At 46.2% G+C, this 72089-nt stretch overlaps 2 protein-coding genes across 2 annotated transcripts; one reads left to right on the top strand and one right to left on the bottom strand.

The window, feature by feature from the left end:
- Window positions 1-43085: 43085 nt before the first annotated feature.
- GAPN (NADP-dependent glyceraldehyde-3-phosphate dehydrogenase-like) lies at window positions 43086-46896 on the bottom strand. The gene is made up of 9 exons (NM_001405844.1): window positions 46437-46896; window positions 45641-45834; window positions 45396-45524; window positions 44964-45083; window positions 44732-44868; window positions 44499-44654; window positions 43685-44063; window positions 43473-43589; window positions 43086-43374 (listed from the first exon to the last, which is right to left on the bottom strand). Exons 1-9 carry the CDS (start codon window positions 46579-46581, stop codon window positions 43261-43263), a joined length of 1491 nt encoding a protein of 496 aa, NP_001392773.1. The 5' UTR covers window positions 46582-46896; the 3' UTR covers window positions 43086-43260.
- An 869-nt stretch (window positions 46897-47765) lies between these two features.
- Window positions 47766-55421, top strand: LOC123052268 (uncharacterized). Its single transcript, XM_044475391.1, has 3 exons — window positions 47766-48590; window positions 52317-52496; window positions 54820-55421. Exons 1-3 carry the CDS (start codon window positions 48326-48328, stop codon window positions 54984-54986), a joined length of 612 nt encoding a protein of 203 aa, XP_044331326.1. The 5' UTR covers window positions 47766-48325; the 3' UTR covers window positions 54987-55421.
- Window positions 55422-72089: the final 16668 nt, after the last annotated feature.

Here is a 72089-nt window from a genome sequence, read left to right as displayed (position 1 = left end):
CGCCATGCGGGGGATGGACCTTGTGCTGGGGGAGGAACACCGCCGCGAAGCCACACTTCGAGTGGCAAGATACCAGTAGGCGCTGCGACGGTATCACTGCCGCAGCGTCTGCTCCAGGACGCTCGAGGTGAGCGACCTCGTCCTAAGGTGGGTGCTCTCCAGGGGAGGGCTGCATAAGCTCTCGCCCATGTGGGAGGGCCCGTATAGGGTCACCCACGTCTCGAGGCCTGGCGCCATGCACCTGGAGACGCAGGACGAGGTCCCCATCTAGAACGCCTGGAACATCCAGCACCTCTGGAAATTCTACCCATGAAGCAAGGCCCATCTCCTGTGAAGCAAGGCCCTGTGCCTGTGAAGGTCTCTGCTCGTGACACTCTCACGTAATAATGAGTGGGGCTGTACATGCCCCGGAGTCGCAGGAGTGCCGCCCTCGGGCCTCGGGGGCTCCCTCCCACGTCCTAGTGGCAGCACTTAGCTCCGTGCTGGTGAGAAGACTAGACTAGGTGCCGGACGCGGCTTTTCATTTGCTTTCCGTAGTTGGCTTGCCCCTCTTTAATGGAAGTTCGCATTCTGGTGTTTCTTGTCGTCTTGGTTCAATTGCCTTTTTCCTCTGTTCTTCCCTCGGTTCTTTGTTTTGGCCCGTACTCTCCCTCACATGCCTCGCGAGGGGGCTGGACAGGTGCACTCATGAGCGTTTTTCCTGTTCTTCACGAGGCACCCTCGCTCGAGCCCACAAGCTGGCGCACCTCCCTCTTTTAAGTCTGTGTCCCTTGGGTGCTGCGACGCGGAGCGCTGGGTCATGTCCGGCCACGCCTAGGGCCCTGGGCTTGGAAGAATAAGAGTTCCTTATCAAATTTTTGCAGTTCCTCGACGCCTCCCAAGCCTACGGCAAGGAGGTCCCACCAGGTGCTGGGAGATGCGTGCCTCACGAGGCGGAAACTACTTCAGACGCGTCGAGCTAAGTTATCTCTACACGCCTACATAAAACACTGATGCTGCAACACAACGTAGGAACAATAAACATAACATAGCAACTTGGAAATCACGGTTCGTTGCACGCCCTTGCAGGCCCCATATTGGTTTCTTTTTTGAATGCAGGAAGGAAGGAAAGAACAAAACAAAAGCGGCGCGCACCCCCATGGCGGTTCGTTAGGGTAGGCCCTTGGCGCCCTCCTGGACTCAACCAGACCCCTCCTCGCCCTTCACAGGGGCGCGGCGATGAGACGGTCCACTACCGCCTTCGAAGCAGGCACGGCGGCGTGGCGGCCGGTCATAGCCGCCGCTGCTAGAGCTATTGCCGGAGGAAGAGCCGCCGTAGCTGGACGAGCAGCGGCCAGCACCAAGGACGAGTCCACCTTCACCCTCGTCACGACCGTCGCCAAGGCTGAGCACCTCGCCGCTGTCGTTGTCCTCGGGGCAGCATCCGAAGCGGCGACCATCTTCCCTGAATACCCGCACGAAGAGGGTCGCGTTGCCATCGTACTTGAAGTGGAGGGTACACCACCTGGCCAGGCCGCGCGCGCGGGCAAACGTCTGCCAGCCGCGGGCCAGGGCTACGTTGCCCGCGACGGAGACTTCCACCACGACCCACGAAGCCTTGCTGCAGCAGCCGTCCGCCTGCAGCCAGAGACCGCCTGGACCTGCGGCCAGCAGTTCGCCGATGAAGAAGCGCGGGAGCTGAAGCCAGGTGCCGGCCGGGTTCTCCGACCACACGACGAACTCCAGCATCACCTCCGCCGAGTGGAAGCGCGGCCGGGGAGGCCGCGCAACCATGGCGCGCATCACTTCATCGACGGGACAGCCACGACCTGGGCGGCTCCCAGCACGCGAGGAGGCGCCGCCGCGGCCGTGAGGGCCCAGGGCGGGGGTCGCGACGTGCTTACGTGGGCGACCGCGCCCCCTCTTGGGCGGCGGCGAGCCAGGCCCCTCCTGGCGGGCCTTCCCCTTCTCTGCGGCCGAGAACCTCTTCATGGCGCCATGGGTGTCACTGCTAGTAGTGAAGCAAGGGAGAAGAAGCGAGCGGAGCAGGAAGAGATGGGCGACGGGGGCTCCGCCCCCCTCCTCATTTATAGCAGGGGAAGGCCAACCGGCGACCCCCACAATCACAGGTAATGATGGTTTTCTCTGCATGCATCAGGGACTCGTCAAGTCGGGTAGTTGCCGAGGCAGCGTGGGGAAGCGAAGACGCCCACGTCCCATCAATCGCCACGCGTCAACCGAGGCCGCAGTTTGTTGGGGCCCGCGGCGCTCCGCACTTGCCCCCTTGGCTTCGCCTTGAAGCCAAGTCCGAGCGCGCCTTGGGCCCGGGGGCTACTATCGGCGTCCTGGGAACGGGGGTCCCCAGACTTGCCTGCCTGCGGCCCACGGCGTGACTCCACCAGTGACCCTGTACGGCCCATCTTCATCAGCTTGCACTCAAGACCCTCGTGAGGGGCCAAGCCTCGCGAGGGGGACGACGCAAGGCCTCCTCGGGGGCGGCCTCACTAGGCTGGCTCGTGAGGGGCGGAGAGATCAAGGCGAGGGGCACCTCGCGAGGTTCCTGTGATGCAAGCCATGACGACTGAGGCCAGGCGGGCGCCAGAGCGCGCAGTGTACTCGTTTCCCCTTTGGTGCTAAAGAGGCAAGCGCAGGCGAGGAGTCCCGAGGCATCAGGCAAAGGTTTCCATATGGGTGCAACAAGACCAAGACCAGCAGGACAGCAGGACGGAGGTCACCATGGAGCCCAGGACGGCGTCACCACCAGAGCCTTTGGCAGGCAAAGACCACCTTTAGTCGAGATAACTTGTACTGGTTGTCTCCCTTCAAATTTGGCCGTGGTTGGATCCCTTCCCGCCTACATTTGGGAAGAGGACCAGGGCCTCTATAAATAGGACTAGCCACCACAGTAGGAGGCAACTGATCTTGGATCATTCAGATCATCCTCAACCACACATGCTCGCCGATCTCAAGAACACCTCTCCTTAGGAGGCTGTTCTTCCCTTGTACTTGTTCATCCTCAGCCCAAGAGGCAATCCACCACACCACACTAGAGTAGGGTATTACACCACATCGGTGGCCCGAACCAGTATAAACCCTGTGTCCTTTGTTCTGCGAGTTCGATGTGCTGAGCCTTGGGATCGTGGGGAGTGGGTGAGCTAGGGAAGGGAGAGATCTTTGTGCACACCCCAGTGTTCGAACCTCGAGGGTTTTGCCGGAACCCGAAATCCGGCACAACATACGTTGTTCCCTTTGTCATCGATATGTTACTTGTCCGAGATTCGATTGTCGGTATCATCATACCTAGTCCAATCTCGTTACCGGCAAGTCTCTTTACTCGTTCCGTAATGCATCATCCCGCAACTAACTCGTTAGTCACATTGCTTGCAAGGCTTATAGTGATGTGCATTACCGAGAGGGCCCAGAGACACCTCTCCGACAATCGGAGTGACAAATCCTAATCTCGATCTATGCCAACTCAACATACACCATCGGAGACACCTATAGAGCATCTTTATAATCACCCAGTTACATTGTTACGTTTGATAGCACACTAAGTGTTCCTCCGGTATTCGGGAGTTGCATAATCTCAGTCATAGGAACATGTATAAGTCATGAAGAAAGCAATAGCAATAAACTAAATGATCATAGTGCTAAGCTAACGGATGGGTCTTGTCCATCACATCATTCTCTAATGATGTGATCCCGTTCATCAAATGACAACACATGTCTATGGCTAGGAAACTTAACGATCTTCGATTAACGAGCTAGTCTAGTAGAGGCATACTAGGGACACTCTATTTGTCTATGTATTCACACATGTACTAAGTTTCCGGTTAATACAATTCTAGCATGAATAATAAACATTTATCATGATATAAGGAAATATAAATAAAAACTTGATTATTGCCTCCAGGGCATATTTCCTTCAGTCTCCCACTTGCACTAGAGTCAATAATCTAGATTACATAGTAATGATTCTAACACCCATGGAGTCTTGGTGCTGATCATGTTTTGCTCGTGAGAGAGGCTTAGTCAACGGGTCTGCAACATTCAGATCCATATGTATGTTGCAAATCTCTATGTCTCCCTCCTTGACTTGATCGCGGATGGAATTGAAGCGTCTCTTGATGTGTTTGGTTCTCTTGTGAAATCTGGATTCCTTTGCTAAGGCAATTGCACCAGTATTGTCACAAAAGATTTTCGTTTGACCCGATGCACTAGGTATGACACCTAGCTCGGATATGAACTCCTTCATCCAGACTCCTTCATTTGCTGCTTTCGAAGCAGCTACGTACTCCGCTTCACACGTAGATACCGCCACGATGCTCTGCTTAGAACTACACCAATTGACAGCTCCACCATTCAATATAAATACGTATCCGGTTTGTGACTTAGAGTCATCCGGATCAGTGTCAAAGCTTGCATCGATGTAACCATTTATGACGAGCTCTTTGTCACCTCCATAAACGAGTAACATATCCTCAGTCCTTTCCAGGTATTTCAGGATGTTCTTGACCGCTCTCCAGTGATCCACTCCTGTATTACTTTGGTACCTCCCTGCTAAACTCATAGCAAGGCACATATTAGGTCTGGTACACAGCATTGCATACATGATAGAACCTACGGCTGAAGCATAGGGAATGACTTTCATTTTCTATCTATCTTCTGCAATGGTCGGGCATTGAGTCTGACTCAACTTCACACCTTGTAACACAGGCAAGAACCCTTTCTTTCCTTGACCCATTTTGAACTTCTTCAAAACTTTATCAAGGTATGTGCTTTGTGAAAGTCCAATTAAGTGTATTGATCTATCTCTATAGATCTTGATGCCCAATATATAAGCAGCTTTACCAAGGTCTTTCATTGAAAAATTCTTATTCAAGTATCCTTTTATGCTATTCAGAAATTTAGTATCATTTCCAATCAACAATATGTCATCTACATATAATATCAGAAATGCTACGGAGCTCTCACTCACTTTCTTGTAAATACAGGCTTCTCCAAAAGTCTGTATAAAACCATATGCTTTGATCACACTATCAAAGCGTATATTCCAACTCCGAGATGCTTGCACCAGACCATAAATGGATCACTGGAGCTTGCACACTTTGTTAGCACCTTTTGGATCGACAAAACCTTCTGGTTTCATCATATACAACTCTTCTTTAAGATATCCATTAAGGAATGCAGTTTTGACATCCATTTGCCAAATTTCATAATCATAAACTGCGGCAATTGCTAACATGATTCGGACGGACTTAAGCATCGCTACGGGTGAGAAGGTCTCATCGTAGTCAACTCCTTGAACTTGTCGGAAACCTTTCGCAACAAGTCAAGCTTTGTAGACAGTAACATTACTGTCAGCGTCAGTCTTATTCTTGAAGATCCATTTATTCTCTATGGCTTGCCGATCATCGGGCAAGTCAACCAAAGTCCACACTTTGTTCTCATACATGGATCCCATCTCAGATTTCATGGCCTCAAGCCATTTCGCGGAATCTGGGCTCATCATCGCTTCCTCATAGTTCGTAGCTTCGTCATGGTCAAGTAACATGACTTCCAGAACAGGATTACCGTACCACTCTGGTGCGGATCTTACTCTGGTTGACCTACGAGGTTCGGTAGTAACTTGATCAGAAGTTTCATGATCATCATCATTAGCTTCCTCACTAATTGGTGTAGAAATCACTGGAACTGATTTTTGTGATGAACTACTTTCCAATAAGGGAGTAGGTACAGTTACCTCATCAAGTTCTACTTTCCTCCCACTTAGTTCTTTCGCGAGAAACTCCTTCTCTAGAAAGGATCCATTCTTAGCAACAAATATCTTTCCTTCGAATCTGTGATAGAAGGTGTACCCAACAGTCTCCTTTGGATATCCTATGAAGACACATTTCTCTGATTTGGGTTCGAGCTTATCAGGTTGAAGCTTTTTCACATAAGCATCGCAGCCCCAAACATTAAGAAACGACAACTTGGGTTTCTTGCCAAACCACAGTTCATATCATCTCAACGGATTTAGATGGTGCCCTATTTAACATGAATGCAGCCGTCTCTAAAGCATAACCCCAAAACGATAGCGGTAAATCAGTAAGAGACATCATAGATCGCACCATATCTAATAAAGTGCGGTTACGATGTTCGGACACGCCATTACGCTGTGGTGTTTCGGGTGGCGTGATTTGCGAAACTATTCCGCATTGTTTCAAATCAAGACCAAACTCGTAACTCAAATATTCACCTCCACGATCAGATCGTAGAAACTTTATTTTCTTGTTACGATGATTTTCCACTTCACTCTAAAATTCTTTGAACTTTTCAAATGTTTCAGACTTATGTTTCATCAAGTAGATATACCCATATCTGCTCAAATCATCTGTGAATGTCAGAAAATAACGCGAGCATCAACACTCGTCGGACCGCATACATCAGTATGTATTATTTCCAATAAGTCTGTTGATCGCTCCATTGTTCCGGAGAACGGAGTCTTAGTCATCTTGCCCATGAGGCATGGTTCGCAAGCATCAAGTGATTGATAATCAAGTGATTCCAAAAGCCCAACAGCATGGAGTTTCTTCATGCGCTTTACATCAATATGACCTAAACGGCAGTGCCACAAATAAGTTGCACTATCATTATTAAACTTATATCTTTTGGCTTCAATACTATGAATATGCGTATCACTACGATCGAGATTTAGTAAAAATAGACCACTCATTAAGGGTGCATGACCATAAAAGGTATTACTCATATAAATAGAACAACCATTATTCTCTGATTTAAATGAATAACCGCCTCGCATCAAACAAGATCCAGATATAATGTTCACGCCTAACGCTGGCACCAAATAACAATTATTCAGGTCTAAAACTAATCCCGAAGGTAGATGTAGAGGTAGCATGCCGACGGCGATCACATCGACTTTGGAACCATTTCCCACGCGCATCGTCACCTCGTCCTTAGCCAATCTTCGCTTAATTCGTAGCCCCTGTTTTGAGTTACAAATATGAGCAACAGTACCAGTATCAAATACCCAGGCGCTACTACGAGCATTAGTAAGGTACACATCAATAACATGTATATCAAATATACCTTTCACTTTGCCATCCTTCTTATCCGCCAAATACTTGGGGCAGTTCTGCTTCCAGTGACCAGTCCCTTTGCAGTAGAAGCACTTAGTCTCAGGCTTAGGTCCAGACTTGGGCTTCTTCACTTGAGCAACAGCTTGCTTGCCATTCTTCTTGAAGTTCCCCTTCTTCCCATTGCCCTTTTTCTTGAAACTAGTAGTCTTTTGAACCATCAACACTTGATGCTCCTTCTTGATTTCTACCTCCGCAGCTTTTAGCATCGCGAAGAGCTCGAGAATTGTCTTATCCATCCCTTGCATATTATAGTTCATCACGAAGCTTTTGTAGCTTGGTGGCAGTGATTGAAGAACTCTGTCAATGACACTATCATCAGGAAGATTAACTCCCAGTTGAGTCAAGTGGTTGTGGTACCCAGACATTCTGAGTATATGTTCGCTGACAGAACTATTCTCCTCCATTTTGCAGGTGTAGAACTTATTGGAGACTTCATATCTCTCAATCCGGGCATTTGCTTAAAATATTAACTTCAACTCCTAGAACATCTCATATGCTCCATGACTTCAAAACATCGTTGAAGCCCCGGTTCTAAGTCGTAAAGCATGGTACACTGAACTATTGAGTAGTCATTAGCTTTGCTCTGCCAGACGTTCTTAACGTCATCAGTAGCATCTGTAGTAGGCCTAGCACCTAGCGGTGCTTCCAGGACGTAATTCTTCTGTGCAGCAATGAGATAATCCTCAAGTTACGGACCCAGTCCGTGTAGTTACTACCATCATCTTTCAACTTAGCTTTCTCTAGGAACGCATTAAAATTCAATGGAACAGTAGCACGGGCCATTTATCTACAACAACATAGACATGCAAAATACTATCAGGTACTAAGTTCATGATAAATTAAAGTTCAATTAATCATATTACTTAAGAACTCCCACTTAGATATACATCCCTCTAATAATCTAAGTGATCACGTGATCCATATCAACTAAACCATGTCCGATCATTACGTGAGATGGAGTAGTTTTCAATGGTGAACATCACTATGTTGATCATATCTACTATATGATTCACGCTCGACCTTTCGGTCTCAGTGTTCTGAGGCCATATCTGCATATGCTAGGCTCGTCAAGTTTAACCCGAGTATTCTGCGTGTGCAAAACTGGCTTGCACCCGTTGTATGTGAACATAGAGCTTACCACACCCGATCATCACGTGGTGTCTCGGCACGACGAACTGTCGCAACAGTGCATACTCAGGGAGAACACTTGTACCTTGAAATTTAGTAAGAGATCATCTTATAAATGCTACCGCCGTACTAAGCAAAATAAGATGCATAAAGGATAAACATCACATGCAATCAATATAAGTGATATGATATGGCCATCATCATCTTGTGCCTTTGATCTCTATCTCCAAAGCACCGTCATGATCACCAGCGTCACCGGCTTGACACCTTGATATCCATCGAAGCGTCGTTGTCGTCTCGCCAACTATTGCTACTACGACTATCACTACCGCTTAGTGATAAAGTAAAGCAATTACATGGCGGTTGCATTTCATACAATAAAGCGACAACCATATGGCTCCTGCCAGTTGTCGATAACTGTTACAAAACATGATCATCTCATACAACAATTTATATATCATCACGTCTTGACCATATCACATCACACCAAGCCCTGCAAAAACAAGTTAGACATCATCTACTTTGTTGTTGCAAGTTTTACGTGGCTGCTACGGGCTTCTAGCAAGAACCATTCTTACCTACGCATCAAAACCACAACGATTTTTTGTCAAGTGTCTGTTTTAACCTTCAACAAGGACCGGGCGTAGTCACACTCGATTCAACTAAAGTTGGAGAAACAGACACCCACTAGCCACCTGTGTGCGAAGCACGGCGGTAGAACCAGTCTCATGAACGTGGTCATGTAATGTCGGTCTGTGCCGCTTCACCCAACAATACCGCCGAATCAAAGTATGACATGCTGGTAAGCAGTATGACTATTATCGCCCACGACTCTTTGTGTTCTACTCATGCATATAACATCTACGCATAGACCTGGCTCGGATGCCACTGTTGGGGAACGTAGTATTTCAAAAAAATTCCTACGATCACGCAAGATCTATCTAGGAGAAGCATAGCAACGAGCGGGGAGAGTGTGTCCACGTACCCTCGTAGACCGAAAGCAGAAGCGTTTAATAACGCGGTTCAAGTAGGAATAGGTCCCCCCCTTTCCTAGTCCAACTAGGAGAAGAATGAAGGAGAGGGAGAGGGAGTGGGAAAGAGGGGCCGCGCCCCGCGCCACCACTTGGCTGCGGCCCTCTCTCTCCCCCTAAGGCCCACTAAGGCCCTTAACTTCTCGGGGGGGTTCCGGTTGTTGGAAATATGCCCTAGAGGCAATAATAAAATGGTTATTATTGTATTTCCTTGTTCATGATAATTGTCTATTGTTCATGTTATAATTGTATTAACTGGAAACCGTAATACATGTGTGAATACATAGACCACAACATGTCCCTAGTAAGCCTCTAGTTGACTAGCTCGTTGATCAATAGATGGTTATGGTTTCCTGACCATGGACATTGGATGTCATTGATAATGGGATCACGTCATTAGGAGAATGATGTGATGGACAAGACCCAATCCTAAGCATAGCACAAGATCGTGTAGTTCGTTTGCTAAGAGCTTTTCTAATGTCAAGTATCATTTCCTTAGACCATGAGATTGTGCAACTCCCGGATACCGTAGGAATGCTTTGGGTGTACCAAACGTCACAACGTAACTGGGTGGCTATAAAGGTGCACTACAGGTATCTCCGAAAGTGTCTGTTGGGTTGACACGAATCGAGACTGGGATTTGTCACTCCGTATGACGGAGAGGTATCTCTGGGCCCACTCGGTAATGCATCATCATAATGAGCTCAATGTGACTAATGAGTTAGCCACGGGATCATGCGTTACGGAACGAGTAAAGAGACTTGCCGGTAACGAGATTGAACGAGGTATTGGGATACCGACGATCAAATCTTGGGCAAGTAACAAAACGATAGACAAAGGGAATTGTATACGGGATTGATTGAATCCCCGACATTGTGGTTCATCCGATGAGATCATCGTGGAACATGTGGGAGCCAACATGGGTATCCAGATCCCACTGTTGGTTATTGGCCGGAGAACGTCTCGGTTATGTCTACATGGTTCCCGAACCCGTAGGGTCTACACACTTAAGGTTCGGTGACGCTAGAGTTGTTATGGGAAATAGTATGTGGTTACCGAAGGTTGTTCAGAGTCCCGGATGAGATTCCGGACGTGACGAGGAACTACGGAATGGTCCGGAGGTGAAGATCGATATATTGGACGAAGGGTATTGGAGTCCGGAATTGTTCCGGGGGTACCGGGTGACGACTAGCGTGTCCGAAAGGGGTTTCGGAGGCCCCGGCAAGCGTTGGGGGGCCTTATGGGCCAAGGGGAGGGGGCACACCAGCCCACTAAGGGGCTGTGCGCCCCTCCCAACCCCTCTCACGCAACCTGGAGAGGTGGGGGTGCCTCCCATAGGGCAGCCGCCCCTCCCGGCTTGGGGGGCAAGTTTCCTAGGGGTGGGGGCGCCCAAACCCATCTAGGGTTTTCCCTGTGGCCGCCGCCCCTCCCCTAGGGAACCCTAGGGCGCCTCCTCCACCCCCTTCCCCTATATATAGTGAGGGAGAGAGAGGGCAGCCGCACCCCTTCCCTGGCGTAGCCCCTCCCTCCTCCAACCCTTCCTTCTCCGTAGAGCTTGGCGAAGCCCTGCAGGAATACCACAAGCTCCACCACCACGCCGTCGTGCTGCCAGAGTTCTCCCTCAACTTCTCCTCTCCCCTTGCTGGATCAAGAAGGAGGAGACGTCCCCGGGCTGTACGTGTGTTGAACGCGGAGGCGCCGTCCGTTCGGCGCTAGATCGGATCTTCCGCGATTTGAATCGCCGCGAGTACGACTCCATCAACCGCGTTCTTGTAACGCTTCCGCTTAGCGATCTTCAAGGGTATGAAGATGCACTCCCTATCTCTCGTTGCTAGCATCTCCTAGATTGATCTTGGTGACACGTCGGAAAATTTTGAATTATTGGTACGTTCTCCAACACCGGTAACCCTCCGGCACTCCGGTTTTATCCGGAACACTTTCGGTGTCCGAATAACATGGTCCAATATGTCAATATTTATGTTTCGACCATTTCGAGACTCCTCGTCATGTCCGTGATCACATCCGGGACCTTCGGTACGTCAAAACACATAACTCATAATACAAATTGTCATTGAACGTTAAGCGTGCGGACCCTACGGGTTCGAGAACTATGTAGACATGACCGAGACACATCCCCGGTCAATAACCAATAGCGGAACCTGGATGCTCATATTGGCTCCTACATATTCTACGAAGATCTTTATCGGTCTAACCGCATAACAACATACGTTGTTCCCTTTGTCATCGGTATGTTACTTGTCCGAGATTCGATCATCGGTGTCATCATACCTAGTTCAATCTCGTTACCGGCAAGTCTCTTTACTCGTTCCGTAATGCATCATCCCACAACTAACTCGTTATTCACATTGCTTGTAAGGCTTATAGTGATGTGCATTACTGAGAGGGCCCAGAGACACCTCTCCGACAATCGGAGTGACAAATCCTAATCTCGATCAATGCCAACTCAACAAACACCATCGGAGACACCTGTAGAGCATCTTTATAGTCACCCGGTTACGTTGTGACGTTTGATAGCACACTAAGTGTTCCTCCGGTATTTGGGAGTTGCATAATCTCATAGTCATAGGAACATGTATAAGTCATGAAGGAAGCAGTAGCAATAAACTAAACGATCATAGTGCTAAGGTAACGGATGGGTCTTGTCCATCACATCATTCTCTAATGATGTGATCCCGTTGATCAAATGACAACACATGTCTATGGCTAGGAAACTTAACCATCTTTGATTAACGAGCTAGTCTAGTAGAGGCATACTAGGGACACTCTGTTTCTATGTATTCACACATGTACTAAGTTTCCGGTTAATACAATTCTAGCATGAATAATAAACATTTATCATGATATAAGGAAATATAAATAACAACTTTATTATTGCCTCTAGGGCATATTTCCTTCACAAATGGTATTGCAATGCTTGAAAACAGGGCCTAGGGCCCATACTTTCGCAAGTGCAATCTCTCAACAATGCTAATATAATTTAATCAACCATCCCTCAACGTGCGATGAAGAATCACTCCAAAGTTCTTATCTAGCGGAGAACATAAGAAGAAGTTGTTTGTAGGGTACGAAACTACCTTAAAGTTATTCTTTATGTTTGATCTATTCAAGAATTCATACTAAAATAACACAAAGTTATTCTTTTCATTTGATCTATCCAAGAGTTTGTACTAAAATAACATCATATGATACGCATCAACCAACTCTAATGTCACCTAGATACTCCAATGTCACCACAAGTATCCATGAGTTAATTATACGATACACATCAAACAATTTGAGATTCATAATACTCAATCCAACACAAAGAACCTCAAAGAGTACCCAAGATTTCTACCGGAGAAAGTAGGATGAAAACATGCACCAACCCCTATGCATAGATTACCCCAATGTCACCTCGGGAATCTGCGAGTTGAGTGCCAAAACATATATGAAGTGAATCAATATAATACCCCATTGTCACCACGGATATTCATATGCAAGACATATATCAAGTGCTCTCGAATCCATAAAAGTATTCAATCGGATAAAACGAAATCTCAAAGGGAAAACTCAATTCATCACAACAAGATAGAGAGGGAGAAACACCATATGATCCAACTATATTAACAAAGCCCGCGATACATCAAGATCGTGCCATCTCAAGAACACGATAGAGAGAGATTAAACACATAGCTACTGGTACAAACCCTCAGCCCCGAGGGTGGACTACTCTCTCCTCATCATGGTGGCCATAGGGATGATGAAGATGGCCTCCGGTGATGATTTCCCCCTCCGGCGGAGTGCCGGAACGGGGTCTAGATTGGTTTCCGTGGCTACAGAGCCTTGTGGCGGCGGAACTTCTGATCTAGGGTTATCTTCGGGTGTTTTGGAATATTTGGGAATTTATAGGGCGAAGAGGCGGTGCGGGAGGCCACCGAGGTGGGCACAACCCACTAAAGCGCGTCTGGGCTCCCAGGCGCGCCCAGGTGGGTTGTGCCCCCCTCGGGGCACCCCTCCGATACTTCTTTTGCCCATGTTGTTTCTTCTGGTCCATAAAAACTCTCCAAAAAGTTTCGCTGCGTTTGGTACTGATATTTGCGAAGTAAAAACAAGCAAAAAACAGCAACTGGCACTGGGCACTATGTCAATAGGTTAGTCCCAAAAAAGGATATAAAGTTGCTATAAAATGATTGTAAAACATCCAATAATGATAATATAACAACATGGAACAATAAAAAATTATAGATACGTTGGAGACGTATCAGCATCCCCAAGCTTAATTCATGCTCGTCCTCAAGTAGGTAAATGATAAAAACAGAATTTCTGATGTGGAATGTTGCCTAACATGTTCATCACATATTATTTTCTTTTGTAGCATGGACATATGGACTTTTATATGGTTCAAAGCAATAGTCTAGTTTTGACATGAAGATTTCAATACTCAAGCATATCAACAAGCAACCATGTCTTTCAAAATATCAACACTAAAGAAAGCTATCCCTAGCCCATCATGCTCAATCATGGATCCATTCATGAAACACACTCGCATATTAACTACATCCAATGCTCAAGTACGATCATAGTGCCCCTTAGTTGGTGCTTTATAAGAGAAGATGGAGACTCAAATAAAAATAAAAATTGCATAAAGTAAATAGATAAGCCCTTCGCAGAGGGAAATAGGGATTTGTAGAGGTGCCAGAGCTCAAAGTGAAAAAGAGAGATAGATACATTTTGGGTGGTATGCTTTTCCTATCAACGAAAACGGTCGAGTACTTCCCAATACTTTCCATGCTAGATATATCATAGGCGGTTCCCAAACATAAAATAAAATTTACTCCCTTGTTCCACCATTCTTTCACAATCCATGGCTAGACGTATCCACGGGTGCCTTCCATACCAACACTTCCCAAGGAATTTACTATTTGACAATATAAAGTAAATTCATTTTTCATTACGGGACTGGGCATCCCTATTGTTGGAAATATGCCCTAGAGGCAATAATAAATAGGTTATTATTATATTTCCTTGTTCATGATAATCGTTTATTATCCATGCTAGAATTGTATTGATAGGAAACTCAGATACATGTGTGGATACATAGACAACACCATGTCCCTAGTAAGCCTCTAGTTGACTAGCTCGTTGATCAATAGATGGTTACGGTTTCCTGACCATGGACATTGGATGTCGTTGATAACGGGATCACATCATTAGGAGAATGATGTGATGGACAAGACCCAATCCTAAGCCTAGCACAAGATCGTGTAGTTCGTTTGCTCAAAGCTTTTCTAATGTCAAGTATCAGTTCCTTAGACCATGAGATTGTGCAACTCCCGGATACCGTAGGAATGCTTTGGGTGTACCAAACGTCACAACGTAATTGGGTGGCTATAAAGGTGCACTACGGGTATCTCCGAAAGTGTCTGTTGGGTTGGCACGAATCGAGACTGGGATTTGTCACTCCGTGTAAACGGGGAGGTATCTCTGGGCCCACTCGGTAGGACATCATCATAATGTGCACAATGTGACCAAGGAGTTGATCACGGGATGATGTGAGTTACGAAACGAGTAAAGAGACTTGCCGGTAACGAGATTGAACAAGGTATCGGGATACCGACGATCGAATCTCGGGCAAGTAACATACCGGTAGACAAAGGGAATTGTATACGGGATTGATTGAATCCCCGACATCGTGGTTCATCCGATGAGATCATCGTGGAACATGTGGGAGCCAACATGGGTATCCAGATCCCGCTGTTGGTTATTGACCGGAGAACGTCTCGGTCATGTCTGCATGGTTCCCGAACCCGTAGGGTCTACACACTTAAGGTTCGATGACGCTAGGGATATAGGGAATAGATATACGTGGTTACCGAATGTTGTTCGGAGTCCCGGATGAGATCCCGGACGTCACGAGGAGTTCCGGAATGGTCCAGAGGTAAAGATTTATATATGGGAAGTCCTGTTTTGGTCACCGAAAAAGTTTCGGGTGATATCGGTAATGTACCGGGACCACCGGGAGGGTCCCGGGGGTCCACCAAGTGGGGCCACCGGCCCCAGAAGGCTGCGTGGGCCAAGTGTGGGAGGGGACCAGCCCCAGGTGGGCTGGTGCGCCCCCCCCCCCACCAAGGCCCAAGGGCATGGGAGAGTGGGAGGGGGCAAACCCTAGGTCCAGATGGGCCTTAAGGCCCACCCTAGTGGCGCCCCCCCCCCCTCTCCTCCCCTTGGCCGCCCCCCTAGATGGGATCTAGGGCTGGCCGCCAGCCCTTGGGGTGGAAACCCTAGAGGGGGCGCAGCCCCCTCCCCCCCCTATATATAGTTGAGGTTTGGGGCTGCCATAGACACAAGAACGTCTCTCTTTCGGCGCAGCCCTACCCCTCTCCCTCCTCCTCCTCTCCCGCGGTGCTTGGCGAAGCCCTGCGGGATTGCCACGCTCCTTCATCACCACCACGCCGTCGTGCTGCTGCTGGATGGAGTCTTCCCCAACCTCTCCCTCTCTCCTTGCTGGATCAAGGCGTGGGAGACGTCACCGGGCTGCACGTGTGTTGAACGCGGAGGCACCGTTCTTCGGTGCTTAGATCGGAATCAACCGCGATCTGAATCGCTACGAGTACGACTCCCTCATCCGCGTTCTTGCAACGCTTCCGCATCGCGATCTACAATGGTATGTAGATGCACTCCCCTTCCCCTCGTTGCTAGATTACTCCATAGATTGATCTTGGTGATGCGTAGAAAATTTTGAATTTCTGCTACGTTCCCCTACAGTGGCATCATGAGCTAGGTCTATGCGTAGTTTCTATGCACGAGTAGAACACAAAGTAGTTGTGGGCGTAGATGTTGCCAATTCTTCTTGCCGCTACTAGTCTTATCTTGTTTCGGCGGCATTGTGGGATGAAGCGGCCCGGACCGACCTTACACGTACGCTTACGTGAGACAGGTTCCACCGACTGACATGCACTAGTTGCATAAGTTGGCTAGCGGGTGTCTGTCTCTCCCACTTTAGTCGGAATGGATTCGATGAAAAGGGTCCTTATGAAGGGTAAATAGAAATTGGCATATCACGTTGTCGTTTTACGTAGGTAAGAAACGTTCTTGCTAGAAACCTATACAAGCCATGTAAAAACTTGCAACAACAATTAGAGGACATCTAACTTGTTTTTGCAGCATGTGCTATGTGATGTGATATGGCCAAAAGGATGTGATGAATGATATATGTGATGTATGAGATTGATCATGTTCTTGTAATAGGAACCACGACTTGCATGTCGATGAGTATGACAACCGGTAGGAGCCATAGGAGTTGTCTTTATTTTTTGTATGACCTGCGTGTCATTGAATAACGCCAAGTAAATTACTTTACTTTATTGCTAAGCGCGTTAGCCATAGAAGTAGAAGTAATCGTTGGCGTAACAACTTCATAAAGACACAATGATGGAGATCATGATGATGGAGATCATGATGATGGAGATCATGGTGTCATGCCGGTGACGAAGATGATCATGGTGCCCCGAAGATGGAGATCAAAGGAGCAAAATGATATTGGCCATATCATGTCACTATTTGATTGCATGTGATGTTTATCATGTTTTGCATCTTATTTGCTTAGAACAACGGTAGTAAGTAAGATGATCCCTCACTAAAATTTCAAGAGACGTGTTCCCCCTAACTGTGCACCGTTGCGAAGGTTCATTGTTTCGAAGCACCACGTGATGATCGGGTGTGATAGATTCTAACGTTCGAATACAACGGGTGTTGACGAGCCTAGCATGTACAGACATGGCCTCGGAACACATGCGAAACACTTAGGTTGACTTGACGAGCCTAGCATGTACAGACATGGCCTCGGAACACAAGAGACCGAAAGGTCGAACATGAGTCGTATAGTAGATACGATCAACATGGAGATGTTCACTGATGATGACTAGTCCGTCTCACGTGATGATCGGACACGGCCTAGTTTGACTCGGATCATGTATCACTTAGATGACTAGAGGGATGTCTATCTGAGTGGGAGTTCATTAATCAGATGAACTTAATTATCATGAACATTGTCAAAAGGTCTTTGCAAATTATGTCATACGCTTTAGTTCTACTGTTTAAGATATGTTCCTAGAGAAAATTTAGTTGAAAGTTGGTAGTAGAAATTATGCGGACTGGGTCCGTAAACTGAGGATTGTCCTCATTGCTGCACAGAAGGCTTATGTCCTTAATGCACCGCTCGGTGCGCTGAACCTCAGCGTCGTCTGTAGATGTTGCGGAACATCTGACATACACGTTTTGATAACTACGTGATAGTTCAGTGCGTAATGCTAACGGTTTAGAATTGTGGCACCAAAGACGGTTTTTGAAACGTCGCAGAACATATGAGATGTTCCGAAGACTGAAATTGGGATTTCGGACTAGTGCCCACGTCAAGAGGTATGAGACCTCTGACAAGTTTCTTAAGCCTGCAAACTAAGGGAGAAAAGCTCAATCGTTGAGCATGTGCTCAGATTGTCTGAGTACTACAATCACTTGAATCGAGTGGGAGTTAATCTTCCAGATGAGATAGTGATGGTTCTCCTTAGTCAATGCCACCAAGCTATTAGAGCTTCATGATGAACCATTATGTTCGGTCCAAAGACCTTTCTGCATTGGTGTGCGCTCCAAGACAAGGTAGAAGATCCGGTGTTCCCCTCTATGTAACCGGCTATATGTAAACCCTAGTACCTCTGGTGTCTATATAAACCAGGGGGTTTAGTCTGTAGAGGCCGGAAGAATAATCACCGTCCTACTACTTAGGGTTTAGTTCATCTGATCTCGTTATAAACAAGCAATATAATCAAGCAGGACGTAGGGTTTTACCTCTCAGAGAGGGCCCGAACCTGGGTAAATATCGTGTCCCACGTCTACTGTTCCCCATCGATCCAAGGTCCACAGTTCGGGACTCCATACCCGAGATCCGTCGGTTTTGACACCGACACCCATCACTTCGAGTCATGTACGCCCGAAGGGTGATAAGGTTTTTGGGGAGCGCTCTGCGCGACTACTGACTTCATCACGGAAACCACGGACGCCGACGACCACTTCCCAAACGACGACTTCTTCCACGATGTCGACAACGTCTTCAACGACATGGCCAGCAAAGACGTCAACCCAACCCCAATGCTATTGTCGTAGCTCAGTATGTTTTCGTGTTCTTTCGGTTTGAGATCCTATCACAGTTTCTTGTTCTAGCTTCTGTTCTAGATTTGTTCTGTTCACATTCACCTGTTCAGATGCTATTTGCATACTCTCTGTCGGATTGCGTGACTTACTTTATCTCTACTACGATAGTCATGTTTTATTTACTATTTCTGTTAATAAAATCATGTGGTAAATTGCTCGTATTTTCAACACGACGTGCCTGAATGTGTGAATACAGAAGTAGCATTTACACATGGTCGGCTCGATCGTACGATAGATGACCAACAACAAAGCATGCAGGTAGGATTTAACTTAATAGGAGGTGCGACGATGAATGCCATATTTAGGTACTCCATTTGTTCCATAATGTAGTGTTTATAGATTTTTGCAAAAGTCAAACATTACAAACTTTGACCATATTTATAAAGAAAAATAGGTACATATAGAATACCAAATGCACATCATTGGATATATCGTGAGTTATATTTTTAGAATGTACATGTTTGATATTGTAGATGTAGACATTTTTCTCTATACATTTGGTCAAAGTTGGAAAGTTTGACATTCACAAAATTTATAGGCACTACATTGTGGAATGGAGGGAGTAATACACGTGAGCAGAAAACCCAACATGATTTTTCCTCGGTTTTCTTTGTACACTTATAGGGAAGGTTTTTTCTTCGCACTGCAATCATACATGCTCATAAACACGTACATATACTCACCCCTATAAACGCGCACACACCTTACCCCATGAGTACCTCGAAGATACTAAGCCGGCACAACATTTTGAGATTGACGAACTCGCCATAGGCGCCTCGTAGTCAACGAGAACGTCTCTTCCATGGAGCAAACAACATCTAAAATAAATCAAGAAAAATATGAGCACTAGTGCGGAGTCTAGGACTTGAACTCTGGTGGGTTGGGGATACCACTATCCTCCTAATCATCCAAGGACAAGTTAGTTGGCCACTTGTATGCAACACTGCTACACATTGGGGCTAAGACGACAGCTGTATCGCAGACCATGTGACCGAACTGTGTGCTATACGGGCATCGCAAATCGTAGTAAAATAAACCCATGTGCCAGAAAGCGAAACGTGTGTCACGGCCCATCCATCGGGCACGATTTTGTTAAGAAGACCGTATGTGATAATGGGCACACCACAAAATGTCCTGTTGGGTGTGCATATGTCGTCGTAACGCGCACGGTTTGTATGTTAGCAAAATGTGTGCGTTCGTTGCCAAACGCTTAACAAAAACAGAAGACAAAGACAAAATGTTTGCGATGGTTTTAACCATTGCACAGCATGCTTGTTATGAATATTTGTGTGCGAAGATTTGAAATGTACACACACGAATTTAAGAGGAGGCTCGTGTGTGATAGCTCTTGACAACACACATGCTTCTACGCTAGGTTGTGCTTTCTTTTTTCCTAAGTTTTTCATCAATGGTGTTATCTGAACACGCCACCATTTTCCGCCGGTCCTCGACCGGTCTTCTGACACCAGCATGAGTGGTGTTAAATAAAAGCCTATGCGGTGACACACCATAGCGCGCAAACAGAGCTAGCGCAGTCTGTACCATTTCAAGCATGCCACCCCGAGAAAGCGCCGTCTCTGTCATAAACATCTGGTCGGAGCAGGCCGGAGAGCAAGAACCGGTGCAGGCGCCACGGCCCTTTGAGGTCGATGGCGTCCTCAGAAACGAGATAGATGATGTCATGCTGCGTGTAATCGCCAGGATGGAGCAGACACTTGGCGCAGAAGCGCGGAGAGGCGGGGGCACGCATGACAGCAAGAGCGGCGGCGCATCGCGGAGCAAGAGTGCGATGCGCCGCAATGCAAGAATGGATCCAATGCGATGGTTTTTTACTTGGTCTTATTAAGGATTATTCATTTTCATTATTTATTGTTGTTTCTTTTTTTTACATTCTTAAACTTTTCTTAATTTTACGAACATTTTGTAAATTAATGATACTTTTCAAATTATCGAACATTTCCAAACTTTCATTTTTATATCAAATCCATGAACATTTTTTGAATTTTTGAACTTACAAAAAAACCTTGATCATTTTTGTAACATGCGAACATTTTTTAAAAATTCATGAATCTTCTTTTAGAATTTGTGAATATTTTCAATCATGATTTTCGAAAACAGTTGGTGAAACTTTTTTTAAAATATGCAAATAATTTTGAAATTCATGAATTTGTTTCAAATTCCTGAATATCTTTTGAATTTTGAGATTTTCTAAAATTTATAATTTTTCTGAACTTCTTTTATACAGTTCTCGAAGCTATGGATTTTTTCAAGTCTATAAAAAACTGGTTTCGTTTTATCGTTGGACGCTAATGGTCAGCACCGAAAGAGCCGAATAGGGGGCGCACCTATGTCTCGCTTTAGGCAATTCCTATTTGGCGCTGCAGGCGCCCATTACAGTGCAATTTGCAAACGGGCGCCTGCAGCACTCCCAGCGGGCCGGCCCATTTCTACGTTTTGTTCTTTCTGTTTCCAGGAAGGGCTACGCGGGAGCTCCTAACCAGCGCTTTTGGTGCCGCTAACAGGTACTGGCGCCCGCGCGCTACCCACCTGGGCCTGGCCCAACAAGGCCGATGCGCCCGGTTGCCACGACCTGAACGAGCGAAAAAGTGCAAAAAAACGACACCCTCTCTAGGATTCGAACTCTAGACGTTACCTTCTCGTACAAGCGGACATATTTTTTTAGAACGAAGGCTCAAGAAAGAGCCCGGCTTTGAATTAACAAAGCCATCTACCGGCCAGGCATTACAGAGAACCAACAAGGCAAACAAAGAAGAAAAAGATACAAGGGACTGATGGAGCAGCTTACAACGCAACACACACTAACAAGCACAAAAATAGGAAAATGGAGCACAGCTTGCTAATGTCGCTGCCCACTACACTAAGGGCCAGGACAACCAAACAGTAGATAGCCAAGGACAGCCGGCTGCTGAGGGCAAGACCAAGATTGTGTCTGTAACATCGGGCGGAGAAGGGACAGCTCCTACCTCCTCAGATGCCGAAGAGGGCCCCTACCCTCTCGTCCTGGCTCGAGGACGCCGCACCGTCGGCAAGAGAGACGCTCACCCGAGAGCTAGGATAGGAGCCAGCTTCACGGCCACTCGTGAAGAACACGTCGCCTGACCTGCACGAAGCCAAAAGCACACCACGTCAGCTACAACGCCGCCACCCGCGGACACCCAGCAAAGAGGGAAAGCCACTTGGGGCAATCGAAGAGGATGAAACAGCACCGAGCCAAGCCACAGCAGCGAGCATCACGAGAGCAAAAACAGTCGCCGCAGAGAAGAACCGGGTACTCAACAACACGGCTGCCAGCCACGCCGGAGAGAAACCACCAAAGGGGACGCCGGATCTGCAAATCATGGCATCGCTAGCCACTGTAGAGAGGACAAACCAGATGCCAGACGCCTCCACGCCAAGGCAACACTCACCCAAACCTGCAGCATCCCCAGGCGACGTGTCCATGGAGAGCACGACGCACACGACGACGCCCAATCCGGAGAGGATTTTGAGCTTTCGCTCGGGAGCAAGGTAGGGGGTGGGCAAGGAGGGTCCTCAACGGCGCCTCCAGCAAGGAAAGCGGCGCCCTTGGGCGTCGCCGACGCCGAGGCCGGACCAACCGGCCTAGGGTTTCCCCCGGACCCAGACCTGAGCCACCAGCACCTCACCAGCCAGCGCGCCGGCAGCCACGGCCGTCGGACACCATAGATGGGGAGGAGGAGTGAGCCAGAGAGGTGGAGGAGTCATACCTTCAGATCTGATGAAGAAGAAGGCCTCCCGCCGCGACCACCAACCACCAGGGGCCTCGCCGCCCGAACGGCCGAGGAACCTGGCCACCAGCACCAACGGAGGCCGCCAGCTGAACGCCGACGCCTCGCCACCCGGGGCCGCCGCCCCGACGACCGCTGGCCTCCGCGAGAAAAACGGAGCGGCAAGATCCCCGCCGCCACCGTCACCGGCGGCCACGCAGGCTTGCCCGGTGACCTGCTCGGGCGGCGGCGAGGGAGATAGGGGGAGGGGTGGGGGTGGCGGCGCGAGGAAACCCTAGTCGCCACCCGAGCCGCCCGAGCGGACGACGCGGTGGCTGGGAGGGGGGGCTAGTGGTTCAAAATCATTTCTACAGCGGACATAACCAGCAGACCTACTCGACACTAGTGCATGAGAAAAGTGTCAATAATATAAGGACATGCGGCCGCGCTATTAAATGCACTTAGTTTTCTGAATTATTTAAAATAACCGTGAACTTGAATAAGTTCATCAATTTATAAAAATTTCATCATTTTTGAAGAAAGTTCATAAATCTGGAAAAGGTTCATTGATTTGTAAAAAAGTTCATCGGATTTGGAAAATAGTTCATCAATTTTGAAAAAAATCATAGATTTTGAAAAAAATTCATTCGATTTAAAAAAGAGTTCACGGATTTTCAAAAAGGGTTCACAAAATCGGAAAAAGTTCAAATTTTTTGAACAAAAAGTTCACCAATCATGAAAAAAGTTCATCAAGATTAAAAAAAAGTTCATCAATTTTGGAAAATAGTTCATCAATTTGAAAAAGAGTTCACGGGTTTTCAAAAAAGGGTTCACGAATTCGAAAAAAGTTCAATTTTTTTTGAACAAAAAAGTTCATAAATCTGGAAAAGGTTCATCGATTTTGAAAAAAAGTTCATCGATTTGAAAAAGAGTTCACAGATTTTCAAAAAGGGTTCATGAATTCGAAAAAGTTCACCAATCATGAAAAAAGTTCATCAAAAATGGAAAAAGGTTCATCGGTTTTGGAAAAAAGTTTATCGATTTGAAAAAAGTTCATTCATTTTTGAAAATTCACATAAAATCAAAAAGTTCTTCAAATTTGACAAAAAAACCTCACAAAACTTTCAGAAGATCATCGCTTTTTAAAAAAATGCTCATGCATTCGGAAAAGAAAAAACAAATGTAAAGAAATTAAAAGAGAACGAACAATGAAATAAAAAACCATCACAAAAAGCTGTCCAAAAAAAACGAAAAAACCGAGCTGGTAGCTTCCAAAGACCGAGCTTCCACGAAGTGAAGACAGCATAAGAAGAAAAACGAAGAGATTAGTCATAAGCGTGAACAAGTCTTGGTGGTTAGTGCCTTTGCCGACGAAATAGGTGGTCTTGTGTTCGAATCTTGTTGCCCGCACCATTTTTTGGAATTTAACAGAAGAAGAAAAAAAAAGTTAAATGGGCTGGCCCATGTAGCATCGATGGAAGGAGGCGGGGTGTGCGCCCGTTTGCGCCGACGCCTGTAACGGGCGCAACGGGCGCCGTATAGGAAATGCCGGGCTACGCCCTAACCACATGGTCGTCGCCCACAAAGTGGAATGTAACTTCGCTTTTGTCTTTTATATTCGGTATATACTTCAGCTCGGTTCTTTTTTTTCTTGTCCTTTTTTAATGCGTTCTTTCAAATTCGGGAACCTTTTTCTTTATATTGATGAACTATTGTAAATTTATATGATTTCTTTTCTAATTTGATGAACATTTTTCCAAATTCGATGAACTTATTTTCAAATTCGTGAACTTATTTTCATAATCGATGAACTTTTTTTCAACATCAACGAACTTTTTCCATGTTTTCAAATTTGAAACAAATTTGATGAACTTTTTCCAAACTTTATTGATATCTGATTTTTTTTAAAAATCGATGAACTTTTTCTCAAAATCATAAAATTGAAAATAGTTCACCGAATTATCAATTTGGATGAACTTTTTTTAAATTCGATGGATTTTTTTAATTGCATAGACTTTTTTTCAAATTCGGTGAACTATTTTCTATCTGGATGAACTTTTTTTCAAATTCGATGAACTTTTTTCAGATTCGATGAACTTTCTTCAAATTTGTGAACATATTTCGAAATTTCATGATTTGTTTTTCAATTTGTACGAATCTTTTTTTAATTGTTTCGAAAATTCGTCGTTTTAAAAAGTTTCTTGAATTTCTTTTCAAAGTTTACGTTTTTTCGTATAATTTATATAAGGTATATAATAGTACTCCCTCCGTCCTGAAAAACATGTCGCAACGGTATTTTTATGAAAAAGTCCTTCAGGTTTATCCGACCGAACCCGCAGTCCAATCGTCTCCTCCGCCAGCTCGCTCAGTTCCACTAGCTCCCCCGCAACGCCGGCGACCTCGCGTAGCTCAAGCACACCGCGCTGCCGCGCAGCTCCACTGCAACCCCGCGCGGATCCACCTCTACCCCGTGCAGCTCCACCGCTCCCCCGCGCAGCTCCCCCGCTCCCCTTTCCCGCATCCCTAAATTTCCAAGCTTTCCCCCATCCCCTTCCGGAAAATCGGCGCTTGCTGCCCGTCGATTCTCCACTACCACCACCAATCCCGGCCACCGTCGAGAGGGGAGAGCAGGAGGAGGAAAAGGTCACTGGCGCCGGCAAGATAGGGAAGAGCAGGAGGAGAAAAAGGGACCAGACGAGTGGCAGCGGGTGGTGGCGATGCACGGCACGGTCACTGGAGAGGCGTTTGCGGCGGAGCTCGTCGGCGTCGCGTATGCCAGGGCGTCGAAGCCGACCAACGCGTTCGCCGCCTCGTCTCCTGGAGCGGGCGGCCACAACTACAAGGGCGCCTCCGCGTCCGCCGTGCTGGCCCGCCTAGCCGGCGGCAACAGGTGGCACCAGGACGACGACGGCGGTGAAATGGATGAACTGCAGGAGGTTAGCCGTCCACATCCCTGTGCCTCTGTTGGTGAACATCGTGGAGTAATGTTGTTAAGTTATCTGCTGCTGTTTGTTGTCCTGTTAATTTCAGAAAGAATTCCAATCCATCATGGTGTGCGCATGCAGTTAATTGATCTCCAGTTAAGTGATCTGCTGTTGTTTTAGTTCCAGCGAAGTTTCTTGTCCTTTAGACAATTTTGGAAACATTTTCAGTGAGAAATCTATCCAGTGGTATCTCATTTTCATTGAGTATCTTGCAGTATCTGAAAAATAATGAAATGCAAAGACTTAGTTCTGCTGGCCGGAGGATTATAATCAAAGACTAGCTTAACAATTGATGGAACATGTCAATTACACAGCAGTTTATAGTCAAGAAAAATATGACATGGTCTTACTTTCATGTGTATGGACACCACATCCTGTAACACTCATTCCTCTGTACCATGGAGCTGATCCATTCAGATTCCAAATAGGAGGCCTAAACCTTCCTTGCTACTCACTGCTTAGGCTTGTAACTGCTTGGTGCTTTGCTTGGCCATTCAGATTCCAAACAGGAGTACAATCTGATTAGGCTTGTAACTGCTTGGTGCTTTGCTTCATCACTGAAGGGTTTCTATCCTAGAATTAGTACTGTTTCCTTCATTCAGATTCCAAACAAGAGTAGAGTGCAGTAATGTTTCCTTCACTCATGTGCCAAATTTTAACTATGTTTCTTGTATGCTGTTGTCATGCCAAGAAAAATGCCATGTGGCAGCAGCACTTGTGGTTGTGGCTTATGCACTAGAGCACATGACCAAAATATGGCACTTCTTCACCGAATCCTCCTGTGGTGCCACTGCCAGCAGCTGCAGTTTCTAATCTTGGTGCCATTTCTGATGAGAACCAACCAAGAGGGATTGGCATGCAGAGAGGAAGATGATGGCCAAGCAGAGCTGGACCTCACTCTCCTCTGCTCTGCTCCAGTCCACCATCATGGGGAGAAAGAAGGCCAAGCAAGATGCCCATGCTGTTGCTGCAGTTCTAGTGCAAGTGCAAGCATATGGTCAAATAACTAAAATTAATCCAAATCATTTCAAATAAATCAAAAAACCCAAATTAATTCAAATAATCCAAATTAATCCAAATAATTCAAGTAATCTAAATAAACTAGGTAATTCAATTAATCTAAATAACCCAGATAATTCAAATAAATCCAAATAACCCAGATAATTCCAATAAATTCCAACAAGGAGTTGATATACAAGGATTAGACAAGGCATACACAAGGAGATGACATAAGGGCCTCTTTGTCCCCTCTTGACACAAGATTACACAAGACATACACAAGGAGCACCTGACTACATGACATAAGGGCCTCTTTGCCCCCTCTTGACTACATTCTTTCTCTGGCCACTTCTTCCATTCCCTTCCCTTTACTTTTCTTTCTTTTCCCTTCTCTAGCTAATTCTTTCCTTTCATTTTCTTTTCCTATTGCAATTTCCATTTCTTCTATAATGGCCCTAGTATCAACAACTACCCGACTGTCGCAATATACACCGGTTATTTCCATTCCAGCATTCTGAACGCGATCCTTGTGCAAGTGGGGCAACTTATATTGATTTCCTCCTTTGTCTTTCATAACTTCAAACATAACTGCTTCTAATGTGATAAAGCTTCTGTGCAACTTGTCGGGATCGTAGTTCTCGAATTCCTCTTCCACACCCTGTACCAGTTCCTGGATGTTTGTAGGTGACCTGCAGTCGGTTAGAGACTGGAGAGAGCTATGGAAGCAGAGGTCCAAACAATTTAACTCAGGGCTATTTGGGGGCTGTTGTAGCAATCGGATGTCAAGATCAGTTTGTTCCACAGCTTCTCGAAAAGCTACATCATTGGGAAGGACATGAGGCTTTGCGTTATCCTGTTGGATGAATATTGTTGCTCCCTCATCATCGTCAGGCCACTTATCTTGAATTGCCGGGATAACCTTATTGATTAGATAATCTCTGCACACAGGCCTGGTTACTTTCACTGATGTCAACACTTTTGTTCCCTTTGTTCTGTTCTGACTTGTCCGCTTCGCCTCAGTCTCTTCGACGAATGCCCAAATGCCGATCTTCCCATCGAATGTTAGCTCCCCCTCATTGTTATATCGAGGCTTGGCAACAGCTGTTAGGAACATCACCTTCCCAATGCTGTGAGTGTTTGACACGGTGCGCTTCGGTTCAGGTTCTCCTGGAAGTACATAGTAACTATTCTTCACTCTCGTCATATCAAACCACTTCTCATCAATGTGAACCATATTCGTCATTGGTTTTAACATAGCCCGAGAAGTTGAGATCGAATTGTCATCGACCATGGACATACAAAATTTCAATCTCGCAAGCTTGTTCTCTAGCTTGAGATGAGGCTTCACGGTGCTTGTGATGCGGTTGAGCTCATTCAACTGGAACCTCTTATGTAGGGTCGATCGGGCCACACCTAGAGACCGTGCCAGAGATCGAATTGTTCTTCTTTTATTCAGTGGGATTGTTGAGGTCCTCTCTAGATCTAGCTCCTTTCTCTTTTTGCCGGATCTTCCTGGATTCTTGCTTGAGACATCTACTTCTTTGCCATCGGCAATTTGCTTTTTAGCCTCTTCCCAGATTCTTTCAACAGATCGTACACTTATGTCCAACAGGTTTGAGACTAGCAGCTTGTCGTCTGGTTGAACAGACCCATCTCTGAGCTCGATTACCAGCAAGGCAAAGTAAACACCATGCCTCTCCTTATCTGACAATTCTCTTCTCTTCTCTTGAAGTATCCAATTCATAACTTCATCCTCTTCCTCTTGAGCTTCATCCTCTTTCCCTTCATCTTCTTGAGGCATCCAATTCATATCTTCATCGTCTTCCTCTTGAGGCATCAAGTTCAAATCCATAACTACATTCTCTGCCACTTGAGGTTCCTCCTCTTGAGGCATCAAATTCAAATTAATACCTTCATCGTCTTCCTCTTGAGGCATCATGTTCAAATCCATACTCCTGCTAGCAATGACAAAAGATGAGTACATCATGGTACCATAACAAGGATATACACACAGAAAATGAGTAGAATGACAGGAGCCTTGCAACCATTACAAAAATGTGAACTACTGACTAAGAAATGTTATGACAGGAGCCTTTGTAACACCATTTCATTTCTTGTTCCTTTCTTGCTTGCTTGCTTCTCTACTTACAGTAGTTTCTACAGCCGTTCTCTTGTTTGTTCCTCTAGTACTGATAGAGGTCCCGGAGCTAGTAGCAGTTCCTCTAGCAAGTGCCATTAATAAATTTTACTCTACTTACAGTAGTTCCTCTAGTCACAGTTCTAGAGACAGTGTTTGTTCAGATCATAATTGCTCTGCATCTACTGATTTTTTCTATGCCATGTCAAGCATAGATAGGTTCAATTAATTTGCTTGAATTATCAAAATTACTGTCACTACTACTGTATGCTTTGACACTGTCGAAACTGATTTAGTGTGAATATGTGCCTTATGTAACCAATAATTTCTGTATCAAGGTTTTATTCAGTGTTTCTCTGAAGAAATCTGAACATTATTTTCATTTAACTTGTACTTGCAGCACAAGCATGGCCATCCACCAACATGCAAAACAAGTTCAAGACCAAAAATATGTGTTTCTTGCTGTTTACTCAACTGAACCAGATTTGGGTATTCAAGTTCCAAGGTTTCTGCTAACAGCATACAGATTAAATTGAAAAGCTGGATTCATCTAAATCATGGACAGTTCAAAACCAATTATTTCCAAACCAATTATTTCTAGCTTGCTCCCTCCACCCCCCGGATATCTACTGATTTTTATTCAATTAACACTAATCATATTCAGTTAACAGGAGCAGAGCAGTTCTTCCTGACGAACAGGAGCAGAGCAGCAACTCCCGTACACTGATCATATTCAGCACAGGGAGCAGAGGAGCAACTCCTTACGGTACCTTCTTCCTCTTGACGAGCAGGAGCTCTGGCGGCAGCACGGGCAGACGAGCAGCAGCAGCACCGGCGGTAGGGGAGAAGCAGCCGCACGGGCTCGCGCGGAAGATTGAGGAGGGCGCGCGGGCAGGGGAGAAGGAGGACGCGCGCGAGCTCCTGGTCCACCGGATCGTGGAGGCAATTTCCGGCAACGCCCGTAGGGGATTGCGGCCGGGATGAATTGCGGCGGCGCACGCGCGGGAGCTCGAGGACGATGCACTGGAGCTTGAGGAGGATGCGCTGGAGCTTGAGGAGGATGCGCGGGAGTTCGAGGTGGACGCCCGCGAGCTCGAGGAGGACGTGGCCGGAGGTCCCGACGATGCCCGCAGGTAATCGAGGCGGGAGGGGATCGCGGCGCAGGTCTGAGCGGGGGAGGCGGCGGAGCAGGTACTTGGCGACGGCGGCGGCGGAGCAGGTAGGTGGCGACAGCGGCGGAGCACTTCCTGATGGGCGGCGAGTCGCGCAGCTGGGCGGCGCCGGCCCCTATCGACGGCGGAGGAAGAAGACAGCGGGCGGAGGGGCTTGTTTCAGACGATTTTAAAACTACAAGGGCTTTTTTGCAAAATCAACTTTGAACTGCGCCTGCGACATGTTTTTCGGGACGGAGGGAGTATATCTTAATGTTGTACTAGAAGAAGGTCAAATAGAGCTCTTTCCCGTTATTGTTCGTCAAAGAGGGCTTGGTCTGGTTGTTATTTGCGACTTCGTCTTGTCTCTAGCGAAAGGTGTTCGAGTCCCGCTACTCCCAGTTGTTTAACGTAACAATCTTTTTTATAGCGTCGAACGAACTAGTATGGGCCGATTGCAGATACAGCCCTGCTACGAGCGCTGCGGGTGCCAGTTCTCCTAGCCGGCGTTGAAAGCGCGGATTAGGAGCTCCCCTCGCTTTACGCGAGCGTAGGATAGCCTCGCCTGAGGGAGCACGACACGGGCCGGGCCAGCTCGCTGGAGGCCGCAACGTCGTCTTTTTCTGTTTATTTTTTATTTTTTTATTATTTCTTATTTACTTTGTTTCTACTATAAAATAAATATGTATATTACATAAAACACTCTACATAAAACATTTTTATAGCGTCAAACGAACTAGTATGGGCCGATTGCAGATACAGCCCTGCTACGAGCGCTGCGGGTGCCAGTTCTCCTAGCCGGCGTTGAAAGCACGGATTAGGAGCTCCCCTCGCTTTACGCGAGCGTAGGATAGCCTCGCCTGAGGGAGCACGACACGGGCCGGGCCAGCTCGCTGGAGGCCGCAACCTCGTCTTTTTCTGTTTATTTTTTATTTTTTTCTTATTTCTTATTTACTTTGTTTCTACTATAAAATAAATATGTATATTACATAAAACACTCTACATAAAACATTTGAACAAAGTTAATCTGCATTTTAAAATGTATACAGAGAAATGTTTCTCTTGTATCTGAAAAATATATACCAAAAATACAATGTGTCTGAAAAAGTTGATCATGTATTTAAAAAATAAAATTACTAAGCCTTTGAAAAATATTTAATAATTTTTTTATAAAATCTTAAGCAAGTACAAAAAATGTTTTCCTGCCGAATACAAAAAGTGTAGAACATGTACTAAAAAAATTGAACCTGAAAACAGTAATTTGAAAAAAAATCTTGATAATATATGAGAAAAATGTTAATTATATATTTAAAAAATATGTTAACCGTGTATTAAAAAAATGTTCCTGGTATATCCGGAAATGTACAATGTTTATGGAAAAAGTAGTCATCAAACACAAATATTTAAAAATATTAATCACCTATTTCAAAAATGTTAAACATAAAAATATTGATTCTGAATAGAAAAACTTTAGTCATGTATTTTTCTTAAACATGTGTTAAAAATACTGTTGATATATACCAAAAATGTACAATGTGTATGAAAAAAATAGTCATCAAACATATTTTTTTAATGTTAATCATGTATTTGAAAAATGTTAAAGATGCATATAAAAAAGTTCCCTGTTGTATACAAGTATGCATAACATGTACAAACGTGTATGAAAAATGTGCATCTGTGTTGAAGAAAAAAAATGGAGATAAACATTGAAAACTGAGGAAATGGAAGAAAGAAACACCTCAGAAACGAAGGGAAAAACCCGAGGAAACCATGAAAACTCATAAGGAAACGAAGAGAAACCAAGAAAAACAAAAAATTTCGAATACAAACAAAGAAAACTCATGAAACTAATAATGATAAAAAAACCCAAAGAAGAAATGTAGAAAATAATAAGAAAGGAAAAAACCAAAGAAAGAAACAAAAGAAAACTAAAGATAAAGAGCAAACAAGAAAACTGTAGAAAAAACACCGCGGAAAGAAAAACTGAGGAAGAAACAAAAGAAAACCGAAAAAAGAAAAGAAATAGAAAACAAGAAACCGGTGAAGAAAATAAAAAACCCAGAAGAAGATACAAAACAAAACAAAACAAAACAAAGAAAACCGACCCAACAGTGAAAACTGGAGAAGAAATCCACACAGAACAAAAAACAGAAGAAAACCACGAACAAAACCTAGCGAATGAATAGAAAACAGACGTAATTGGCCCAACGAGTAGTTATAGCGCGGGGACAAAGCTTCAGGCGAGATAGAAGAAGCACTCGCATTAAGCGAGATATAAGGCCAACTACAATGCGACGACCCAAACAGACGCCAGCTTTGTCCGTTTTTTATTCATTTGTGTTAGTTAGACGCACACAAGCATCTGTTTGCGCCTACTCGCCTGTAGATGCGCCCAACGCAGATGGACGCATTTCACAAACTTAAAATAAAAGTATATTACGTTGCCTCCAAAAGTCACGGCAGCCGCCCGGTTCATTAAACTTAAACTTAAATGCTAGATCTAGTAGTGGCCGTTGCCGCCGTCTGCGATGAGGTCGACGAAGGGCAGTGGCTGTCACACGTGGTTGGGCGGTGCCTGTGGCTGCTGCTACACCACCAACTGATGCGGTGGTGACGACGACCATGTATCTGCACCCACCCGCATAGCCGGGACGGACACTAATTCCGACATGCAGAGCACCGTCGATGTCCACGTCCAGGACTGCCCCATCAATACCGGGTCCCAAGGCACGGCCCGTGGTTCCAACGACCCAGTCCTCTAGATTTGGGACGACTACATCGCCTGCGCCCGACAAGGCAAGTTGCATCACCAGGACGTCCCAGTGGCCGACCTCATAGTCGAGCTTGGACTACTCAAGCAACTTCTTGAGGAACTCGTCCTCCTCTTCGTCGCGGTCGTTCGATGGCGATTGTGGCGGGGACGGCCATGGCGTACACGTGTGCACCCGTGTACGCCCACATGTACGAGCTGGGGTGGGGAGCATGCACATGGGGTGGGTGGGAGCACGAGCACACGCCCATTGAGGGAGTCCTGGACTAAGGGGTCCTCGGGCGTCCGGCCTGTTAGCCATGGGCCGGACTGATGGGCTGTGAAGATACGAAGACCGAAGACTGGACCCGTGTCCGGATGGGACTCTCCTTGGCGTGGAAGGCAAGCTTGGCGACCAAATATGTAGATTCCTTTATTTGTAACCGACCTTGTGTAACCCTAGATCCTCCCGGTGTCTATATAAACCGGAGGACTTAGTCCAGAGAGGAGAGACTCATTACCATAGTCATACAGGCTAGACTTCTAGGGTTTAGCCATTACGATCTGGTGGTAGATCAACTCTTGTAATACTCATATTCATCAAGATCAATCAAGCAGGAAGTAGGGTATTACCTCCATAGAGAGGGCCCGAACCTGGGTAAACATTGTGTCCCCTGTCTCCTGTTACCATCGACCTTAGACGCATAGTTCGGGACCCCCTACCCGAGATCCGCTGGTTTTGACACCGACATTGGTGCTTTCATTGAGAGTTCCACTGTGCCGTCCCTTAAAGGTTTGATGGCCCCTTCAATCATCAGTGACGATGCTGTCCAAGGCGAGACCTTCCTCCCTGGACAAATCTTCGTGTTCGGCGGCTTCACACTGCGGGCCAACTCGCTTGGCCATCTGGAGCAGATCGATAGCTACGCCCCTGGCCACCAGGTCAGATTTGGGAGCTTGAACTATGTTGCAGACATCCGTGGAGATTTGATCTTCGCCGGATTCAAGACCGCGGCAACCACTCCTGGTCACCCCGATGAACATGACCTAAATCTGTCATCAGGTCGCATCCAGGAGACAGCTCCTATAACCGCTCTGGCCTTAGATCCAGAGCAGACTGCGCCATCCAAGGACGGGAGGCTCAACCCCACCATGGAGGCCACAGACTCCCCGGCGTTGGAGCCGCACATGGACTTAACCTCACACGATATCTGTGTTACCGGAACTCCGGACTCGTCTCCGGTTATAAGTTCCGAACCATGTGAGTCCGCGGACGCCGAACTTGATCGTTTATCGATCTTTGAGTTCAGCGCCGCTGACATCTTCCAACACTCGCCCTTCGGCGATGTGCTACACTCATTAAAGAACCTGTCCTTGGCGGAGGACTCACAGCCGAATTGTATCCGGTTTGAACTGGAGGCTGATGATGGAGAATCTCGTTTCCCACCCACCGCCCACTTCATAGCCACTGTCGAAGACCTAACTGACACGCTCGACTATGACTCCAAAGACATCGACGGTATGGACAACGATGCCGGAGAAGAGGAGGCCCAAAACCCGCCGTTCACGGGACGATGGACGGCCACTTCCTCATATGACGTATACATGGTGGATACACCAAAAGATAATAGCGGTGACGACAAGGAAAACCCAGAGAAGAGTGACCCTCCTAAGACACAACCAAAGCGCCGGCGTCAGCAGCGCCGCTCTCAATCGCGCCGCAGCAGAGACGACAACACTCCGGATGGTGCCGAAGACACAGAAGAACCCGATGAACAAGCCAAACAAGACAATCGGGAAGATGGGCAAGTCATCCCTGACGAACGGGCCATAGAAGAAGACTCGGAGAACGGTAGTTACCATCCGCTCTCCGAGGAGGAGGCGAGCCTCGGCAACGAAGACTTCATCGTGCCTGAGGAACCTCTCGAGCAGGAGCGCTTTAAGCTTCAGCTAATAGCCACTGCGAGGAGCCTGAAAAAGAAGCAACAGCAGCTTCAAGCTGATCAAGACCTGCTCAATGACAGATGGACCGATGTCCTGGCAGCCGAGGAATACGGCCTTAAACGCTCAGCCAAAAGTTACCCGAAGCGCAAATTGCTACCTCAGTTCGATGATGAGGCGCCAGAGCCCGCACCGGCATCACGCAATGCGGTTGATCGGCTACCGCGCGGTCGGGATAAAACGGCAACCCGAGCCAAAAACCAGACTGTCCCACCTCGCCATAAAGGCAGGGATAAGACAGCCCGGGGCTATACATATGACCTTCGTCAAGACCTGGACAGTAGAGCAGGTCATACAAGATCGATCTACGGATCACGAGGACGTGCCTTGACATGCGAGGACGGCTATCTATTTGGATGTGACAAACCCAGTCACGCCCGGGCCGAAAACCGCAGACGGATTCCATCGGAGCTACGTCGCGACGCGGCCCGATACAGAGGCGCCGCACACCCTCTTTGCTTCACTGACGAAGTAATGGATCATGAATTCCCAGAAGGATTCAAACCCGTAAACATTGAATCATACGATGGCGCAACCGATCCCGCGGTATGGATCGAGGATTTCATTCTCCACATCCACATGGCCTGCGGAGATGATCTTCACGCCATCCAATACCTCCCACTAAAACTCAAAGGGCCAGCTCGGCACTGGCTAAACAGTCTGCCTGAAAATTCCATTGGCAGCTGGGAGGACTTGGAAGAAGCTTCCCTTGACAACTTCCAAGGTACTTATGTCTGGTCACCAGACGCCGATGACTTAAGTCACATAGTCCAGCAACCTGGAGAGTCCGCCAGGAAATTCTGGACTAGGTTCCTAACTAAAAGGAACCAGATCGTCAACTGTCCGGATGCTGAAGCCCTAGCGGCCTTTAAACATAGCATCCGCGACGAATGGCTCGCCCGCCACCTCGGCCAGGAAAAGCCAAAATCCATGGCAGCCCTCACGGCACTCATGACCCGCTTCTGTACGGGAGAGGATAGTTGGCTGGCCCGTAGCAAAAATACAGCAAGTGATACGGGCACCTCCGAGGCCAAAAATAGCAATGGCAAGCTCCGACGCAGCAGACACATACGCCGAAGTAATGGTGACAACACCGATGACACGACAGTCAATGCCGGATTCAGTGGTTCCAAGTCCGGTCAGCGGAAAAAGCCATATAAAAGAAACAATCAGGGACCATCAAGCTTGGATCGTATACTTGATCGTCCATGCCAAATCCATGGCACCTCTGATAAACCAGCCAATCATACCAACAGAGATTGTTGGGTTTTTAAACAGGCCGGCAAGTTAAATGCCGAGAACAAAGAAAAGGGGTCACAAAGTGAGGAGGATGACAAGGAGCCCCGGCAACCGAACACAGGGGGACAAAGGAAGTCCCCCCAGGTCAAATCGGTGAACATGATATATGCTACACACATTCCCAAGAGGGAGCGCAAGCGTGCGCTCAGGGACGTCTATGCGATAGAGCCAGTCGCCCCAAAATTTAATCCATGGTCGTCGTTCCCGATCACTTTTGATCGACGGGACCACCTGACCAGTATCCGTCATGGCGGTTCAGCCGCATTGGTCCTTGACCCAATAATCGAAGGATTCCACCTAATGCGAGTCCTTATGGACGGCGGCAACAGCCTGAACCTGCTCTACCAGGATACAGTGCGCAAAATGGGCATTAACCCATCACGGATCAAGCCCACAAAGACCACCTTTAAAGGAGTCATACCAGGTGTAGAGGCTCGCTGTACGGGCTCAATCACGGTAGAGGTTGTCTTCGGATCCCCAGACAACTTCAGAAGCGAGGAGTTAATCTTTGACATCGTCCCTTTTTGCAGCGGCTATCATGCACTGCTCGGACGAATCGCATTTGCTCTATTCAATGCGGTGCCTCATTATGCCTACCTCAAGCTCAAGATGCCCGGGCCACGTGGCGTCATAACAGTTAATGGAAACACGGAACACTCCCTCCGTACAGAAGAGCACACCGCTGCCTTAGCAGCAGAAGTACAGAGCGGCCTTCTTAAGCAGAACCCTAATTCAGCGGCCAAGCTCCCCGACACCGTCAAGAGAGTCCGGACCATCCTGCAGCATGACAGCTCGGCTCGTCAGGAGCTTGATTAGCAATTCGGCCTCCGTCTCAGTCCCGATCAGGTGGCGGCACTAGTACCGCGCATACATAATTACGCACTCAAAATACCATGGGCATAGACGGAGGCATAACTAGCCGGTGACCCACAATACGGCTCGACCGCTCCCGGGCACATATACTTTAATTGTTTCCTTTTTTCAGGTTTCTTTTTCCGCAGACCTTCCCTGATGGCTAGATCACCGATCCTCTCGAAGGACAAATACGCCAAGATGGCAAGAAGCACAAACGTATTGGGGAATCTCAAGGTGGTTCCGTTAACAATCACTCTACCTGTCTTCAGGACCCATACACAGCTCTCTCTTGGTGAAGGTATAGTAAATAGCCTTTCTGCTTATTGCACCACTTGTATAAATGAGCTTTAACGCACCAATGAAATTATAATAGAAACAGTTTGCGGCCCAAATTTCCACGGCTCTAACTTACCACCAGTTCTTCCTTTTTCTTTCTTTTTGCCTTTTCCTTTCCGGTAATTCTATCAGATAACACCCATACACTCGGTGCGTTCCAACTTGCCAGGGGCTTCATAGTGCCCCACAACATGGCAACAAAAGTCCGAACACTTTTACAGTATAGATCGACACCCCGAATTTAGCACTACATGCATTGGCTCCGAATCATGTCTTTGGTCAATAGTTGGGTTGCCCGGCTCCTGTGCTTGCTACCTTACGTTCCGCTATATCGGCTAAGGTAGTAAAGGGAGAACTACTGTGATTGTGCCCTGGTTTATCCAAAGGAGCACCTCGGCAGAGAAAGCCAAAAACTGTCTGTCATGATACAGCGAGAGCCGGTCAGCTGTTCGGAGGTTGCAAATCGTTGGAGATTTCTCCCGCATTACGCGAAGGATCGGTACTCCCCGATCAGACGCTCATAGCACTCTGGTTCGGATACTTGGGGCTGCGCCCATGTTTTATTGTAAAACTCCTATGGCTAAGTGAGGGCGTTCAAGCAGCATAGTCTGATTGCCTGGTTTGTTGCACCAAACAACTCCTTCAAGGACCATATAATTGGATCAAGATTGTTTAGATTCCATCCCGAACACCTCCATACTACCTACGTGGGGGCAGAAGCCGACGACTAGCCAACCCTCAGATTTCATACAACACTGCCGCACAGGAGGAAAAAAATTAAAACATAACAAGCATTATATTACAAACCGACTTTGTTTCGTCGTACAAGGCAAAGACAACATGAATGTATTCATTCAAAAATAATGTCTTGCCCACACTGCGTTGCTACAATGCAAGACCCCTCCAGGACGTCTCCAAAATATCGCTCGGGTGTGCAGTGCTCCTTGCCCTCGGGCGGCCCTTCGGTCGCTAGCTTGACGGCGTCCATCTTCGCCCACCACACCTTGACATAGGAGAAGGCCAGGCGCACGCCCTCGATGCAGACAGACCACTTGACGGTGTCCAGCCTAGGACAGGCATCCACCAGCCGCTTCACAAGGCCGAAGTAACTACTGGGTATAGCTTCGGCTAACCACAACCGGATTATTAAATCCTTCATGGCCAGTTCGGCCACCCTGTGCAGCTCGACCAGCTGCTTTTGCTGATCGCTGAAGGGCACCGGATGTTCTGGCGCAAGATATTGCGACCAGAACAGCTTCTCCGTGGAGCTCCCTTCTTCGGCTTGGAAAAACTCCGCGGCGTCGGACACACTACGTGGCAGATCAGCAAAGGCTCCTGGAGAACTCCGAATCCGGGTTAGTAAAAGATACTTCCTCTTCCCTTATTTGCTTTGCACACAATGCCTTACCCGCCGCGATCTTCCTGGCCTCCTGGATCTCTTGGAGGGCGCCCTGGGCCTCATTCCTGGCCGTCTCCGCACTCTGACGAGCCTTGGCGAGTTCGGTCTCTCGAGGCGACACATCGCGCTCCAAGGTCTTGCACTTCCTCACAGCGTCCTGGAGCTCTTGCTGGACCTCGTTGACCCGGGCCTTGAGCTTCTTACGGGCGGCCTGCTCCTTGACAGCATTCCCTTCGGCTTCGGCCAGGGCCTTCTTCAGGGCCTCGCCTCGGTCGTTGCTCCTATGCGTATCATGACACTTCCGTCATTATATATCATTTTACTCTTTTCGAATATATCACGGGTTATTACTTACCTTGATTCTCCTGGAGTTGCCTCCTCACCTAGCCGAGCTCCTCCTCAGCCTGCTCCAATCTCTTGCTTCAGTCCGGAGACTCCGGCAGTAAGCGAGGCCGCGGCCAGCAGCGACGCCTGCGTATTCATATCAGACAAATTAGGTTAGTTTCCTGCAATAAAGGATGGATCCTTTGTCCGGCTTTTTCTTTCCAAACACTGGACAGTGTCTCAGGGGCTACTGTCTGTATGGGGATTTTCGCAATTTACGTTGCTTACCTCAAAGCCTGTCAGCAGGCTGCTGAAGGCTTCGGTTAGTCCTCTCTTGGCGGACTGAACCCTTTCAATCACCGTGCTCATAAGAACACGGTGCTCATCCACAATGGAAGCGCCTCGCAGCGCTTCCAGCAGATTATCCGGTGCCCCTGGTTGGATAGGAGTCACCGGCGGAACAGGCACACCCCCTTCTTTCAAAGGAGGTTGCGCGCCAGACTTCGGAGCCGTATCGGTCTCCGGAATCGAGTCCGGCTGAGGGCCGAACTGAGTACGGCCCTCATCACCAGTCTCCACGGGGATTGGCTCCCCTTGGTGTCCGATGACGGAGGCTTCGCCTTCTGGCGCCTCCTGAGCCTCTCCCCGGCCTGGGAAAGTCCTTCGGGGCAGCACCTCCGCGTGGCCCTTGGCCTTGGGAGAGTGAGCGGTCGGCGGTGACTCGCTAGCCATCGCCTTTAAATCCAATGAACCTCCTGATGAGGATCGCTGGGAGCTGTTGTGGGCCGGACTGCAATCGCATAAATTAATCATGTCAATACAATAAAGAGGAGAGGCCGGATATATGGGTATGTACGAGTCCTAGCACTTACGACGGAGCCCGAGTCTTAGAGCGGGGGCGCCGCTCCGGACTGCTTTCGACGTCCCACACGGAGTTATCTGCGAGGGAGCCCTTCCCCTTCTTAGACGTCTCCGCCTCCAGGTTCGTGGAGGCTGCCCTCTTCTTCTTTCCCTCCTCAGGGGGAGGGTTGTTCTCCTCCTCCTCCTCCTCCTCCTCCTCGTCGTCGTCGTCGTCCTCGGCGGCGGAGGAAAGGGTCACTTCGTCTTCGGACGTCACGTCCAAAGCACCCTTGCGATGGGGGCCACCTTTGGCCCCCTTGGCCTTCTTTTCCGGCGGCCTATAGGGCACCGGAACCAGCATCTTCGCCAGAAGCGGGATGACTGGCTCTTCGGGCAGCGGAGCCGAACTATGGATCCGTTCCGCTCTCTCCATCCACACCTAAAGAAATGCAGCAAAGGTTAGGCATCCTCCTTAAATAAACAAGTAGAAGGTACGCATTAATAAAAGATGGACTGACCTCGTTGGCGGGATGGGTGTGATCGTGCCCGCGGTCTGAATATATGACCGGTGGCTTCTCGTTGCCCTTGAAGAGCAACTTCTAGGCACCTTCGTGAGTAGTTCTGAAGAGCCCTTCCAGGGTCTGGTGCTTCGCCGTATCGTATTCCCATAAAGGGAAGCTTTGGCGTTGGCAGGGGAGAATCCGACGAACCAGCATCACCTGGATCACGTCAACAAGCTTGACGTCTTTATCCGCCATGCTCTGAATTCGCGTTTGCAGCGCTATCAGCTCGTCTGACGCTGACCAGTTGGGGCCTTTCTCCTTCCAGGAGGTGAGCCGCATAGGGGCTCCAGCCCTGAACTCGGGAGCCGCTGCCCAAGTGGTGCCGCGTGGCTCTGTGATGTAGAACCACTGCTTCTGCCACTCCTTGATAGTCTCCACAAAAGTGCCTGTGGGCCAAGTGACGTTGGGCATCTTGCTCACCATGGCGCCTCCGCACTCTGCGTGCTGGCCGTCCACCACCTTCGGCTTCACATTGAAGACCTTGAGCCATAGGCCGAAGTGGGGATGGATGCGGAGGAAGGCCTCGCACACGACAATGAATGCCGAGATGTTGAGGAAGGAGTTCGGGGCTAGATCATGGAAATCTAGCCCGTAATAATACATCAGTCCGCGGGCGAAGGGGTGAAGTGGAAACCCCAATCCACGGACGAAGTGAGGGAGGAAAACTACCCTCTCAGTAGGCTTCGGGGTGGGGATGACTTGCCCCTTGGCGGGCAGACGGTGGGCGATTCCTTTCGCCAGATACCCGGCCGCCCGAAGCTGGGTGATGTCCTTCTCCTTGACGGAGGAGACCATCCACTTGCCTTGGCCTCCGGATCCGGACATGATTGAGTGCTTCCTTGAGATGGAAAATATGGGAGCTTGGGTGCTGGAGCTCGAGAGTGGAAGGACGGAGAAGGAGGCGTGGGTGAAGAAAAGGGATTCTTATCTCCTTATAAAGGCAGTGAATATTGAACGCCTCCCCACTCGCCTCAAAACTCCCCTATTCCCAAGGGCTGTGTAAATGGCATGGTTGGGTTACCCACGCCCGTATTGATGCGAATCCCGCAATAAGGGGACACGATCTCTGCTTTGACAAGACGTGCCAATGGCAACCGCGTCTCGAAACGCGGAGCGGCAGACGAAAAACGGTTCGAAGTTATGACCGGGCAGACGTGATGTCATGTTAGAAAAAGTTGTCAGCGGATTGGACTCGTGGAATATTATATTCTCTCTGCGGTTGTGTGTGGTTTGTGTGCTACAGGTCCGGACACGTTCAATACATCCGAGGACTATTTTGGAGTTCGGAAGGAGGAACCTGCCTTGCAATGCCGAATACAGATCTACGCGCCGGATACCTTGTCATTGAAGCCAGGTTCAGGGGCTACTGACGGAGTCCTGGACTAAGGGGTCCTCGGGCGTCCGGCCTGTTAGCCATGGGCCGGACTGATGGGCTGTGAAGATACGAAGACCGAAGACTACACCCGTGTCCGGATGGGACTCTCCTTGGCGTGGAAGGCAAGCTTGGCGACCAAATATGTAGATTCCTTTCTTTGTAACCGACCTTGTGTAACCCTAGATCCTCTCGGTGTCTATATAAACCGGAGGACTTAGTCCGGAGAGGAGAGACTCATTACCATAGTCATACAGGCTAGACTTCTAGGGTTTAGCCATTACGATCTCGTGGTAGATCAACTCTTGTAATACAAATGTTCATCAAGATCAATCAAGCAGGAAATAGGGTATTACCTCCATAGAGAGGGCCCGAACCTGGGTAAACATTGTGTCTCCTGTCTCCTGTTATCATTGACCTTAGACGCACAGTTCGGGACCCCCTACCCGAGATCCGCTGGTTTTGACACCGACACCCATAGCGTGCTGGGAGCACAACCAACCAAGAAGGTCTACCGCCGCATGTCGTGCTCGTCCTGGAACCACGTGTCCCATAGCGATGAGTCGAGGGCATACCTCAAGTCGCGGAGGACGTCCGGAGGCAGTTGGGCTCGCCGGCGGTTGATCTTCAAAAGACGGCGCGGCCTCTGGCCGGGATGGGAGGCATGGGCATCCGATCTGGGCTGAGGTTCCACCCGTTCGGTAGGTGCGCGCCGCCCCACGACAATGGGGTGGTCGTGTCGCAGTAGCACTGGCACACCTCCACATTCACGTACGACCGCTACCGCAGCGCAACGGGCGACGAGATCCTCCTTAGCCCCGACGAGCAAGACGACGACCTGGCCTCGTGGTCGTGCTTCCCGGACCTCCCCAGTATCCACTTCCACATCATTGTGGCCGGCCGGCGCAGCCTAGGGTTTGTCCGACGCGTGAGGGCAGGGAAGTGTGTGGAAGTGGACTAGCTGGTCCATGCGCACAGGCTAGGCATTAAAAAGGACCCCGGTAGGGTGGCTGGGTAGCTTACATGCGGGCCCTTTCCACGCACTTGGATTAAATGGGCTTGAGGGGAGGTGGTCGGCCGAATGACACGCTGGCGGAGGGCGAACACCAAGATGACACTTGCACGTCCGTCCAGTGTCTATCTGGACGCAAATCCAACCCAAATTTGCGCCGAAAATGCGTCGAGACGAACACGCAGCAGACGGATTTTGCATACAAGGCCACACGTTGGGCCATGACATTTATATGTTTGGACCCAAACGGACAGGAACAAACCAAATGTGTCCCTGCATTGGAGTTGGAGTTGGCCTAACTCCGCCCGAATCATAGCTCCCGAGGAGACGCTTTATAGCGGGAGTCGGCAATAACCCCTATAGGCTGCTATAGTTACTTTTAAAGGAAAGGCGTACACCTGACTTTACAGATAAAACTACCAGACAGGGTTCACCAGAGACCATACGGCCCAAAAGGCTGCTATAGTTACTTACTTGTGTTCTAACACATACAGCCCACTTGAATTGTGGCGATTTCGAGAAACGCCACTGCAATTTCTAAACTTTGAAAAATGCCACTGCAATTTTTACAAACTTCGAAAAACTCCATTGCAGACTTTGAAAAATACCACTGGAAATGGCATTTTTCAAAGTTTGGAAATTACGATGGCATTTCTCGGAATCGCCACAATTCGAGTGGCATTTATCCAATTAACCCTTTTAAAAGTGTGTTTCCCGGGCAAAGTTGCCAGTTTCATCAGCATTTAAGTACAATTTTTATTGGCCTCCTTGCATGGTTCTACGGCATTTCATCGTCTATGAGAAGCGCGCAGAACAGTAGAGGCAACAAGATTCGTGCTTGCTCTCGTTTTGTTTTATTTTCTTAATTTTTACTGTAAAACAGCCAAGGTACATGCAGAAGCATACAGATACAGATCTCCAGATCTCACGTGGTTACAAAACATTTTGAATTCTCTACACCGTACTCGTGTGCTTATACAACGTCCGATTCCTGTACATGAACGTCTCAGCCCATGGTGTAGGACGGAGATGGGAGGTTTATGACAGTGCTCTTCACCTTGGTCATCATGTTTATGCTGTTCGTTATCCCCTGGGATCCTATTCCACTGTCCTTCAGGCCCTGCAATCCAGAGAGACATCACATCATATAGCAACTGGAAGGAGAAAACGACGTTGTCGGATCAATTCCAGGGCGACGTCGAGTCGCGCAAACGGTACCTGGAAGGGGAAATGGTCCGGACCTCGAGCCGGGGCGGAGTTGATCTGCACAGTTCCACTCTCCATTGCATCACTGATCATGATTGCCTTGTTGATGTCTCTTGTGAACACACATCCCTGAATTCCACAAACAATGAGCATCCAAGATTCATAATAGCTTCAGAAAACTTAAGGGTACATATATATGTTGACACAACAATAGAGAAAGAGACCTGGAGCCCAAAGTTGCTGGCGTTGCAATGGTGGATGCCTTCCTCAACCGAGTTGATCCTGATCACGGGCAAGACAGGGCCAAAAGGCTCCTCCCAGGCGATCCTCATGTCAGGCCGGACATGATCCAGCAGCAACGGCCAGATAAGGTTGCCTTCTCTCCTGTACTCTTGGCAAAAGGTTGCCCCTTTCTCCTTGGCATCCATTACCAAGCCTTCAATGAAATTTGCCGAGGATTCTGTTACAACTGGGGTGATATCACTGTCATCCTCTGGTGGGCCCACTTTCAGCTTTGCCAGCTTGGCGTTGACCTTCTCCACCACGGTGTCGGCAACCGCTTCCATGATCAGAACCACTTTGACTGCAGTGCACCTCTGGCCACTGTGTTGATCACAAGTTCATGGCATATGTGAGTGTAACTTCAAGGAGCACCATGGGTGCAAATAAGTAAGATAAGAAAGATAGAAAGAAAGCACAAGCATAAACTGAAAGAAAAAGGCACAACGCTGAACAGTACTCTATCTATTCACAATATGGAGTATGAGTTATGATGACATGAGGATGGGAGCATGTGACTATGTGAGCCAAGGAAAAGCATGTGACACCACTATCTGTTATACATGGCACAACTTGGATGACATATGTTCTGTTAGCTAAGATGTTATATCCATTTCCAGTTGTTGCTTGTGACTCTTCTAAGAAATGGCAGGCCATAAATTCAACAACTCCAGATGCCCAATGGATCAAATCGTATGGAAGACGTGTCGTTTGGCCCTATGAAATACTACCACACAACCAATTTTCTTATTTCAGTACCTGTATGAGAAGCCTCCTTTTACTATGTTTGCCGCGACTAGATCGAGGTCTGCATCCTCCAGCACAATGCAGGCATCTTTTCCTCCGAGCTCCATCTGAAGCGGGACCATCCCGGCCTTCTTTGAAATGGCTATGCCGGTATCACCTCCCGTGAAACTAAGAAACAAATAAAAAGATGAGTTTTTGTCTCGTCGAAAATACGAAGTTAAAAGCAGAAGCAGCTCATTATTTACCTTATGCAGTTGACTCCAGGGTGCATTGTGAGAAAATCACCTATTTCAGAGCCTTTCCCAGTAACACAACTAATCAGGCCCTTTGGGAAACCGGCCAGGTGAAAGCAGTGTACCATATGGAGGGCTGCCACCGCGCCCTGATTTTGCACAGTAGCATTTCAGAATTCAGATAAAAAAGATTCAGTAAAATGAAAATGCAGTAACAAAATAAGTATCTATGAAAATCATATACCTGAGTCGGAGGCTTGAGCACAAGAGAATTGCCAGCAATTAGCGCTGGGCCAATCTTAGAAACCGCCAGGTTGACAGGATAGTTAAATGGTGGGATTGCCAAAACTACTCCAAGAGGTACCTTTATGAATGAGATGGCATGAGATGCAGAGCAACATAACATCGACGTATCATTAATGTAGGGAATTCGGTACAATTCAGGGAAGAAGGAAGCTTGTGTAGAAGCTTAAGCCATATATATTCAGACAATTTATAGGAAAGAAAGATGGGTAACCTGCTCATACTTCTATATTCAGACAATTTCTTCGTAAACGAGAACAGATCAACAGTTGTGGGATTAGAGCACACACACGTCTCGCATGATTTATCAGATGCCAGGGCTAATAAAATTACCCACAACGAGCCATGTGAAATAACTGAAATGCAGGTGTACCTTGGAGCTCAAACAGTACTTGTTGCGCTCATTACCGGGGAAGCTATCGGATACCAGCAGCTTGCCCTCCCCCAGTATCCGGACACCCTCCTCGGCCGTGTATGACACCAAATCGCCGGATCGCACCACCTATCAAACCAAACCAAGCATCTTTTGTGTCTTAGCATCAGAAGAAGAACAACCACAATTTTCAACCACAGCAACAAATTATAAGGGGCCACATGGGCAGTGCAAACGCTGGTGACCTCAGAAACGGCATCCTTGGCCGGCTTGGCGATCTCCTTGACCAGACACTCGGCGATCGGGGTCTTGTGCTCCTTGAGGATGGCCGCCGCCTTGTGGAGGAGCTCCGCGCGCTTCCACAGCGGAGTCCGCGCCCACGCCTTCTGCGCCACCTTGGCGGCGTCCATCACCTTGTTCACCTCCTCCTGTGTACATGCTGGACAAGGGCGGCCAAACCAAATTCATCAGCGACAAAAGTTCTCGGAATCTGGATCTTGTCATACGATTCTACGCAGAAATGCTACATGGATTCTTTCTCATATGGTATATGCGGTCCTGCCATGGGACCTCCGTCTCGAACGATTTCTGACCACATTGCTCAGCGAATCATAAGTCAGGTTCAAAAGTTGATTTACCATCACAAATTCTCACCAAGTTCATTCAATTGGCGCCAGTAAAGAATCGAAAGGGACAGGAGGCCCTATCAGGATCGGTCAATTCTTTCGTACTCCTACAACTAATGGTGAGTGCGCGCGGAGTACAGTATTAGTTGCACCGATGAAACTTATGTTTGCTTCGTAAGTATCGAAAGATTTCAACGACGACACTAACAAGTCACCGTCAAGCATTCAATCACTTCAGGTAGCAGAGCAGAGCAATCTCAGGCCCTTTTCCCCAGACCAGGAGGCACACTAGCTGCTCACACAGCCAGTCACACTGACACTAGCTCTCGGAGCCGTGCCTGAGAGGCAGCTAGCGCATGCTGGGTTCTCGTGGCCGGAAAGAAGAAACAAGCTACAGGAGGATCAAGCGCGGCACCTTGCACCCTGTACTGCGTCTGGCGGGTGGTGGGGTTGACGATGGCGACCGTCTTGCCGGAGGCGGACGCGCGCCACTCCCCGTCGGCGTAGTACTTGTAGACCTCCCCGTCCAGCACGTCCGCGAACACCCCCGTCCCCGCCATCGGGGAGGAAGAAGAAGAAGCAAGTGGACGTACGTGCGGTGTGTGGTGGTGGCGAGCGGAACGGGAGGGACACACTGCAGGTTAGCCACTAAGCACACAGCTAGTGGCGGTGAGGGGCTCGGGGGGGACGGTGGTTGGTGCTGATGGGTGCGCGAGTGGTGCAGCTGTGGCGGGGCGGGATTAAGTAGAGAGCGGAGGTGGTGGAGGAGGAGGAGGCGCCGAGGATGATGGCCACGCGTGGGCGGGTGGTCGGCTGCGACGGGTGTGATGGAGAAGCGAGGAAACGGACGGAAGAAACTACTGCAAGAATAGTACCACGCGACGCGAGAGCAAACCTCGTGCGCCTAATACGGGTGGCAGTTGCCGCATACCAGGCCACCAGGGCCGTGTGCGCGGCTTTGGACTTGGCATCCCTCTGGCCGTCAATGGTAACTCGGTAAATCGTCGATCTCCCGCCACACGTATCAACCACTCCAACCCGCTGCCCCAGTCCGGGCAGTTTGAACGCCCGGGACCGTGCCGTGCCATGGACCACCGTGAGTGCGCGCCGCGGCCCAGCTCCATTCGCCGAGAGAAGACGATGCCTGGCGCCGGCGGCGTCCACGTACGCTCGGCGGGTCGCGGTGGAGTCGCGTCGTGATGTTGGGCGGCGAACCACCCGAACCACCAGGCCATGATTGGTAACGTAAAACAGCTTGAGGTCCAGGCCTCGTCCTCATCGATAGCGCCTCGAAACCGAATGGCATGCCATCTGCGGGAAAGAGGTGATGCGCAGTTCATGGAGAGCATGCCGGCCGGTCGGTACGAATCTGATCGTCGTCATTTTGTTGTTAGTGAAGTACATGAAACTAAGAAAAAAAACGGCTTGCGTAGCCTTTTTATTGTCTTTTTTTTCTTTTGAAATTGAACAGTACAATTGCAGACCCCACATATACGCATAGATGCATCACATCTTTCAGAAAAATATAAACACCAGTGTCAAAGTCTAAGAATTAAAATTCTGATGGGCTATATGGTCTCCTTGAGAAAGGCAAATTCGCCGAGGATCCAAAATAAGACAAAACAGTTCAGACAAGGTAAAGAAAGACCAAGAGCATGAGCAGCTGTTAATAAAATGACCAAGAGCATGGATGAACCAAGGCCATCAGCATTTCATTCTATTGAAAACAGCACTTTAAACTATGCAAAAAAAAAAACCCAACACTTTGAGTTATTCATCCGCCGTTGCAAGAAGGAGCACGATCAATCGACCAAGGCACTTTGAGTCTGTCCTTCCTATAACATATACAACCCCCACCACAGATCTAGCTGCGCCGACTCCGCGGGATGCCTCCACGGCGGCGGAGACTGTATGCGGCGACTGCGGCCACTCCACCTTCCCCTCCCCCTTCCCCCGCCCGAGCCCAGGAGGCCTGCGCAGAGTTGGTGAGACTGATTTCACCACTCCCGCGGGCGATACTCATGGCGACGGGGGATCCGGGGTGGGTGGAATGGGCTGCAAGGATTCGCGCCGCCACAGCGGCGTGGATTTGTTGGATCTAGGAGTTGAAAGCAGCGGATCAGGCGGTGGCGGCGGCAAGAGATCCAGATACGAGAGCAGCGGCAACAAGGTATGCAGATGCTTGCCGTTTGAGAGCAGAAGGGGAACAGAGAAACCTAGCGAGGCGAGTCTACGACGAGGCGACGGCGGCGGAGAGGCTGAGTATGCCTCCCTCCCACACTCCACGTCGATGGCGTACGTGCAATGGGCGAGGGCGGAGGCAAAATCAGAAGATCCCCGCAGATCGATGAGATGGGATGGCCTGCTGGGGGTGGTGCCATCCGGTGCACCGCTGCGAGACATCTCAACCTGGCCGCCGGCGTCGATTCGGGATTGAGCTCGACTCGTGCTCATCCTGAATTGGAAGGCGATGGTTGCGAGGTTCACCTTCAGAGCGCAGAGGAGGAGATCGAATTTGTTCGGAGGCGAGATTTGAAGAGAACAAGGCCAACAATGACTGCGAATTCTGGTAATCTTCAAGCCTCTGATTTTACTCATTGCTATTGTGGTGCTGGGCGGGTTCCTAGTCGATGGCGTGCTACGTCGCCGCCGCCGTTTGTGGTATCTTCTCCGGTGAGGATTGGGGGTCAGAGAAAGGGGATTTTGGGGCGGGGCCCCGGTGTCAGACTCACTGGTCCTGAGAGCCGTCCGATGCAACCCAATTTGATCCTGACCGCTGAGATGCGGGCTCCAGGCAGCCAAGTGACCTATATTTCCCCTCTCGACGGCAGACCCGATCCCCATACTTCTAGGGTTCATCGCCGCCCCCTTCGCCGCCATGGCAACCAAAACTTAGTTTGGATCCGTCGCGATTTATTCATCTCTGGAAATTTCTCGGCTGCCGATTGTTTTCCTGCTGGTCCCTCTGATCACCTCTTCGAGCCTAAGCAATTTAGCTTCTCTCGAGATTTCTGGTCGAAGAAGACAGGCAAAGTCCCCTTTGCTGCTGTAGCTAGGAAGATGGCTGGAGCTGGACAAACTAGGCCCAGAGGAGGTAGGAGTGGAGGCGGCCGTGGTCGCAATGATGTTGTTCGGCCTCCTATCCCTCCACCTGCCCCTCCGCCAGTGGCTGCGCCTCCGCTCCGTGCCCCTGAGCCCAACCCTTCCCCTATAGCCACCTAGCAAGGGCCCCCTTGTCGATCTTCGCTAAACCCCCTATCATCCCCATCGGGTCCAGCTCTGCTAATATGATCCATCCAGCTATGAACCAGATGTACCCTGGTTTCTCTGCGTCCAACTTCCAATACCCTCAAATGACCCCCTGGATGCAGCAACCACAATTCCATTTCCCTTATATGCAGCAAATCTTCCTGTTCAGTTTCAACAACCTCAACAACCAGTCAGTGCTGGGAGTGCTTCTGGAGGGAGTGGCCAGGTTGGAACTGGAAAAAACAAGAAGAAGAACAGAGCAGGGGCCAAAAAGCAAACTATTTCTGCTGCTGCTGGGTCCATGGATAGTGCTGTTGGACAGGGTGCTACTGATTTTGAGGAGTTCATGGTAGATTCTAAGTACATTGGCACCATTTGCTACAACTGTGGCCTTCCTAGTCACTTTGTAGGAATGTGCTCTATCCCCAAGGTGTGTTTTATCTGCAAAACCCCAGGACATTAGATGGATGCTTGCCCCAAGTGGTATGAACCATACCCAGCTGCTCAATTCTGGGGGAGTGCCAACGATGGTCTAGGATTCTTTCACATTGAAACTAGAGACAAGAGTGACAGTGACTGGCTTAATTTTGGTAATGTTGGGCTAGTTGTTGTGGAAAAGGGAACATTACTACTGATGAATTAGAAAGATGTTTTACTAGCATGTGGAAAACCAACTGGCCATGGCAGATCAGAGCTTATGATGATACTCAGTTCCTGGTCAGATTTCCTCCCAATAAAAAGATTGCTGACTTAGTTGCTTTTAAATCCATCAATCTGAAGAAATCTGGTGTTAATATTTCCTTCAAAGACTGGCATGGTGAACTACCTCCCTATGACTCTCTTAAAGAAGTCTGGATTAATGTCATTGGTATTCCTCCTGTCTGGTGCTCTTGGCCAGTTATTGCTCAAATTGCTTCTTCTCTAGGTGTCATTGTCAATGTTGATTGGCATGAAATCTTCAGGAGTTTTTATGAGATTGTTATAATTCAGGTTGCAGTTAGAGATCCTCAGCTGATTCCTAGAGACAGACTGGTCGAAATCCAACAAGAGCTATATCTACTCAACTTTGAGGTTGACGATGATGTAGCCACTGATTCTCCCTCTCACAATCACCCTGGGGGCCCCCTGGTCCTCCTAGTGGGAATAGTGGGGATAAAAATGCTGACAGGAACAGTGAGGTGGACAAGGATAGTGATGATGATCTTCTTGGAGAACAAATGGAGCAGGACAATGGTAACCAGCTTGCCAGGAAACCTACCCCTACCTCCAATGGATCTAAGACCAGAGTTGGTTGTCTCCATCCTCATACTCCTGTTGTGAGATCCTCCCTGGGCTCTGCTACTTTATCTAACTGCCAGGTGGCCCCTGTTACCAAAAGCTACTTAGATGCTGCCAAAAACCCCAGCTATGTGGGCTGTGGTAACAGTCTGCTGGGGCAGTTTGAATCTGTTGTGAATGGCACAGTTAGCATTGGTTTCAATCCCCTGGCTCCCTCTACTTCCACTCTTTTGTGCCCAGCTCCCAAGCCTCAGGCCCATAGGCCTGATAGAGGTAAGTGGGGCCCTATTGTTGCCACTAGGATGAGCAACAAGATTAAGAGAGATGGGAAAAATTCTATAGCTAAGGCCCAAGAGATTAAAAAGTGCAAAACCTGGAAGTATCCAAAGGTAGCACTGCAACTCTTTCTCTTAATTCCTTTGCTTGCTTAGATAATGATATGCTTTTACACAATGCTAATTTGTCCGGATTGAGTCTTGGGAATGATCCTAGTAGCTGTAATAATAATATTAATATTATTAAACAAAAAGAACTTGAGAGGTTGTCGAAATTCCATAAAGACAACCCTGAAATGTTCCCCCCTCCTAGCACTGATGCTAATGGAGAGGTTTCTTTTAGTAACAATAATGACACTGGAAACCACCCCCCTCCGAACACTAAAGCAATTTCAGATAGGGAGGAAGGAGAGCTTCCCTGGTTGGAGGTATCCCACCAGAGGAACAAAAAAGTGTCAACTAGGAGTAGGATTTTTTCTAATAAATCTCTATGATTGGCGCCTTCTAGAATATTAGAGGCCTTAATGGCCCTGCTAAGAATTCTAGAGTGCAAGAGCTTATAAAAGCTTGTAGCCCTGATTTTATTTGTTTATCAGAGACTAAAAAAGCCAGGTTCACCATCCCACAGCTAGATGCCATAGATTCTAGAAGTGGTTTTGTGTGGAACTGGCTGCCTGCTGATGGCACTGCAGGTGGTGTCCTAGTAGGTGTTAAAGAGGATTGCTTTGAAATTTTACAGTGTGATATAGGCACCTTTTGCATTTCTTGTATTTTAAAGTTTAAACATAATAATACCAGATGGAGATTGATCTCTGTTTATGGTTCTGCATATGATGAGTTCAAGCTAGACTTTCTTAATGAACTCAATAGTGTTCTTGCTAGTTGGTCAGGCCCTACTCTTGTGGGGGGTGACTTTAATCTAGTTAGGGACACTAGTGAGAAAAACACTGGTAATATTAATCAACATTGGGCTGATCTGTTTAATGATTGGATCAACAAGTCTGGGCTCATTGAGATTAAAAATGCTGGTAGAAGATATACTTGGGCTAATAATCAAGATAACTTGATTATGGCCACTTTAGATAGAGTTTTTGTTACTATAGATTGGGATGGGATTTTCCCTGGGGCTTCTATCAAAGCCCTACCCAGAGTAGGGAGTGACCACACTCCTCTGGTGTTAAATACTACATCTGGGCTCCCGAACCCTACTTCTAAATTCTTTAGATTTGAGAAATGGTGGCTTAATATTCCTGGTTTTGATGATGTTATTCACAAAGCTTGGAACACTGAGTGCAAAGCCACCAAGGCTATTGACATCTGGAAATTTAAAATTAGGACAACTAGGAAAGCTGCTAAGGGTTGGTGTGCTAATTATGAAGCAGACCAGAATAGACATAAGCAGGCACTAGTGGCTGAATATAATTGTTTAGATATCCTGGCTGAATCTCAACCTTTATCTCCTAACTTTAAGAACAAAATGAAAAATATTGCAGGTGAGCTGAATGAAATTTGGAGAAGGGAAGAGATCAAGGCCAGACAGAGGTCCAGAGAGAAAGAGATTTTAGAGGGTGAATATAACACTGGGTATTTCAAAGCAGTGGCGAATCAGAAGAGGAGGAAGAAGCAAATTGATATGCTAGAAACCCCTTCAGGTCCCATGGAGGACACCCAAGGTATTCTTCAAATAGCTGTATATTATTATAAAAATCTATTTGGTTATGTTCCTACCATTGACATTGATCTCATGGATGACTTCTGGGATCATGATAGTATGCTCTCTATGGAGCACTTTAATTTGCTTGAAAATCCTTTCTCTCAGGAGGAGATTAAGGCTGCTGTTTTTGGCTCTTATGCTGAAGGGGCACCTGGGCCGGATGGTTTCCCTTTCCCGTTTTATCAAAAGTACTGGGATTTAATTAAAAGAGATCTGTTTGCTCTGTTTAGATATTGGGAGGCTGGAGATCTTGATTTATACAGGCTCAATTTCTCCCTCCTTACTTTAGTGCCTAAAGAACCTAATGATGTTAAGCTGGATAGGTTCAGGCCTTTAGCTATGATTAATTGCAGTTTTAAATTTTTTGCCAAGTGTGCCACCAATAGGTTTGGCCCTGTTTGTAATTTTCTAATTTCTCCTAACCAGACTGCTTTCCTAAAAGGAAGATTTATCCCTGAAAGCATAGTGGCTGCTCATGAAGTAGTCCATGCAGTTGCCACTAACAAAATGTATGGTTTCTGTTTTAAACTAGACTATGAAAAAGCCTATGACATGATCAGTAGAGAATTCCTCCTGAAAATGCTTAGGAAAAGAGGATTTGGCCCTATATGGATGTATAAAATCGAATCCTTACTCTGCAATGGGTCTGTTGGTGTCAGAATTAATGACACCAACAGTGAGTATTTCATAGCTGGCAAGGGGGCAAGGCAAGGAGACCCTATTTCTCCCTGCTGTTTAATTTAGTTACTGACATGTTCACTAGAATTTTGATTACAACTGCTAATAAAAACTTAATTGCTGGTGTATTCCCTCCCTCAAACCCTGCTGGAGTCATTAGCATGCAATATGCTGATGACACCCTGCTCTTCCTAGATAAGAATTTAGAGCATGCCAAAAACCTTAAATGGCTTTTATCTTGCTTTGAGCAGATCTCTGGTATGAGGATCAATTTTCACAAATGTGACCTCGTCCCTATTAATATTGATAGGGAGGAGGCCATAGTTTTCGCTCAAACCCTGGGTTGTAAAATTAGTACTTTTCCTATCAAGTACTTGGGTGCCCCCCTCCATTTTAGCAAAATTAGGAAGGAGGATCTGCAACCCACTGTTGATAAGATCATCAAGAAAGCTGCTGGATGGAGGGGGAGACTGCTCTCCTTTGGCAAGAGACTTATCTTGGTCCAAGCCTGCTTAGCCAGTATCCCTACCTATCTTATGGGCTTTATTAAATTTCCTAAATGGGCTATTAAACTCATTAACTCCCAATTAGCTCATTGCTTTTGGGACGATTATGAAGGTCACCACAAATACCATTTAACTGCCTGGAACTCTATAAATATGAGGAAAGAGTTTGGCGGTTTTGGTATTAGTGACATAGGAGATATGAATTTGGCCCTACTAGCTTCTTGGATTAGTAGATACTACAACTCTGAGGGCAAAATTTGGAAGAATATCATTGACTCCAAATATAACCCTCAGAACAGTAACATCTTTGCTTGTTCTACGGCTGGGGCCTCCCCTTTCTGGAATGGGGTGATCTGGGCAGCACAAGCTGCCAAACTGGGCTTCTCTTGGAAGGTTGGTAATGGCAAGAGAAATCGGTTCTGGGAGGACCACTGGTTCGGTAATGCTACTTTGGCTACCCAATATTGGGATCTGTACAATTTAGCTAATGAACATAATGCCACCATTGATAAAATTTGGGATGGCCATAATCTGAAACTTACTTTTAGAAGATGCTTCACTCAAGAGCAGGTAGCTATTTGGTATGAACTTATGGAAATTGCTAGTTCCATTAGGTTAGTAGATGAGGAGGACTCCCCTGTTTGGAATGTGAATTCTAAAGGGGTGTATACAGTCAAATCCTTTTATAAGTTTATTAATTTTAGAGGGGTCTTGCCTACTACTTCTCCTGCTGTTTGGAAACTTAAAATTCCCCCCAGGATTCAGATTTTTCTCTGGCTTTTGGTTAATAATAAACTTCTAACCAGAGATAACTTGAGCAAAAGACAGGAGGTGGGTGATCTCACTTGCGTGTTTTGCTCTGAGCAAGAAACCTGTTCTCATCTATTTAGCGCTTGTGTTGTTGCTGTTGAGTTTTGGAAAGCCATATGTGCCATTACTGGAGTGAGTGAAGACATAAATATGATGTCTATCTCCTCGTACTGGCTCAGGGGAGATAAGTTCGCTGCCATTAACACGGTCCACGCGGCTGGGCTGTGGGCGATCTGGAAAACTCGCAACAACATGGTTTTCAATAACGTGTGTTGGCCTGGTTTGCAGGCTATTTGGAGGAGAACAACATCAAATATGTCTACATGGGGGTGCCTCTCCTCAGGAGGTGCCAGAGGCAAACTGGAGTGGGTTGTGGAAAAGCTGGAGACAAAAGCGAGAAGCCCTCCTCTGTTGCTATGGCCAGATCCTGGCTGAGGCGGGGATACTCCTTTTAGATCTGTTCCTTTTGGCTTATGAGCCTGTAGCTTCTCTATGTGTAATGGTGCTCTAGCACTACTGAATTCTTACTTTTGTTAGTGTCTAGCTGCTAAGCTTTGCGTTGCCATATTTGTGACGCTCTACTGCGGCAGCGTGCCTACTGGCCGTCGTGAGCTCTCGTGATGTAACATACTTTGGTTCTGTTGTTTCGTTTCTATGAAATGGAACAGGGGCGCAGCCCTTTCTTTCTAAAAAAACATATACAACTTCATATTACCAGACATGTGCTTCGGTAAATCAAAAAATTCTTGCTCTGTCGTACATTAATTGATCATTCTATATGAACATGGGAAATGAGTGGTCATGACCTTCGCAGTGAATCAGGTGCCTCCCTCAACAACCGGGGCATTGCCTGACACATCTATTGGAGCCGTTCCCATACTTTCCGTACCTCACTCGTGGCAGAGTGCAGCGCCAGCGCCAGTTCCATAGCTCCCTAGCACGGCATTATCAATCCACCTCGCATGCTCCAGCATCCACTGAAATCAAGCACTAGAGTTAATCATTGTGGACATGAACTTGGTTTCCTCCAATGTCTCAATATAACTATACAAAATGAAGAGGTAAAATAAAAATTGATATGGTAAATAGAGTGCATGAGCAAATGTCCTTGGATGGATACATTTATATATAATAGGGGAAACTTCACACGGAGCTAGTTGTTGTTGGTTTCTCACGTAGTTTGCATGAGACCTCATCAGATTAGTGTTTTTCTGTCCATCTAATGTACGGACCGACGGACTAACAATGAGAGCAGCGAGTTCCAACCTAATTGTGCTCCTTAACTGCCTCCTCAACTCAAATCTTCCATGCACCAAAAAAATGCATCTAATTTGAAGGAAACATATGATGGATTTGTATGCAATAAATCTCGTAAATCATGACTTGTTACTACTAAGTAGTAATAGTTTTCCCTTTTTACACGATAAGTGATAATTTCTCCTAAATCACTCATAATCAATATTTATATCATATGCCACATTGTTGTTCGATGGAAACATTATCTCGTGTGATGAAAGAGTTTTTCATAAATGATGGAAACATTGTCTTTTCGTGTGGTTTTTTCCTTCTCTTCTTTTTTTGTAATAGATGAAAACATTCATGTTGTTCTATGAAAACAATTTTCTCATGCAACATCAATTATAATCCCGTGTGAGAGACAGGGACGGATTCAGGGGGCGAGAACCCCCTCGGCCTCCCTAACGATCGCGTGTTACCTTAATAGCGACTAGTAAGTTTCCACGTACAATGCACGTCTAGACTAATGATTTTTTTAGAGATATACATCTACTCCCAATCAAATACACCTTGTATGCATGTCTCATGGGTACAAACAGATAGTAATACTGCTATAGAACCATGCCCATGGTTACTATTTGTCATACTTTAAGGATTAGTTGTGTATGATTCATTTCCTTATTCTATCTCGAGTCGTTAATAATTCAGTTATGACATTATATTTGTGCAATCTATTTGTGTTTTGAACTATTTGCTAACAATTTAGGGACGGTCCTCTGCATTGTCTTGATTGTTTCATGCAACTGGGTAAGATGTTTATGACACACTCATTAGGTACTAATCTTCTCAATGTTAATTATTTCTTGATACTTTATTTAGTGCATTGGAATAAACTGAAATATGGTGAAGTAGTTGATCTTTTGGAAAAGGTGGGTTAGAAATTATGTCGCATTAGTGATTTGTTTTCATATGATTTCACTCATCAATTTGTTTAATCGACCATTTTTCTCAATACAACCGTTATCTTCTGTTGTGGCACATAGTATTTTGTCTTGCACATCAACTGTTATTTTTGAAGTTATGCATAGAATTTTTTGATACACCAATCGCTAGCTTCCCAAAGGGCAATACATGCTTACCTCGCTATTAGACTAGAGTATATGACACCTCCCTGATTTTTTGAAAGATCCAACATGTTGCTGGCGTTCATTTGATATAGCAAAAGAGTGCGGGAAACAATGTTCGATCAAGTGATCTGGTGGATGAAGATTAAAAAATGAGAGAGAAAATGAAAGAAACATGCCCTTAGGCGAAAGATAAGCTAATCTCTCCTGACCGGTGCCCCAAAGGGGTGCTATAGGCCATTTGCCCCAGCCAATTGTCAAAGCTCATGGTTTTGTCTGATGCTGTTGATAACATTTTCAGTTGACACAATCTTCCCCCGGAAAGTCTAGGCATTCCTTTCCTGCCATATCTCCCAGCACACCAACATGATCATCGATTTCATTGCTTTTCTTTCCTGCCCCATGGCCACCTGCTGAATTACCCTCTGAACTCTTTCAGTGGTGTGGCTCGTTCTGCTCCAGTTATCCGGGTTCAGAGCTCTGCATCCTCTCCATGCCGCCACCTTTCTCTAGATCTCCACTGCCACTGGGCATTCCCAAAAGAGGTGGACTAAAGATTCAAGTTGTCTGACACGGAGCTGGCAGAAATAACCGCTGGTCCAGCCTCTCGCTGCAGTCTTTCGTTGCACCACACTCGGTTCAGGTGCAGGAACCAGGAGAAAATCTTCAGTTTTGTCGATGCCCAAGGTTTCTAGATGAGAGACCTTAGGTTGGAGTTTGTTGGCACTAGGATTTGCAGCAGGTAGGCTGAGCGTGCTGAGTACTGACCCGAGCCCAGTGGCGGAGACAGGGGTGGCAGCCAAGGCCCTGCACCCCCTAACATCACCGATTTAAGCCTAGTGTGAATAGTAGGAGTGATTATTTTCTGCTAAAATTGTGTTTTTCTATGAATTACCGTGCCCCAACAAGGTTTAACATACTCGGCCCCCCTCATTCGATTTTTCTGGCTCCGTCACTGCCCTAGCCCCCTTCTGTCCATGTGATCGTGTCTTGAACCCCCTGTGTGAGCATCAGGTCAAGGGTGGCCATCACGCGCCAAAGGGAAAGAAATTCCCTCGTGATCGCGCCGATGTCGTCGTGCCTGAGGTCTCCGATTGTATGTCATTTCTTGATTTCGAATGTGTATGTTTTATTGCTATGCTCTGATTGTATGTCATTTCCTAATTTTCTCTGTATGTATAGATATGCTCACGGGTCTACCCACTTCCCCCTATTTGTAAATTTGGTGGTTATACAGTCTTACCAAAGCTGAATGATACGAAAAAATGTATCGTCTCTATCTCTTATAGTAAATATGATAGTTTATATCTTTCATTTTGCATGCAAGATCTTGACAAACTTAATTAATTGTGTAGGAGATGACTACAAACTTTCAGAGCCGACATATGATTTCTAAATTTGGCTCGGCTAAAGATAAAAATGATGGTTTCACTTGCCAAGTTATTCTGATAAGGTAGGCTCCACTGCAGCCATACTACTTGCTCTGTGAGAAATAATTATATACTAGAAGGGCGGTGTTATATACTAGAAGGGCAGTGCGCACTTTGTTGTGCCACTTATGTTCTCGGGGTTGTACAAATTTTATTTTTACGTGGTAATTTTTTAAGTTGTGAAAATTATTTACGTGCTAGTTGGTTTCGTGTGTGGGGGCAACAATGGAGTGTGTTCTTTTTACCAGAGATGCTACACCTACGAACAAACTTTATGGAATCATGGTTAGAGATGGATGTGCCAATTTATGGTTGGAGATTAGGGGAAGAGTGACCGAACAATGAAAATCATGGAATTGACTGGTGGGAGATTGTTTGGTATGACCAATCCGTAGTGAATCGTACATGACTGTATCATCTTCCTTTTTCTATTATGGTGTTTGGGTGGGTCTTTTTGACCGTGTGATTGAAGGAAGTCTTTCAATTAATACAAATACATGAGAAAGTTACTTATATTGTTGGCCGCGTGTGTTATTGTTAGGGAACGCAGTATTTCAAAAACACTCCTACGATCACGCAAGATCTATCTAGGTGATGCATAGCAATGAGAGGGGAGAGTGTGTCCACGTACCCTCGTAGACCGAAAATGGAAGCGTTTAGTAACACGGTTGATGTAGTCAAACGTCTTCACGATCCAACCGATCCAAGCACCGAACGTACGGCACCTCCGTGTTCAGCACAAGTTCAGCACTATGACATCCCTCGAGCTCTTGATCCAGTTGAGGACGAGGGAGAGTTCCATCAGCACGACGGCGTGGCGATGGTGATGATGAAGTTACCGGCGCAGGGCTTCGCCTAAGCACTACGACGATATGACCGAGGTGTGTAACTGTGGAGGGGGCACCGCACATGGCTAAGAGAAGACTTGGTGTGCCTTTGGGGTGCCCCCCTCCCACGTATATAAATGAGAGGGGGAAGAGGAGGCCGGCCCTAGAGGGGGCGCGCCAAGGGGGGAGTCCTACTTGGACTCCCGGTCCAAGTAGGATTCGCCCCCCGCCCCCTTTCCTATTCCAACTAGGAGAAGGAGAAAGGGGGGAGAGGGGAGAAGGAAGGAGGGGGACGCCGCCCCTCCTAGTCCAATTCGGACCAGCCCAGGGGGGGGCGTGGCCACCCCTTGAAGCCCTTCTCTCCTTTCCCCTAAAGCCCATTAAGGCCATTACTCTCCCGGGGGGTTCCGGTAACCTCCTTGTACTCCGGAAAATATCCGAAACACTTCGGAACCATTCCAGTGTCCGAATATAACCTTCCAATATATCAATCTTTACCTCTCGACCATTTCGAGACTCCTCGTCATGTCCGTGATCTCATCCGGGACTCCGAACAAACTTCGGTCATCAAATCTCATAACTCATAATACAAATCATCATCGAACGTTAAGCGTGCGGACCCTACGGGTTCAAGAACTATGTAGACATGATCAAGACACATCTCCAGTCAATAACCAATAGCGGAACCTGGATGCTCATATTAGTAACTACATATTCTATGAAGATCTTTATCGGTCAAACCGCATAACAACATACATTGTTCCCTTTGTTATCGGTATGTTACTTGCCCGAGATTCGATCGTCGGTATCATTATACCTAGTTCAATCTCGTTACCGGCAAGTCTCTTTACACGTTCCGTAGTGCATCATCCCGTAACTAAAGTCACATTGCTTGCAAGGCTTATAGTGATGAGCATTACCGAGAGGGCCCAGAGATACTTCTCTGATACACGGAGTGACAAATCCTAATCTGGATCTATGCCAACTCAACAAACACCATCGGAGACACATGTAGAGCATCTTTATATTCACCCAGTTACGTTGTGACGTTTGATAGCACACAAGGTGTTCCTCCAGTATTCAGGAGTTGCATAATCTCATAGTTAGAGGAACATGTATAAGTCATGATGAAAACAATAGCAATAAAACTAAACGATCAATTATGCTAAGCTAAGGGATGGGTCTTGTCTATCACATCATTCTCTAATAATATGATCCCGTTCATCAAATGACAACACATGTCTATGGTCGGGAAACTTAACCATCTTTGATTAACGAGCTAGTCTAGTAGAGGCATACTAGGGACACTCTGTTTGTCTATGTATTCACACATGTACTAAGTTTCCGGTTAATACAATTCTAGCATGAATAATAAAAATTTATCATGATATAAGGAAATATAAATAACAACATTATTATTGCCTCTAGGGCATATTTCCTTCAGTCTCCCACTTGCACTAGAGTCAATAATCTAGATTACATAGTAATGATTCTAACACCCATGGAGTCTTGGTGCTGATCATGTTTTGCTTGTGAGAGAGGCTTAGTCAACGGGTCTGCAACATTCAGATCCGTATGTATCTTGCAAATCTCTATGTCTCCCTCCTTGACTTGATCATGGATGGAATTGAAGCGTCTCTTGATGTCTTTGGTTCTCTTGTGAAATCTGGATTCCTTCGCCAAGGCAATTGCTCTAGTATTGTCACAAAAGATTTTCATTGGACCCGATGCACTAGGTATGACACCTAGATCGGATATGAACTCCTTCACCCAGACTCCTTCATTTCCTGCTTCCGAAGCAGCTATGTACTCCGCTTCACACGTAGATCCTGCCACGACGCGTTGCTTGGAACTGCACCAACTGACAGCTCCACCATTCAATATGAATATGTATCTGTTTTGTGACTTAGAGTCATTCGGATCAGTGTCAAAGCTATCTAGCATCAACGTAACCGTTTACGATGAGCTCTTTGTCGCCTGCATAAACGAGAAACATATCCTTAGTCCTTTTCAGGTACTTCAGGATGTTCTTGACTGCTGTCCAGTGATCCACTCCTGGATTACTTTGGTACCTCCCTACTAAACTAATAGCAAGGCACACATCAGGTCTGGTACACAGCATTGCATACATGATAGAACCTATGGCTGAAGCATAGGGAATGACTTTCATTTTCTCTCTATCTTTCTCTCTATCTTCTGCAGTGGTTGGGCATTGAGTCTGACTCAACTTCACACCTTGTAACACAGGCAAGAACCCTTTCTTTGACTGATCCATTTTAAACTTCTTCAAAACTTTATCAAGGTATGTGCTTTGTGAAAGTCCAATTAAGTGTCTTGATCTATCTTTATAGATCTTGATGCCTAATATATAAACAGCTTCACCGAGGTCTTCCATTGAAAAATTCTTATTCAAGTATCCTTTTATGCTATTCAGAAATTCAGTATCATTTCCAATCAACAACATGTCATCCACATATAATATCAGAAATACTACAGAGCTCCCACTTACTTTCTTGTAAATACAGGCTGCTCCAAAAGTCTGCATAAAACCATATGCTTTGATCACACTATCAAAGCGTATATTCCAACTCCGAGAGGCTTGCACCAGTCCATAAATGGATCACTGGAGCTTGCACACTTTGTTAGCACCTTTCGGATCGACAAAACCTTCTGGTTGCATCATATTCAACTCTTCTTTAAGATATCCATTTAGGAATGCAGTTTTGACATCCATTTGCCAAATTTCATAATCATAAAATGCGTCAATTGCTAACATGATTCAGACAGACTTAAGCATCGCTACGGGTGAGAAGGTCTCATCATAGTCAACTCCTTGAACTTGTTGAAAACCTTTCGCAACAAGTCGAGCTTTGTAGACAGTAACATTACTGTTAGTGTCAGTCTTCTTCTTGAAGATCCAGTTATTCTCTATTGCTTGCCGATCATCGGGCAAGTCAACCAAAGTCCACACTTTGTTCTCATACATGGATCCCATCTCAGATTTCATGGCCTCAAGCCATTCCGTGGAATCTGGGCTCATCATCGCTTCCACATAGTTCGTAGGTTCGTCATGGTCAAGTAACATGACCTCCAGAATAGGATTACTGTACCACTCTGGTGTGGACCTTACTCTGGTTGACCTACGAGGTTCAGTAGTAATTTGATCAGAAGTTTCATGATCATCATCATTAGCTTCCTCACTAATTGGTGTAGGAATCACTTGAACTGATTTCTGTGATGAACTACTTTCCAATAAGGGAGCAGGTACAATTACCTCATCAAGCTCTACTTTCCTCCCACTCACTTCTTTCGAGAGAAACTCCTTCTCTAGAAAGGATCCATTCTTAGCAACGAATATCTTGCCTTCGGATCTGTGATAGAAGGTGTACCCAACAGTCTCCTTTGGGTATCCTATGAAGACACATTTCTCCGATTTGGGTTCGAGCTTATCAGGTTGAAGCTTTTTCACATAAGCATCGCAGTCCCAAACTTTAAGAAACGACAACTTGGGTTTCTTGCCAAACCACAGTTCATATGGTGTCATCTACGGATTTAGATGGTGCCCTATTTAATGTGAATGTAGCCATCTCTAAAGCATAACCCCAAAACGATAGCGGTAAATTAGTAAGAGACATCATAGATCGCACCATATCTAATAAAGTACGGTTACGATGCTCGGACACACCATTATGCTGTGGTGTTCCAGGTGGCGTGAGTTGCGAAACTATTCCACATTATTTCAAATGAAGACCAAACTCGCAACTCAAATATTCACCTCCACGATCAGATCGTAGAAACTTTATTTTCTTGTTACAATGATTTTCCACTTCACTCTGAAATTCTTTGAACTTTTCAAATGTTTCAGACTTATGTTTCATCAAGTAGATATACCCATATCTGCTCAAATCATCTGTGAAGGTCAGAAAATAACGATACCCGTCGCGAGCCTCAACACTCATCGAACCGCATACATCAGTATGTATTATTTCCAACAAGTCAGTTGCTCGCTCCATTGTTCCGAAGAACGGAGTCTTAGTCATCTTGCCCATGAGGCATGGTTCGCAAGCATCAAGTGATTCCAAAAGCCCATCGGCATGGAGTTTCTTCATGCGTTTTACACCAATATGACCTAAACGGCGGTGCCATAAATAAGTTGCACTATCATTATGAACCTTGCATCTTTTGGCTTCAATATTATGAATATGTGTATCACTACAATCGAGATTCAACAAGAATAGACCACTCATCAAGGGTGCATGACCATAAAAGATATTACACATATAAATAGAACAACCATTATTCTCCGATTTAAATGAATAACTGTCTCGGATCAAACAAGATCCAGATATAATGTTCATGCTCAACGCTGGCACCAAATAACAATTATTTAGGTCAAATCTAATCCCAACGGTAGATGTAGAGGTAGCATGCCGACGGCGATCACATCGACTTTGGAACCATTTCCCACGCACATCGTCACCTCGTCCTTAGCCAATCTTCATTTAATCCATAGCCCCTGTTTCGAGTTGCAAATATGAGCAATAGAACCAGTATCAAATACCCAGGCGCTACTACGAGCATTAGTAAGGTACACGTCAATAACATGTATATCAAATATACCTTTCACTTTGCCATCCTTCTTATCTGCCAAATACTTGGGGCAGTTCCGCTTCCAGTGACCAGTCCCTTTGCATTAGAAGCACTCAGTCTCAGGCTTAGGTCCAGACTTGGGCTTCTTCACTTGAGCAGCAACTTGCTTGCCGTTCTTCTTGAAGTTCCCCTTCTTCCCTTTGCCCTTTTTCTTGAAACTAGTGGTCTTGTTAACCATCAACACTTGATGCTCCTTCTTGATTTCTTCCTCCGCGGCCTTTAGCATTGTTAAGACCTCGGGAATTGTCTTATCCATCCCTTGCATATTATAGTTCATCATGAAGCTTTTGTAGCTTGGTAGCAATGACTGAAGAACTCTGTCAATGACACTATCATCAGGAAGATTAATTCCAGTTGAGTCAAGTGGTTGTGGTACCCAGACATTCTGAGTATGTGTTCACTGACAGAACTATATATTCTCCTCCATCTTGCAGCTGTAGAACTTATTGGAGACTTCATATCTCTCAATTCAGGCATTTGCTTGAAATATTAACTTCAACTCCTGGAACATCTCATATTCTCCATGACGTTCAAAACCTCGTTGAAGTCCCGATTCTAAGCCGTAAAGCATGGCACACTGAACTATCGAGTAGTCAGCAGCTTTGCTCTACCAGACGTTCATAACGTCCAGAGTTGCTCGTGCAGCGGGTCTTGCACCTAGCGGTGCTTCCAGGACGTAATTCTTCTGTGTAGCAATGAGGATAATCCTCAAGTTACGGTCCCAATCCATGTAGTTGCTACCATCATGTTTCAACTTAGCTTTCTCTAGGAACGCATTAAAATTCAAGGGAACGGTAGCACGGGCCATTGATCTACAACAACAAAGACATGCAAAATACTATTAGGTACTAAGTTCATGATAAATTAAAGTTCAATTAATCATATTACTTAAGAACTCCCACTTGGATAGACATTCCTCTAGTCATCTAAATGATCATGTGATCCATATCAACTAAACCATGTCTGATCATCACATGAGATGGAGTAGTTTTCAATGGTGAACATCACTATGTTGATCATATCTACTATATGATTCACGTTCGACCTTCCAGTCTCAGTGTTCCGAGGCCATATCTGTATATGCTAGGCTCGTCAAGTTTAACCCGAGTATTCTGCGTGTGCAAAACTGGCTTGCACCCATTGTATGTGAACGTAGATCTTATCACACCCGATCATCACGTGGTGTCTCGGCACGACGAACTGTAGCAACGGTGCATACTCAGGGAGAACACTTATACCTTGAAATTTACTGAGGGATCATCTTATAATGCTACCACCGTACTAAGCAAAATAAGATGCATAAAGGATAAACATCACATGCAATCAAAATAAGTGATATGATATGGCCATCATCATCTTGTGCCTTTGATCTCCATCTCCAAAGCACCGTCATGATCACCATTGTCACCGGCATGACACCTTGATCTCCATCGTAGCATCGTTGTCATCTCGCGAACTATTGCTTCTACGACTATCGCTACCGCTTAGTGATAAAGTAAAGCAATTACATGGCGATTGCATTTCATACAATAAAGTGACAACCTAAGGCTCCTGCCAACTTTTACAAAACATGATCATCTCATACAACAATTTATATCTCATCACGTCTTGACCATATCACATCACAACATGCCCTGCAAAAACAAGTTAGACGTCCTCTACTTTGTTGTTGCAAGTTTTACGTGGCTGCTACGGGCTTCTAGCAAGAACCATTCTTACCTACGCATCAAAACCACAATGATTTTTCGTCAAGTGTGCTATTTTAACCTTCAACAAGGACCGCGCGTAGTCAAACTCGATTCAACTAAAGTTGGAGAAACAAACACCCGCCAGCCACCTGTGTGCGAAGCACGTCGGTAGAACCAGTCTCATGAACGCAGTCATGTAATGTCGGTCCGGGCCACTTCATCCAACAATACCGCCGAATCAAAGTAATACGTTGCTGGTAAGCAGTATGACTATTATCGCCCACAACTCTTTGTGTTATACTCATGCATATAAGATCTACGCATAGACCTTGCTCGGATGCCACTGTTAGGGAACGCAGTATTTCAAAAACATTCCTACGATCACGCAAGATCTATCTAGATGATGCATAGCAACGAGAGGAGAGAGTGTGTCCACGTACCCTCGTAGACCAAAAACGGAAGCGTTTAGTAATGCGGTTGATGTAGTCGAACGTCTTCTCGATCCAACCGATCCAAGCACCGAACGTACGGCACCTCCGTGTTCAGCACACGTTTAGCACGATGACGTCCCTCGAGCTCTTGATCCAGTTGAGGACGAGGGAGAGTTCCGTCAGCACGATGGCGTGGCGACGGTGATGATGAAGTTACCGGCGCAGGGCTTCGCCTAAGCACTACGACGATATGACCGAGGTGTGTAACTGTGGAGGGGGCACCGCACACGGCTAAGAGAAGACTTGGTGTGCCCCCTCCCACATATATAAAGGAGAGGGGGAAGAGGAGGCCGACCCTAGAGGGGGCACGCCAAGAGGGGAGCCCTACTTGTACTCCCGGTCCAAGTAGGATTCTCCGCCCCCCCCTTTCCTATTCAAACTAGGAGAAGGAGGGAAGGGGGAAGAGGGGAGAAGGAAGGAGGGGGGCGCCGCCCCCTCCTAGTCCAATTCGGACCAGCCCATGGGGGGCGGCCACCCCTTGAGGCCCTTCTCTCCTTTCCCCTAAAGCCCATTAAGGCCCACTACTCTCCGGGGGGGGGGGGGGGTCCGGTAACCTCCCGGTACTCCGAAAAATACCCGAAACACTTCGGAACCATTCAGGTGTCCGAATATAACCTTCCAATATATCGATCTTTACCTCTCGGCCATTTCGAGACTCCTCATCATGTCCGTGATCTCATCCAGGACTGCGAACAAACTTCGGTCATCAAATCACATAACTCATAATACAAATCGTCATCGAACGTTAAGCGTGCGGACCCTACGGGTTCGAGAACGATGTAGACATGATCGAGACACATCTCCGGTCAATAACCAATAGCGGAACCTTGATGCTCATATTGGTTCCTACATATTCTACGAAGATCTTTATCGGTCAAACCGCATAACAACATACATTGTTCCCTTTGTTATCGGTATGTTACTTGCCCGAGATTCGATCGTCGGTATCATTATACCTAGTTCAATCTCATTACCGGCAAGTCTCTTTACACGTTCCGTAATGCATCATACCGTAACTAAAGTCACATTGCTTGCAAGGCTTATAGTGATGAGCATTACCGAGAGGGCCCAGAGATACTTCTCTGATACACGGAGTGACAAATCCTAATCTGGATCTATGCCAACTCAACAAACACCATCGGAGACACATGTAGAGCATCTTTATAATCACCTAGTTACGTTGTGACGTTTGATAGCACACAAGGTGTACCTCCGGTATTCGGGAGTTGCATAATCTCATAGTCAGAGGAACATGTATAAGTGATGATGAAAGCAATAGCAATAAAACTAAACGATCAATTATGCTAAGCTAATGGATGGGTCTTTTCTATCACATCATTCTCTAATGATGTGATCCCGTTCATCAAATGACAACACATGTCTATGGTCAGGAAACTTAACCATCTTTGGTTAACGAGCTAGTCTAGTAGAGGCATACTAGGGACACTCTGTTTGTCTATGTATTCACACATGTACTAAGTTTTCGGTTAATACAATTCTAGCATGAATAATGAACATTTATCATGATATAAGGAAATATAAATAACAACTTTATTATTGCCTCTAGGGCATATTTCCTCCAATTATGCTGGTGCTAAACGTGTCATAGGTGGCACTTCCTTTTTTGTCAACGAAGGGCCAGGACACCCAGGGTACCCATTCATGCCTAGGTCAATGACCCTATCCATCGTGTATCCAATCCAAATTGAAGGCTTCAGTTGAATGAGGGGACTTTCAAATTAGAGAGCCCAGTCGAACGGGAGGGCTCCAAAATTAGTGTGCACGATGTATTAAAAAACTAAATTAAAGAGCTCCTTATGAAATTGTTGACCCAGTCAAAATTGGATGACCAAATTCTAAATTAGAGACCTTCATTAATTGTGAGGCCTTAAAAACTAGGGAGCATAGTGTATAGTACTAGAAGGGTTGGACGCGCTTTGCTACGCCGTTGGTGTTATTGAGTTTCTTAAAAAAACACTCTGTTTCAAAATGTAAGGTGTGTTACTTTTTAGAAAAATCAAACCTTGAAGTTTGATCAAATTTGTAGAGAAACATATCAAAATCCATAATACGGAATCGGTATTATTACATTCGTCATGAAATGAATTTTCATACTTTTTTGTTTAATATTGTGGATGTTGGTATTTTTTTCTCTAAACTTGGTCAAAGTTTAGGAAATTTGACTTTCCAAAAAGTAATAACCTTATATTTTGGATCTGATGGAATATTTAGTTTGGTAGGTGGGGGAGATGATGGAGTTTGTTTTATTTTTATTTATAATGTGATGATTTGATGGGCCTTTCGTACTGTGGTTCCGTGTTATCCGCTGACCAACATATATGTATGCGGGGAAATTTCGGCGTCGGTGGCTGCATGTACTACATTAGTCCTACATTATCATATGGTGGTGCTTCTTTTTTCTAGGTGGTGGGAGGGCGCCCATAATTGATATATTTTTATAGGCTGGCTGTTTCTAATTAATTTGAAAAATCGTTGGCCCGGTCAAAATCGTAAACCAAATTCAAAATTGAATACCTCAATTAAATGAAAGAGCTTGAAAATTACGGAACATAGAGAACTAAAAGAATTGATTGGAAGAGCTCCTTGAGAAATTATTGACCTGATCAAAATCGGGTGACCAAATTCTAAATTGAAGACCTCAATTAATTGTGAGGCCTTAAAACTTAGAAAGCATAGTGTATAATATAAAAGAATTGGGTGATCCAGTTTCAATTGGAGACCTCAATTGAATGTGGGCTCTTTAAAACTAAGAAGCATAATGTTATAGAGGATATATGTGCAGACTCCCAGAATGTACATGATGGCAACTCGCTTTGTGTTTTGTACTGATAATCATTAACTAGTGTAAATGTAGTTGGTCCGGAATGAGTTTTCCTATGTACTGATCATATTATACTAAATGGTTCCACAAGACCTAAGTTCTATTTTGGTCAGCAAACTATTTAGCTGTGGAGCAAGTACATTTCCGAGGGAGGTCATATAACCCTATAATACAAGATTGGTTGATTTTTTTCCAAATAAGTATACTCTAAACCGTTTCTTATATATGCTCGAAGAGTGTAAAATATGTCACTCGTTCCATCAAGTGATGATTTGACAAACATGAATATGCTTAACCTAAGGTGAATATGTCTTCACCACGAAAACTTGGGAGTAGTCTGCATGTGATTTTTGGTTTTTTATGGTCTTGGTATGTCTCACTACAAAACACGATCATTATTCAGGGCACATAGTCTGAGTTATCGGTAAATATTGACTTCCTTTTTTTTCTCAATGCCTAGTGTTTCGGAATTTAGTTGTGCAATCATTTAGTTATAAATATATATGATATTTGAGTTATCAGAATAATTCATGATAGAAACAATGAGCAATGGGCTTATAGATTGACGAGGGAATAGCACGACATCCTTCTTTCTTGGCAATATAAAGGAACATGCAATCCAAAGAATCGCCCTTATTTATCTTATCATTTTCAGGTCCGGTTTCATACATAAAAGCTGGTTTATTGTTAGTTCATCAAATGGTTTAAGATGCTCTTGATTTGAATGTGTACTGGATTAAAATCAGTTGCACCTACGTGTGGTAAAGCAAGACAATTGGAACATTAGGTTCATTTGTACTTTGGAGGTGTCATATTATAAGAGTGAATAGCGACAAAAAATGATTTAGGACTAGTCTGTCAAATTACATTTGAGATAGCTGACAATACCTATTACATTGTTGCTCTGTCCTTGAACCATTGCATGTCCTAATACAACTATGATTATTTTGATCTTTTTTAAGATAGAATTTTCATAGGAGGCTAGAATTTTATATTTTCTTATTTAATATATATGAATATACATCCTGAAATAAACACATGAACTAGCCACTCAGAAAACTATCAATTTTACAACGATATGACAAAAAAAAGGCGTAGCAAGGCACGCGTCCATTTATAGTATACATTAGTTCGCCTTGCTTGTGGAAAAACTTGATAGCGTGCACCTCACCCATGACACCGTGGACAAAGTACTTTCAAAGCTTACTGATGATGATGGGGCTTACTCGCCCTCCATGATGTACTAGCTAGGCTCATTTCGCGGGTCTTACCACCTCGACCGTGCAAATGACGGTTTGGAAGCATTGGGCCACTACCAAGTGCAAGTTCTTTACCTGCTTGATTCAAAATAGAGTTTGGACGGCTGACAGATTAGAACTTTGGTGTCTGGCTCTAAGCGCCACGTTGTCCTAGCAAGTATGATTGATCTGTTCGTGGACCTCCTCAATTTCTAAATTTTGGTTTATAGTAGAATTGGAGTCACCGTGTGTTTTGAAGTGTCATAGAAATTAATATATGGTTCAAGATATCACGATATATTACGAAAATATGGTCAAACTAAATAAAATAACTCTCATACACACTAAGCTATTATCCACAGTTGATCCGTTCTCAATTTTCCACTGCCGTTGAGAATCATGAGGTGGATACACATACTTCTTCACATATTATGTGTCTCTTGTAGCTGTATGACAGTCATTATGCATGACAGTTAGTTAGGTTCACCAAAATCATATGACTATCCTATAGATTTTTAATGGCTACCCTAATGATATAAATACTAAGTGATTCACATTCAACCCGTTATCAATCCTGGAGATACTGAGAAATAAGAAGCAGATAGATATCCTCTTGCCTATATTTGATAGAGTATGAGATATTGGAGTATTACCAAAAAGTTATGAAAGACTTAGAGTAGAAGAAGGTGTCATGGCGACCCGGTTTATTTACATGGTCTTATTCCTAGCAGCGACGACTACTCTGAATCAAGCGCGGAGAAGGAGCAAGGCAACCGATCTCCGGTGGCTAAGGAAGCAACAACCACGTCCTCTACACGGTTGCTGGAAAGATGTAGAGAACTGTCTATCGACGGTGTTCTTGCGTTTGCCTTATCTCACCGGCGCCAATGAAGCTCCTTCGAGCACATGCTGCACTAACTTTTGACTGCTTGTGAATTGCAACTCCTGAGCAACTCGAGTGCATGTCTTTGCCACATACTCACTGGCAACCATTCCTTGACCCAGTTTATAAGTGGTACAATTGATCCACTTCGGATGTTCACACTTCCCCTAATGTGTTTCAGCATATTCCCATAGCATTTGGTTTACTACTTTGGTAGGTGAACTCCTTTTTCTAGGCTCAAGTCAAAACTTTGACTACTGCTATATCGCTAGTACTTTTTACTTATAGTGTGTTACATGATAATTTTGTATGAAACTAATGTTAATGATTTGATCACAATTGAACCACTACCACCAGGGCATCTTCCTTAAGCAATCCGGGAAACCTTAACCTCCAGCGCAACTAGATGGATTAATAGAAGATGTGGTGTCTAAGCTGATCATATGCTTAATCCGCATGCAAGGAGTAAAATATTTGTACTGGTGCTATAATACTAGTTTACAACTACGTAATACATAAGTTTTACAGTACTAGAGTAAACAATTCATTCGCTATGTGTGCTTTTATCTGATATGATATAATATATTTTTGCGTACATACAAATTCCTAATCAAGTCAGGAGGAGACAAATCGGACTAGATAAGTAAAAAATGGAGAATGAACAATATATGTACACATTATGATCAAGGTTGGATCTTGGATGCAAACATTTTCTTTGACGCCACCATACCACAATTTAGTAATTCCCTAAAATGCTTTTCTGTCTCGAAACATTGGCATTCTCTCGGTCTTGTGGTCTTTTCATCAATTTTCGTCGTTGCTTGGAATACTCTCTTCACAATGCCTATAATAAGGTTGCAAGATAGGTAGATAAGCATGCGACTTAATAGTATTATGCACAATTGCATTTTTATGTATCCTCATCCCTCATGGACCCCTCAGTGATGTTGTGCTTCTGTTCTCTCGATGAAAAAAGTTTGCACTAACGTTAAACATAGGGATGTGATGGATTAACAGAGTGCTATTGCTCCTTTGCTCACCCGGGCTATAGCTTAACTAGCCCATTACTACGTTGCCATACTTGCCTCGGCTAGTTATGGGGTTGCACCAATAGAGCAATCTTCTAAGGCCAGCCTCCATGTTATACAC

The sequence above is a fragment of the Triticum aestivum genome, chromosome 2D (assembly GCF_018294505.1).
Source record: "Triticum aestivum cultivar Chinese Spring chromosome 2D, IWGSC CS RefSeq v2.1, whole genome shotgun sequence".
Classification (NCBI taxonomy): domain Eukaryota; kingdom Viridiplantae; phylum Streptophyta; class Magnoliopsida; order Poales; family Poaceae; genus Triticum; species Triticum aestivum.
The sequence above is the reverse complement of the archived record's forward strand: the minus strand, read 5'-3'. Positions and strand labels throughout refer to the sequence as shown.

Coding starts and splice junctions, on each gene's coding strand:
- GAPN (NM_001405844.1), bottom strand. CDS start 46,581: ATGGCGGGGACGGGGGTGTTCGCGGACGTGCTGGACGGGGAGGTCTAC. Junction 45,835..46,436: donor GACGCAGTACAGGGTGCAAG/GTGCCGCGCTTG, acceptor GCCCTTGTCCAG/CATGTACACAGGAGGAGGTG. Junction 44,655..44,731: donor CCTGGAGTCAACTGCATAAG/GTAAATAATGAG, acceptor TTTGTTTCTTAG/TTTCACGGGAGGTGATACCG.
- LOC123052268 (XM_044475391.1), top strand. CDS start 48,326: ATGGGCGAGGGCGGAGGCAAAATCAGAAGATCCCCGCAGATCGATGAG. Junction 48,591..52,316: donor AACAATGACTGCGAATTCTG/GTAATCTTCAAG, acceptor AAAATATTGCAG/GTGAGCTGAATGAAATTTGG. Junction 52,497..54,819: donor TCCCATGGAGGACACCCAAG/GTATTCTTCAAA, acceptor CCTGGTTTGCAG/GCTATTTGGAGGAGAACAAC.